The sequence below is a fragment of the Tachypleus tridentatus genome, chromosome 1, assembly GCF_004210375.1.
Source record: "Tachypleus tridentatus isolate NWPU-2018 chromosome 1, ASM421037v1, whole genome shotgun sequence".
NCBI classification, from domain to species: domain Eukaryota; kingdom Metazoa; phylum Arthropoda; class Merostomata; order Xiphosura; family Limulidae; genus Tachypleus; species Tachypleus tridentatus.
The window spans coordinates 34,016,749-34,088,837 of NC_134825.1; the positions used below are offsets into that span (position 1 = coordinate 34,016,749).

The 72,089-nt window shown below is 32.1% G+C and overlaps 2 protein-coding genes across 4 annotated transcripts; one reads left to right on the plus strand and one right to left on the minus strand.

Annotated features, from left to right (window-relative positions):
- The first annotated feature begins 1,021 nt into the window (after window positions 1–1,021).
- On the plus strand, window positions 1,022–27,525 carry nmdyn-D7 (nucleoside diphosphate kinase homolog 7). The gene is made up of 12 exons (XM_076492020.1): window positions 1,022–1,159; window positions 7,670–7,783; window positions 8,312–8,475; window positions 11,817–11,963; window positions 12,185–12,288; window positions 14,332–14,372; window positions 18,854–18,959; window positions 21,108–21,172; window positions 24,104–24,172; window positions 24,595–24,705; window positions 25,531–25,638; window positions 27,273–27,525. Exons 1-12 carry the CDS (start codon window positions 1,157–1,159, stop codon window positions 27,315–27,317), a joined length of 1,077 nt encoding a protein of 358 aa, XP_076348135.1. The 5' UTR covers window positions 1,022–1,156; the 3' UTR covers window positions 27,318–27,525.
- Window positions 27,526–29,100: 1,575 nt separating this feature from the next.
- On the minus strand, window positions 29,101–56,764 carry LOC143245718 (protein Mo25-like). 3 transcript variants are annotated; one of them, XM_076492021.1, is made up of 8 exons: window positions 56,487–56,764; window positions 52,293–52,412; window positions 51,951–52,118; window positions 51,389–51,507; window positions 48,575–48,743; window positions 32,949–33,074; window positions 32,446–32,589; window positions 29,101–30,453 (listed from the first exon to the last, which is right to left on the minus strand). In XM_076492021.1, exons 2-8 carry the CDS (start codon window positions 52,392–52,394, stop codon window positions 30,271–30,273), a joined length of 1,011 nt encoding a protein of 336 aa, XP_076348136.1. In that variant the 5' UTR covers window positions 52,395–52,412; window positions 56,487–56,764; the 3' UTR covers window positions 29,101–30,270. The 3 variants fall into 3 exon arrangements, with proteins under 3 accessions (XP_076348136.1, XP_076348137.1, XP_076348138.1); XM_076492022.1 differs by having other exon boundaries at window positions 56,409–56,626; XM_076492023.1 differs by lacking the exon at window positions 56,487–56,764 and adding an exon at window positions 56,153–56,395.
- Between the last annotated feature and the right edge of the window lie 15,325 nt (window positions 56,765–72,089).

Genomic DNA, 72,089 nt, shown 5'->3' on the forward strand with positions numbered 1-72,089 from the left:
AAACAAACAAAAATGATTTGCTGAATTCTGGGGGTAAATATAAAGAAGAAAGTTCGAAAAGTGAAAACAGTACAAGCATATAAAACCCGTAGTTTTTGACAGAAGATTCAGGATAATCATGTAATTTTAGTCATGTTCAAAAATGGATACCAAGAATTGTTCCAGAAATGACTTCTTCAGTTTCATAAATAGTGTGTCAGAAGATAGTATATTGGTGTACCATCATATAAATACAAGGAGATATGAAAGGTCAGACAGATCAGCAATGGAAGCGCTTGACCTTTCAGCGGAAGATACATCTGTACCAGCACATCCAAATCCTGTTGTATTATCGAAAACACCAGATGGTGTTTCGTATCATTCTAGACAACATCAAAACACATTGAGGTATAATCAATTGTGCCAGGCACTTCATCACCTGTGCATAGTCCTTTGCAAAAGGGGACATGAGGCATTTTGAACAAAACAAAATACCATCAACATATTTGAAATATTATGAATAGTTACGGGATCTATTTTTCTGATGGACATGAATGTATCCCTAGATCTCTATAGAAAGAGAATATAGCTCATCCTGATTTCTACTAAGCAAAGAACTTTAAGGAAAATAGGGGTGTTATAGATGTATTTTATATTATAAATGATCATCTAGATAGTAGTACACAGCTTAAGAGTGTGCGTGTGTTTTTCTTTTAGCAAAGCCACATTGGGCTCTATGCTGAGTCCACCAAGGGAAATCGAACCCCTGATTATGAGAATGTGTACTTGTAGAGTTGTGTTTTTAGCAAGTGAACGAAGCAAATGTCTTTCCTGCTTAGCTGTGTGTTCGCAATAAAAGTTAATTCTAACAAAAGAATAACTGTTTGGATTAATTTGCCATAGTATGATATATATATATTTAAATGTCAATAACTACTCTCTTTTTTTCTTATTACCCTGAAAAAATAAAGGAGACCTCGAAACAATTTACTTTATCTTTAATCACAAACTGTTTTATAAAATAAATGATCAAAACATTGGTGTATTTAGCTCAGTGAAAAAACACCAAGTTTTAAAAATAATTTAGCCGTTTGGTGGGGAAATGAAGATTGGTCTCAAATTTGAATGTGTGTTTTCCGAGTAGAATTGGAATTTCTAAATTTATAAAATTGAAGACATGGTAGGTCAACCTGTATTTTAGTGTGTAAATATAATTTAATTTATCTGTGAATAATGCGTATAAATTCGAAATGCTTTGGTTACTATCCATAGAACTTTGCTATGTGGATTTGTATGAAACTTTAGAAAACATTATACACAAACGTTAAACATAATCAGTAGAATTAGAAAAATTAAGTACAGTGTTTTTAATGTTATAAATATAATTTACATTTTTTTAAACCATAAATATAACAAACTGTATGACTCATAAAATCAGACTTGTACTGTTAAAGCTATATGACCTGTGTCAGAATCTCTAAAACTTGTTAGTATGTGAGTTTAAAAACATTTAGCCTACCTAATACCATTTGATCAATGAGGGTCGACTTCTCATACATAAAAATAGAAAGTGACCTTACTACCTAATAATTTTGTTTGCATTTTTATACTTTACTACAATTCAAGATGAGGATTCTTTTGAGGTTTTTGTTTAAATTGGTGAAGAGTGATGAACAACTTCACACAAAGAATATGTTTTTATGATATTTAGAGGCTTATGATGTTTAACTCTTGTAGATCAAAACATTATTAAAATATATTTCTGTTTCAAAGCTGTTTTTTACTTGTTATAAACTTAAACATAGTCTTATCTTTTGAATTTGTTTATATAAGAACATTTTAGAATAATTTAACAACAAACCACTTCATGAAATTAAGCCATTTCCTAAGCATTTCACTAATGAAAACAAGTCTGTTTTTAAATTTCTAAAACATTAACCAATAACCCAGATATTCAACTTTACCATTCAACTGAGTAATCTGTAAGAAGGCAATGAAAATCCTTGTACAATTAAGATCCTTTAGTTCCATTGCACATCAGAAGAAAGATTAGAACTTAAATCTGTCCTTATAGATTTAATGACAATCCAGGAAATACTTGTGGGATTCATGCCTTTTTTCACATAATACTCAATGAAGCCTCAAGTTAACTTTAATATTCAGAACTAAAAAACATAGGTGCATGTATATTTAGCTGAGTATAACATAGTTTTCTTCCTGTCTTAAACATCAGTATCTTCTACGTCACGAGTGGATTAAATTTGTCATTTTTTTATTTTTGAGTACTTTAGTTAAACTTACATATCAGGTTTTAACCGATGTTCTTCACATTCAGATAAGCCAACAAATCTCTTTCTCTCTCTTAGTACTAGAGCCACAATCATATAATTGTTTCACACTAACTTAGACAAGGTTTTTTTAGTGCAATTATCATAATATTTGTAGTGAGAGGTTTTATATATATAAAGTTTTATACAGATTATATAAGAAATGCATGCAGTAAATTTTAAAAGCCAGATTAAAATAACTGAAAAACACTGAAATAGGCTAAAGCTCAAGTCAAAAATAGTAAAGTTTAAAATGATCATTATGGAAGCTGCAAAGACTGAAGGGGAAGTAATGGTAAGGATGGTAAGGATCTTCATTGAGTAAGTAAGAAAACAGTATAGGTTTTGACGTACCATATATATGTATATTCCTGTTAAGTTTGCAGAATCAGAGGTAGCAGTTAGTAAATTGAGAAGGAAAGATGTCAATTATTTTTTAGGACTATGTAAAAAAAAATATGTAATAGGTAAATATAACTGAAAGCAGTATTTGAAGAATTGTCAAGCTAGGAAGAATGGAAGATGAGCAACCTCTCCTAATTACATTTAAATAGGAACTAAGAAGGGAGAGCTTTTGCAAAATTTCTGCAAATGGAGAGAGACTTCAAAACCTCTAAACAATGTCAATATAGTTTAAAGATGGTTTGAATGGGTAGTGAAAGAAACTATTATAAATGTACAACATTTATAAACATTCATCTTCTAAAAATGGGTTTGTTATCATTTTACCTCAAAATCTCCCAGAAATACAAAGAATGGTTAAAGAAACTTTACAGCAGAAGTCCAGAAGAAAGTGATGATCAGTGAGAAGTACTCATATGTAAGGTTAGGGGTCAGTTGGAGCTGGTTTATAAAGAAAATACTAAACATTGATCTATCAAAAATAGAAATTCTCATTCAAAGATATGTAGTCTGTATACAATTGCTGATATTTTCACAAATGAAATGCTAAATCAGAAAACAGTACTTATAGATTGTGCACCACTTACTGTAACAGTGAAAGTAATACTGAAGAATTAAACATTTCCACCAGAGAAAGCAGAAATCAAAATTTCTGTAGATTATTGTCTTTCCTGAAAACATTCCCAACACTGAAATAGGTGTTATTGTACATGTACACAAATCATTAATAGTAAAAAATAAATTTGTGTGAAGTGAATCTTGTCTCTCAAGTTGTTTATAGGATGTATTTACTAAAGTTACATAGGTAACAGTAAGAACAGTTTGAAGTTATAAGACTTAAACCTTTCAGAATTAAACAGGGATAGTAATCATCTGTACTTGATTTCATAAATAGAGCTAGACAGTTAATCATTATAAATGATTGCCTATGAGCATTTATTACAGTTAAGTGTCAAACAAAACAATCAGTCAGTTAAAATTATTATAAAATCAATTAATGCTATGAATATAATCAGATAATCAAAATTACTGTCTTACTAATATTGGTTTTGATTATTCTAACTTTTGAATTAATTGAAATGTTGCCAATATGATTTCTCATCATTTCCATTAATTGAAGGCTGTTCAGCTTTAGTGATTTGAGAATAGGCATAAATAATGTTGATATCAAATTTTATTTTACAAATAGGATGTTCTATGCTAAATTGTTAGAAATTAACCACACTGTCATTCCCATTTCAAAGTGTGACCTTATGTAAAGAATAAAAATGTAAATTTACCACACTGTTGTTGAGTGGTTAGAAACAGAGTGTAGGAAAAATATGAAGAAATTAACTAAAAAATTGAAGTATATAAGATATATTTCAGATTATGAAATAAAGTTAGGTTACAGTAAGTAAAAAACAAAGATAAAAAAGTAGTCAAAAGTTCCAAGAACAATCCAGAGAAATTTTAGTTTTTCAACAAGAACTAAAACTTGTTTGTTTAGCAGACTTAAAAATCCTTGGAACAGATAAGTTAACTGAAGTGATCAAGAAAACTTTAAGATCTAGCAACATATTTCTTCACTGAAGAACTGAACAACAATCTGGATGAATACTTAAAACAATATGTAACAATTGAGGAAGTAATAAATAATACTATCCAATTGAAGGCAAGTAAAATCATTGGACTGAATAATATTCATCCACATCTTCTTAAAGCACTGGTAATTAAATATATTATTAGCCATTGCATATAATACTATCACGAAAACCAGTACAATTTCAGGTAAATGGAAACGTGCTATATTAACAGCAATATTTTAAAAAAGGGGAGAACTAAACCAAAAAACTGTAGAGCTGTTAACCTGATATGGATGTCCTGCAGAATAACTGAATCACTTATATGCAGTTAAATAATGAAACATATAAAGAAATATAAATTAAACAAGGAAGTTGGATTTTTAGATGGTTGATCTACAATTTCTCAGTTAGTATGAATCAGAATTTTGGATGAAGGTGGCTTCATCAACTGTGTGTGTATATATTTATATATATATATATGATGAAAGAGTTTGACAATGTTCCAATAGATATCTGATGGTTAAAATTTAAAGATAATGGTATCTAAGGGCTTATTCTAAAGTAGACTCACACAATTCTATCTGGAAGTGTTCATGTTCCTGTCAGTTTCAAAACAGTTGGCATGTATAAAATTCCAAGAAATGACTTTTTTACTTATATTTCAGGAACCTAATTCAAGTTATTTTCTAAATTTCATATGAAATTTTGATTATAAGGATTATTAGTTATTTCTGACTTTTAGGAGTCAGTAATAAATACCAAGAGCAAGAATAATACAGTGAAGGACAAGGAGGTCATCCTCACCCAGCTCCAAAAATATTTGTAACCAAGTTTTTTAATTTTGTACAAATTATGCATTTTTAAATATATACTGAATACATACACTGATATTTCATTTGCAATATGATGTTTACAGTTCCATGAATAACCAATTGAGCAGTTTTTTCTGTGCAATAGAAAAATATGTAAGGCTAATGGGCACTCAGTGTTAGGCTATTTTGTGATAAAACCATGTGTGGAGTGATTCACATGTGCAAATGAATTTTCATGTGTGAAGCACATGACTGTTTAATGCCATGTGTTGTAATGGTGAAATCACAAATATGTTACCAAAATTTGCGTTATATCAGTAGAGTTATTAGTTTTATCAAAACTATGGAAAAAAAAGGAACAGCTTTTCATCAGGTGAAGTGCATGTATGTTCTCTATCAAACTGTGCTCTAAAGTAACTGACCCAGCCTAAATAGACTTTAATGAAAAAGAGAAAAACACAATTTTGGATGCATCTGTGATAACCAGAAGTGTAACAACATTTGTATATATGTTTGACTTGTTTTAATACATGTGTATATTATTTTAAAACAAGTAGATTGTGTGCTGTTTGCTTATTGTTGAAATCTATTGTGAACAAGTTATAAACACTTAGTGCAAAGAATGGGGCCCCATACATGTAAAAACCTAACATTCTCATCCTCTTTGTACAGTTTTGTTTCTAGTAATATCTGATTTCCTGTAACTGTGCAATGTTTCAATTAAGTTTTATTGCCTTTGGTTGACATCTGTTTGCTTCATGAACAATCACAATGAACTAAATAATTATTATTGTGCTGCTCGAGACATGTTTGTGGATAACATATTTCAACTTTGCTCATGAATATCTAAAATTGTTACATGACATGACAGCATATGATCTTTCACGTGTAATTAGATTTGTATATATGTATTTGTGTTATCTTGTAGTTACAAATGTCAAATGAGAAGGACTGAAGTATTTACCTTTTCAGAATTCTTATTTGCCAATACATTGTAACAAATATTTTAATTTTATACTAAAGTTAATTGAAATGTTAATATCATAATTCTTAAACTACAGTTTTTATTAAAATGTTCATTCTTTACCTCCCTTAAATTTACAGCATGCCTAAGGCAACCATTCCAAGGGCAACCTCCTTGTTTAAAATATAAAACTTTTCACTAAAGGTTATTTCTTTACTACCAAAACTTATATATATCTCCCCTAGCCATTTGTTTTTCCCATAGAGCACAAAGAAATAATGCATCAACACCATCAGTTCCCTCAATAACCACAACCATCTGAATAGAATCCTCTCAAATGCTTCTTTTTCAGGAGAACAAAGCCTTAGAGATCTTGATCTATATATATGTTGTGATAACATTTATATACCAGGCATCATCCTAGCAAACATCCTTTGATCTCTTTCCAATAATTCATTGCCTTCAAAATAAGGAGCACAAATTTTAATAAAGCACTTCAAAATATAGCCTAACTGGTAAATTATACAATTAAATTATAACTTCTTTAGACTTGTATTCAGTATTTCTGTAGATGTAATGCTGTGCCACTAATAACAGCACACTTCTTGGATGGGTTAAGAGACTGATCAACTGATACACCATAATCATTTTCTTCCATAATACTGTTAAGATTATTCTCTTTAAAATTACACTATTAATTGAAAGTCATCTACCATTTATTCATCCTACCTCACCAACTAATTCAAATCTTTTTTTAAAGCAGCAGTATCTAAAATCATAATATTATTAGGAATTTTAATTTTTTGACTAGTAGTTCACTGTGCTGTTTGTTTAAGTAAAAAAGAGCTAAACTCTTAACACTGATCCCTAAGGTACATCAGTTGTGACATTAATTCAATTTGACTGAACTCTGTGACATGATCTGTTGGTTAGGGCACTAGGCTTGCAATCTGCAGATTGTAGGATCAAATATCTACACCAGACAAGATTGTCCTTTTAGCTTGTATTATAAAGTGATAGTCAATCTCATTATTTGTTGAAAGAAAGTAGTCCCAGAACTGGTGTCATAGTAGTCTATCAGTTCAAAATTAGAGAAGGCTAGCAAAGATAGTTCTCAAATGAAAAAATTATTTAAACATTTTATATGTTGGGTGTTGTGTCGTGGTGACTGATGCCTGATATTACTTTTGTCAAAACCCTGTAATTCACTTCTAATAAATAAAATACCTCTAGTCTTGGAGATGCTAGTATGTTCAAAGGTTTCCTTCAGAAGAAAAAGCTATCAACATAAACAATGATACCTAGGAATGTATGCATACATCAGAATAATGTTTTATTATTGCTCAGCCATTTAACAAAGGCTTAGAAAATATAGGAATGAATATATTTTTAATTGTCCACATTAATAAAAAAAATATTCAAACTATTCTCAGAGACAATTTTTACTAAGAAAACTACAATACATAATTGTCTGCTGATAGTTAATTTGAAGTATAAAACATTTTTCACAATTTTATTTTGTATAAGTTGGTCTATTAGTAATAAATATAAAAAAAGCTACTTTAAATAAGATTTTCACTTAAATATAAAAAAATAGTATATATTGACCAAAAGTTATAGTTTTCAGGTGATGAACAGAAATACTGCTTTCTTGCTGAGTGGTTTGATCCAGTAACATCTTACTTAAAAAGATTCCGTCTTGTAGTTTTTCCAAAGGATGAAAGTGTTGAAATGGTAATGTTTTTTGTTTTTTTTTACAGATAATATTCTATTGAATGTCCTAAGAACTAGCCTTTGAGTTAATGTTGACAATTTATTCATAAGTGAACTTCATATTTAATGATAATTGCTAATCATATAATTTTAAAGTTGTATCTACACTTGGATACTTGAAGTAAAGGAATTTTTCTTATTCTTTTGGATTGAGTTTTCAAACAGTATTATATTGATGTTATTTTACTTTATTCTTGTTTATTGCCTCTTATTCTGGTTAAATTCTTTAGATAAGGACTGCATTCTTTTTGTTTTCAAATAAAATAACATGACTATATCAAATAAAATACTAATAGTGTAAAAATAAAGTTTTTATATTACTTTTGTCTTTATTTTATATATAGAACTTGTCCTGTGTACTTTAATTGCCTTTTGTCAGTTTTCTTCAAAGTGAAGACAAGAATATTTTGAGAACTAAGCAATAATGAACCACAACTAACATAAACCTTATTTAACATTTTGTTTGTTACATTTTCTTTTTAATACCAGTATGATATAGAAAAACGTCGCATATTTTTAAAAAGAACCAAGTGTAGTAACATAAATCCAGAAAATTGGTGTGTTGGCAGTTCTGTCAATATTTTATCTCGTCACTTAAAACTGATTAACTATGGAGACAGCCCAACCAGACAGAAGTTTCAGACTACAGAAAGGTAAGCAGAAATTTTTAAAAGATTGCAAGATATATTTTTATGAGTGCTTTTCTTACTTTTTTGGAGTAGATTTTATGGTTTTAGATAAAATGTATCTTATTTTGAATAAATTAGTTTTACCAGTTTGATATAAAATGTAACCTTGTTAAGAGTGAAAAGAAAAGAACATTTTTGGAACAATGAAAGATAAAATCTGGATCAGATATTTTAGCTGATTAGTTTTGTTAACATTAACACAGTCACCATTATAAGCATGAGTAACTATAGTGTTAGCTAATCACTAGCTCTAATGATTATAACAGTATTACCAAAACTATACAGCTGAAATCTGTATTAAATATTTTAGCTTTCATTGCTCCAACAAATATAATTTTGGTTTTTACTTTTAATATAGTTGAGCAATGTGATTGGGAAGAAACTGTTTAAATAAGCTTGTTTGAAAAACACAAATTGTGCAATATTGTTGAATTTTGGTGTTATGTTTATATTTATATATCTAAGATTTACATCTCTTATTTAAACTTACTGCATGTGTTCTAATTAAGATATTCATTTGGCATTTGTGTTATGTTTAGTGTTAATAAACTTAACAGTTTAAAAACAATGATTATTTTATACACAATTGTAAAAATGAGGCCATTATGCAGTTCAAAATTACAATGAAATACAGGTAATTAACTGTACAGAATAACAATTAGTAAAAAACCTGACAAAACAGGAAAACAATTTCATACACTACATGTTTTGACGTATATCATTGCATTGTCCTCAGAAATGTAATGTTTTGCAAAAACAATATTTTTACCATTACAAGATCACCAGTTCATACTTGAAAGAAATGTTGTTATTAGATGGCATGAAATTCTTTATCATGTAAGTTGGTGATCTGGTAGTTGTATAAATGTTATTATTATAATTATTTTCACTAATTTTTATCCTGTACAGTAAATTATTTGTATTTATTACAATTTTGAGACTGAAAATGGTTTTATGTTTAGAAATATGTATAAAATAATCATTGTTTTAAAAAATTGAGTTTCTTAACATTAAGACATTCATTGTTTGAGCCCCTTAACTCTACAGTGTTTTTCAGTGCATTATAGACTTAATGTGTGAGTTAAAAATACTTTATGGTGTTTTATATGTGGTAACTTCTTCAAAAAACAATTCTTTGAAACATCAATTCATAAACATTATGTGTTCTCTACATGATCAGCACTACACATTTTCACATACCACACTGGTTGTACAATGCTCATTTCATTTTAATTCCTGTAAGAGCAGAAACATGGAAATAATGTCACAATGTAGGTCAAGTGGTAACTAATAATGTCAACTGTAGATCTTGTAGGACAGCTAAACAAGTGATAAGATGATCCATTCAAGGTGTATTTTTTTTTATGTAGGGGGTCATAATAAGACACTTTGATATGTTGGTGAAAATCACAGTTTTTACTATAAGTAGAAATGAAAATTGTTTTGATGCAGGCTTTCTCAAAGTGTTTCTGTTTCTCCCCCACAACAAAGTCTAGACTTTGAATTTTTAGATTTCCTACCATTCTGAAACATTGCATGTCTTATAATAGTTATTGGGTATTTGAGATGCAGAAATACCACCATACACAGTATGAAAGTATAGTTTCTTGCTTCAATAGCTGATGTTTCTGAATGCCCCCAGTAATATTCCAACATTTACCTAGAAAACTGCATGCCAAAATGACTGCCAAATGTTTTGTTTGTTTGATATGTTAGTCTCTACCATAACTGCTGAGGAATGTGGAATAATCTAAAATATCCAGAAAAGTGTGTTTGAAAGTGCCATTGACTGATCATTAGATACTGTATAGAAACAGTCCTGTAAAGTGGTTGTACTCAGTGCATTTTATGTGTATTATATATATATCAAGAAAGGTATTAGTGTTATAATTTTATTGCAAAGTAGTTTTCCAAAAATTTTAAATTTCGTTGGACATTAAAAAGGCACATTTAAGTTAAAGTTCAATGGATATATATTTGTTGAAGACAAACAAGTGAGGGTAAATGCTTATTGGAAATGTGAGCAATATGAAAAAACATGTAAAGGTCTTGTGACAACAGTTGGGTATAACAGTAGTTGAGAATTCTGTGAGCACAGCCATTCTGTAATTGCTACTAGTATTAAAGCTAAGAATGTAATGCACAGAATATGAAATGATTCATAAAATACATGTGATGCACAGTATCATATTGTCTCATATCTATCTTTTGGACACAGCCAAGCAATGGTAGTTAAGTTGCTATCCGTAGACATCATAACAAGAACTATTCATAATTTACACAGAAAACAAAATTCTCAGAGGAAGAAACTTAGGAGGGGTTAGTACCTGAAATCCCATGCCTATGTTAACAGATTTTAAACTTGCAATGGTAAACAAAATTAATATTGAATTTCTGCAATCAGTTAATTGTGGGTGCTTTTTCTATATTTGTTAGTGTATTTATTTTAAAATTAGTCAAAATGATCTCAGGCAAATCTATGACACAGATGCAGACTTTGCTTTAAGAATTCACATGAGAATTCTTCAGACCAAATTGCAGAGGTTTTGATGAAAACATTTTACATCTGAAACTCTCAACCTATGATACTTGGATTGGTTCTTATTGAAGGTAATGACACTTATCCATTTGTATTTGAGCTTGAGATATGGAACTGTTATGAAGGCATGCAGCAGGACTTATCAGAAACTAAAATTCTACATAAAGATGGCATCATGGCTTTTTGCAACAAGTTTCTGCAAATCATCCAAATATATGAAAGTTCCTTTCTATGATAAAGAAGGAACAAAGTCAGAATGAGCTGTGTTCTGAGTAACTTTTGAGTGACTTGGAACATTTTATTAGTTGTCAGTACATTTAAATGAACAAATAATGTGTGTTGTATTGAACATAAATGATTGATTATTACATTGTGAAAATAAATAAATAATATTGGTGTTTTTAAATATTTTTTAAAGTCTGATAAAAATGTCTTTTGTAATATAATGATGCAATAATATTCTATATTTTGACTGAATATCTCATTTGTTATGTATGTTTTACGTAAAAAATGAGATATGAAATAAGAGTGGAGAATATTATATCAGTCCCACTTCAAAAGATGAACAAAAGGTAATTTGAATTTTTTCAAATTTCTCTGAAACTTGGACCTTTGTTTAAATGTTATTTAAAGAATTGTTTTTCAAAGAATTTTGTGTAAACTATAATTTCTTGGTAATTTTTCTTATTTCTGAAAAAAACACTAAGTGCTTTTTTTTTAAAGTTAAAGGTGTTTAGGAATTTATATTTTTTAAAATTATTTACAGCATGTTAGTTGTCATCAAGAGTGCTGGTTTTTCCAAACTTGGATTACATATTGATACATTCCTGAAAAATGATCTTCAGATCATAAAAGCAAAAATGATGTCAGTTAGTCCTGAAAAAGCAGCCATTTTTTGCAATAGTCATGAAAAGTAAGTTATTTTGTTTTTATCTTGCTCTACAAAATTTGTTATAATAAGTATAGACTGATAATTCTAATTGTTAGCACAAATTACCTGAGAAAAATTTTAGAATTTCCTTTTATGTTTTTACCTTTAAAACTCTCAAGTAATTGACATTTATTAAGTTTTGTTTCTTAAAAGTAATATTGGTCCAATATATATATATATATTTTGTTTTTACCAAACTTTAGCTGTACTGTGGAAGATATGTGTAATGGAAATGTTCTAGTTATACAAATAAGAGGTGAAGGTGCAGTTAATAGGTGGCAAAATGTAATTAAAAATTACCCAGAAGGTAAGTATTGTTTTAAATGTTATTTTTCTATCTGTTATAGTTTAACATTTAAAATAAAAAGGACTGTTCACTTGTACGCAATAGAATACAAGTCTGTGTAGAATAATTATACTGAATAAACTTTCTAGTCTTTTACATTATTATGTATAGTATCAGTATTTTATAATGATTGTTTTTTTTTAGAATCTGCATTATGTGAACAGTACAAGAGCATTGGGTAAATCTGCAAGTTGGTGATACATCAGGAGATTAACTGTGTTCATGGTGCTAAGAAAAAAGCATAGAGATCCAGGGGCTATGTAGGTCCCTGGAGGCAGGAAGATTTTAAAATGCTCTAAAATCAAATGTGGGGCGTTTTTTAAAGACTAAAAAAATTATTCAAATTTTACCTCTATGTGGTTTTAAATTGTTCAAGAAAATAATACAGGTCAAAACTAAAGGGACAAAATGTTTTAGAAAAAAGAACAAATATAAGTTATATTGTTAATGATTAAGACTTTGCTTTTTAACAAAACATTGTGGTCCAGCATGGTCAGGTGGTTAGGGAGCTTGACTCATAATCTGAGAGTCATGAGTTCAAATCCCTGTCATACCAAACATGCTTGCTCTTTCAGCCATAGAGACATTATAATATGACAATCAATCCCACTATTTATTGATAAAAGAGTAGCCCAGGAATTGGCAGTGGGTGATGATGACTAGCTGTCTTCCCTCTTGTCTTACACTACTGAATTAGGGACAGCTAGTGCAGATAACCTTCGTGTAGCTTTGTGTGAAATTCAAAAACAAACTACACATTGAAGAAATATTTAAAAAACCAAAAAGAACTAAATTTCTCTTTACCTTGTCTTACAAAATTTATTTACTGAGTCACTGCCTTAGGAAGAAAACATTTAGGAGTGATAAGAAGTTTCCTCATTGTTCAGAAATTTATTTAGATTTCTGCCTCAGCCAATAATGGTTTGGAGAAACACATACCTGATTACTAGTATAAAGAGAACTTTTGCAATTGCAGTTTGTTAATTTAGGAAGTGAAAATATGCTAATAAAGCTTTCAAGTATAGTACAATTTTTGGGAATATTCACAAAAAACTTTGTATTACATGACTCAGAGCTTTTTAAAGTGATACTCTATCCATGAAAGTGATATTTTTATTGTCACCCATATTTGTGAATGAATTAACAAGTTTATTAACTCTTTTCCTATAGAACACGTACTACACTTCAGAGACTCAAAGTACTCAAACGTCTTATTTATTCTGCTTTCTAATGTTTGGATCAGTCTTTTATTCTTAAAGAAAAATGTTGATTTCTTATTGTAGTAAATTAGAGATTTGCAAATTCATTTTAAAATAGACTTGAATGACTGAAAGGTTTGCTGTTACTTATGATAGTATGAAGTGTTCTTTACTTGGACATATCTACTTAGTTTCATTAGTAAACTCATCAGTTAAATTTTGGTTGTGATACTAAAAGTTAACAGTAACTAAATTTCTTCACCATATCAATTTTTTTAAGTACTGATGAAATGAAAGTTAATGTTAGGGTTATTGCTGAATAATGTCAGTAGTGTTTAAGTTTTATCTGCTCTTAAAAATAACTGAATTGTTTTATTGTTCCATTATTTACTTCTGTTTTTCTGGACTTCACATATGATTATCCACAATTTTTTTGAGCAGTTTACTTCTTGCCAAAGATTTGCCATACATGAACTTAATTCTATATTCTACTTTAAATAGTTTGAAAAATATATAGTAGAATACTAGAACATGTTACAGTGATATCAAATCTTAATGAGTGATATTACATGTGATATGTAATTTGGTTACTATTGTAACTATAGCAAGTTTTTGACTTCAATTATTTCCCATGTGCTCCTACTGCTAAGAAGAAGTTTGTTAACATGCTTATCCTCAGATTAGTATTTTGTATAGGTTTAAGTTTTAGTTTTCCTATAATAATATACAAGTGCACTTGAATGCTAGCTCATCTCCATTTATATCAGATAATCTAATCAATTTTCTTTCATTCTGTTTTCCTTAGAGCTACAGAATGCTTGCTATGGATCACATTATTCCTCAGTGGTCAGTAAGTTAAAGCTGAGAGTTAAATATTTGCCTTTTTTGTGTTGTCACTCTGTCTGTCCTTCTCCCTTTCTCTCTCTCTTCATATTTTGCTTGTCTGTGATTGTTGTCTAAACATTTATATTGCAAATTACTATGGTTACCTATCTAGGGGAAGAGTTTGAGTTTGGAAATGCATTGTACAAGGGCCAAAGAGAGACTGCTGTTTGGGCTTAATTATATATTATTTAAGTTAGACTGTACCTCTATCCTTCTAAAGTTCGATACTTATATTCTGTCAATGGTTATTTGATAAATATGTGATGGAATGGATTTGTTTCATGTTGAAAAGGGGGCTGTCATTACTTAGAAGCTAAAAATCAGTATTATTAACTTAGTAATGTCTTTGTTTAATTAATACCTATATGTATTAAAATACTGATAGATAACAGAGTCCTTAAAGTGAATCTACTAAACATTAATATTCTTGTTATCGAAAGTGCTGTCTGTAAAATAACTATTCAGATACTATTATCAATCAAATTGTCCAATCTATATTTAACTGAAAACTAACTAGGATGAATTTTTCAAGTTATGAGTCAAAATCATAGTATTTTTACAAGAACATGCACCTTACTCAAATTATAGTGGGCTATTTCTGTTTAATGATGTCTGAATGAAGTAAAAGGAAGTATAACACATTAAACAAGTAATTGTGTTTGTAAAACAAGAATTGACTTGTAGCTTTAAAAGAAAGTATTGTTTAATCTTGCTGATAAGGTGTTTAATAAACAGAATATTTTCTCCAACTCTTAACATTTTCTGTACCCAACTGATTATGCAATGTCCTTAAACTGAATGCTTTTGTTCCATTTGTCTGTTCTCAAAATTAGTACATCAAGTCTCTTGCAATAAAAATGTCATTGTAACTGCATTAATAAAAACAACAACATTCAGAAGAGATTCTTCTACTTAACCCTTTCACTGCGGGCTCGGTATATTATACATAAGTTTGTTTACACGTTTGCACACATTAAGTATGTGCACTATAACTTTTGATACAGCATCTATTTTGTGTACAAAAAATCATATTTTTTAATGAAATTTTTTTTCTGAAGATTTGTTTGTGAAAATAGTCTTTTTGGTTACTAGTCTGAGTACAAAGTGATTTCATGCTGTGATTAAAAAACCTGTTCTTTCTCTCAAAAATCTCAGATATTATTTACATAATCTCTAGAACCTTCTAAATACAGTTGAAATGTGTGCTTTCAGTAAGACTTTATATTTTATTTTCTATACTCTAACTGTGTAGGGTCTATCACTTGACCAACCTTGTAACCACTATAAAAATGTTAGGAAATAAATATAAATTATGTTTTTTGTACTAGAATCACTACATATTATAACATGAAAATACAAGTGTTATGTCTTAAGTGGCTTAAGTCTTATTTACATTCGTATTAATTATTTTCTATTATATTGACCTTCCAATCATACCTATCTAACAAGTGCAAGTTGTGTAATGTTAGATACGTATTAATTATTTTCTATTATATTGACCTTCCAATCATACCTATCTAACAAGTGCAAGTTGTGTAATGTTAGATACGTATTAATTATTTTCTATTATATTGACCTTCCAATCATACCTATCTAACAAGTGCAAGTTGTGTAATGTTAGATACGTATTAATTATTTTCTATTATATTGACCTTCCAATCATACCTATCTAACATTACACAACTTGCACTGATACAGTGCACTCGTATTACATATTCAGTGATATAAAACTCACCTTTAGTCTTCCCAGTCTTTGCTGTGTTTCATTGGACTAGTATTTGTAGTATATAGACACATTTCAATTATTATACATTATATGTATATATTTATAGATTATTACTATCTAGAAATAAGTTATGTTTTTTTTTAAAATATAGAACAATAAATCAATAAAGCAAACAATTATCTTTTCTCACTACTACGTTTGTACTCGGTTGGTGCTGGACATAGTTTGCTAAGCCTTTTAAAACTTTGCATGTGGAGGATATCAAACAAAATTTGTTTAGGTTATATATGTATACAGTTGAATAATCAAAAAGTCATAAAAATTACACTGATACCATAGAATTCCACTATAATTTATTAAACTTAGTTACTAAGATTTATTTAAGTTTTAAAAAATATGAAATCTTGAGTAGATTAAAGACACAATCTACTTCCTTGAAGACTTAAATCTGCCTCCTTCCCTAGTACGGATTTACAATGCTAAAATCAGGGGTTTGATTTCCCTTGGTGGGCTCAGCAGATAGCCGATGTGGCTTTGCTGTAAGGAAATACACACAAAACTTGAATCAAAAGAATATGATAGCTTTTTTAAAGATTAAAATTGCTAAGTAAACCACTCTGGGGACATTTTAAGCTGTTGATTGTTATATGTTAAATAAGTGTATATAAGGGATTGTTTTCAAAAATAGAAGGAGATGAATGTGTTTAATTCAGTACAAAGCCATATCTCAGCAAAATACATACAATGTTCTTACTTTATATTCTAGTTTGGTCATATAAGTAATTGGAATTTTTAATTTGTACAAAACTATATACTTAGTATTTTAACATCACAAATACCTCCCCACTAGTACAGTGGTAAGTCTGCGGATTTACAATGCTAAAATCAGGGGTTTGGTTCCCCTCGGTGGGTTCAGCAGATAGCCTGATGTGGCTTTGCTAAAAAAGAAAACACACCAAAAAAAACCATCTCAAACATCAAATTTTAAACTGCTACATTCAACATACCATGTGACTCACTAAAACCTATATTTAGATGTGTTCTTTTAATAGTGACTTTTAAATTAAGAAATAAATTATATATAATATCAAAGTTTGAATTATAATCTGCAATTTGATTCCAAAGTTAATTACGTAAATTCATAAAATAGTAGTTTATTAAAATTTGATGACCCGTGACCCGTAGAGAAAGGGTTAAAGATGATTTTACGTTTGTTTTTAAGATAAAATATTTTTACATATATGTTATTTTATATAGTAACAACATTTAAAATGAAAATCATTTGTGTGATAAACATGAATTCTGGGTTATCACATGCTTTAACCAGTTTTATATTATCACTAACAAAACTGGCTTAATAAAGCATTTACATTTCACATCATAATATTTTGTATGTATTAATCTAGTTGTGTAGATGTAATTTTGTTCAATGAGGATCTTAAAGTCATTGACAGATTTTCTCTCTAATGGATAAATTAGAGATATCTAACACATGATATGTAATTAGTTTAATATTGTAACTCTTGCAAGTTTTTTAATTCATCAGTTATTCTCCATGTACTTCTACTGCAAAGAAGTTTGTTAACATGCTTATCCTCAGATTAATATTTTGTATATGTTTAAGTTTTAGTTATTCTATAATAATACAAAAGTGCACTTAAATGCTGACTAATCTCCATCTAAATCAAGTAATACTTAATTAGAAACCTGATTTTGAGTGTCTTATGTGGATAAGTCCACTTAATATATATAACATACAAAAGGAAAATATTGATATTCCTTATCTGAGACTGACACTGCTAACCTCAACTGTTAAAATTACTGACTAGTTTTTATAATGTTTGTTACCATTGGGTAGAGCTGGATGATTAGTAGTATTTTCTGATTAATTAATCAATAATCCCATTACTCATATATGTTTGATAAATCAGTTATTACAGTTTTAATGTAATTATGGTACATACAAGACAAAAAAAAGGAATGGTGTTGCCTGCCAGTTTCATTCTGTCTTATCAGCAGATAGCTTGAAGTAAACAAAGTAACTTATAGCATTAAAACCTGGTAGAGAACTAATCTTTCATTATACAGCTTAATGAACAAACATTTATAAATTTTTGTGTTATTATTGGTGAGTAAAGAACAGCAGATAAAACCAAACAAACATAATAACATTACCTTCTTTGTTTGATTAATTTTATAACAGTTGATTAATTGAATAACTGAAAATTGTAACAATCAGAGTCACTAAATTTGAGTTGTCAAGTTAATCATAATTTTAGTTAATTGAGTAGCCTACCTGATACTAACCATTGTAATCACCAAGTTCAGTCATGGGACCAACAAATTGTATGATATCAACTAATTTCATTCTTTTTTTCTTTTATGTAGCAATGCACAGTGCAAAGAATTAAAGAATTGAGTGAAATCACTCGTTTTAAGTGTAAAATACAAAGGGATCCTGGGACTAATCACATAATTGTTATTATTTTTGTGTACATTTTTTGTGAAACATTTTACTAAGGATCCAGTAACCTCAATGAATGGACTAAGAAGCAGTTATGGTGCATAACTATTTTTGGAAAATGTTTACAAAATCATATACTATATTAGTATATGTAGAGCTAAAATTATTTAATGTGAACTTGACTAGTTTGAACTATTTGTTATTATAACTGGAGATCAAGTATTTTTTTTAATTATTAATCTAAACCTGCAGGAGCTAGAACTGTTCTTCCCCAGTACAGAAAAAGCTCATCACTGTTCTACTGCCACCTTTAAAGACTGCACATGTTGTATTATCAAACCTCATGCTATACAGGAAGGTAAAGTTTTGTCCTCTAAAGTAATATATCTAATAATGTTTTATTTTTCTGCTCATCTCTTTCAGATTATGCTCCTAAACTATTCCATAAGTTTGTATGACTATTAAGGTATCTTACTGTCTGGTGTGAGTTTGTAAATATAATTGATAAATTGCATGATGTAAGGCTTGACTTGTGTCATATATTAATTACAATTAGCATTTGCATAACTAGTTTGGCAGAAGTTGTTTAATACAGTGAAATTTGTGAAATTGTACTTTTGTGTAAATGGTTGATTCAGATTTTTGATCTGTTCATTTTAGTGAGAGGGGTCAATATTTTTGTTAGTTTATAAATGATATAACTTAATTGGACCAAACTAGGTAGACAAGACTAAAACCCATTGAGTTGATTTAATGTTAAACATGTTAATGCCAAATTTCTGTAAAAAAATGTTAGTATTTTCTAAACTTTGAAATATCTAATACTTTAATTTAAGTAGGCACAAAATGTTATATGTTAGGTAGTATGGTTTATTATATTATCAAAGCTTATGTTCTTTCAGCCTAGAATTAGACCCATGGAAAAAAACAACTTAATACCACTTAAATATTTTAATACAAGCCTTAACAAACCCCGAGTGCCGTATCACCATGATGGGCAAAAGGTTTATTGTGACAGCTAGTATTTTCTCCCATTTTTTTCATGTGCTAAATAGAACTCGAATTTAGAATAATAGTGGACTCTTGGAAGTCTAGAACTATTTTTGCATTCTTTGAGTCCTAAATCAAACTTTGTTTATAAAATATTAATATCCCATTGAGCACTTCTTTATGACACACTACTAATTTCTTTCTGTTTTGCTTTTCTTATTTCTCTAAATTCAACTAAGACTCAGACAGAACCAAAGGCAGTTAGTTCATCAATACTATCAAGTGGTTGTTGATATCATTTGATCATTAGCATGCACTCATTGCTGTGAAAGTAAATAAGTGTACACTTATACCTTGCTTATCTGCTCTAGTCTAGAGAAAGCATAAAGTCATGGATAATAGAAACAGCAGGTAATCAAGATATCAGTGTATCTCACTAGTTAGCTCATTGTTTAATTTAAATATACTTAAGTTCCTTGTTTTAAATTATAATCTTTTGGCTATAATTTAATCATATCATTATGAAAAATAAAAAATGTCATAATCATGATGATAAAATTCAAGTGTTTGTTGCACTTTATTTCTCAGGATGCCTTACACGAGCCTAATTCCACTTTTTCTGCTATAATACTTACTATTTTCAGTGTCTCTTGTCACTTTAGTTGAATCTAATTGGTAACATATGTATAAATAATTCCCAAATCTCAGCACTTTTTTGCTATAGACATGGAAGTGCATTTGCACCTTATCAAAACTTCTGGAAAATAAGTAAAACATTAGTGCAAATCTATGCTTGAGAATTATTACAAAAAAGCTTTTGTTAAAACAGACTGAAGATACCAGTCATCTGTAAGGAAGAGGACAATACATAACCTGGCAACACTCCAACACAACCTGAACATGCATTTGTGGTTGAAAGGCCCCTGCTGTGCAGAATAGAACAACAATCAACAACTGAAGTTGATTGAAATCTTTAAGAAATCTTAATGTGTATTTTGTGTGCTTTTGTGTAATATGATTTTAATCACTAATCAATTAAAGTTAACTGAACTACAGATATTTTGTATTTCTCTTTTAACAACTAAAAATAAAAGAGGCAAGACTAAGCTCGAACTGGCTAACTTACAATTTGAATGCATGCCAAATCCTGCATATAAAAACCTTGAATATCATGCAACACCTAAACTTTTGCAACCAAAATTAATTCCTGAGTGACAATTTCTCCAAAAATTATAAATTATTGTCTAGAATCATAATGGCACTATTAGTTTGTGAAAATTTATGGAAAACAAAAAAAAAAAATCTATAGGTAATCAAGAATCACAGATAACAGAGATAATCAAGACATTAATGTAGCCTTCTCAGTGCAAACAGTAGTGAAGTTAGGGTAGACATACCAGGCTTCTGAGTTTTTTTTGGCTAGCTCCTAGATCTGAAAATATTTGCCAAGGTCTGTTTTAATAGAATTGAAAAATTTAAAGTAATAACTAATGATGAAGCATGTTTTCTTTCTTAGGGAAAGCAGGACATATTATTCAAAGCATTATTGATAGTGGTTTTACAATATCAGCTTTAGAAATGGTAGGTGTGTTTAATTTTTCTTGTTTATTAAACTTCACATCACCAGCTTGTTGGTGGATTTTTCATATTGCACTGTATTGATTTATTGTATGTTCTTATTGTTGTTAAAACACTGAACCAAAAGAACTGGCCCAAAATATTGAGTGAAAATCATTCAGTTTCTATGTAAGATATATATATATAAAAAAGTCGAACAGTGGTTAGTAGGAGTATGTGCAGTGCTTAAGAGTATTTTTCATGTGACTAATGTTATTGATAATACTGTAACTAATGTAGTAAAGGACATGCAAGCAATTTAATGCATAAGTGGTTTAGAAAAGCATATTAAAATTTTGATAGGGTCCACATCCACTAGTATTTCTGGAGTTAAGAAATTAATTTCCAATACTTCTATTAGTTGGACAATTATTAGTAAATATTCATCTGTAACATGAGGTTACATGAAATTTTTCACTATTGTATGCCTTTTCATCATTAGCATTACTAGAGTTTATTTATATTTATTATTTCAACTTTAAGATGGTTCATTACCAGAAGAGAGAAAAAGGAAAACTGTAATCTCGGAAGTTAAAATTGAACAAAGATGCCATCTGATATCTTGTATAATCTATGTTATGTTAAATCTAAACTACTAACATACCAAAATATGGCTATAAATGATACAGAAAGGAAATTAGGGTTATATTTAGTAAAAAAAATAGGGGTTATTTTACTTGTATACTGACCTCCATTATGCAGAAAAAAAACATTAAACTTTTCAACTATTAAATTTAATAGCTTAGAAAATACTTTAGTTGTTACATTATACTGAATGTCAACTGTGTGTTATAGCTAATTATAATAACACATTGCAAATGGGTTGTGAGTATATTTGTATTTCACACAGAGCATCTTTTTGTACCTTTATTACAAAAATCAAGTTTGAAAGTACTTGGATGCATTTTGTTTACTCTTAACTCCACTATCATTTTTATTATTTATGTGAAACTTGCTGAGTGTGTACATGAAGATACCTAGTAAATTTCTAAGGTGTGGTATCTTGTATAACATGGAGTGGAACCATACAGAACTAGCATGTGCATCACATTTTATGCCTTTTCTCATTGGCAGTATATGTGCTGCAGGTTCCAAAATTTTTTCTTTCCTGTAGTTGAAATAAACACGGGACTATGCTGCTTCATGTCACCAGACAGTCTTCCTGGTTATGTGGGGTTCTACTTGTACCTTCAGATGATGGACTGGGTTCATTCTTCTCTAGTTCCATGACCTTCTTTCTCTTTGTCAGTAATCCATTCTCTTGCCACAGAGAGGAGGAAATGCATATATTTTATTTTTTCTGTTGATTAAGAGCTTTGTAGATTATGTAGGGATTAAAAAGGATGCAATTTTTCAGATAAAGTACTACCTTTTTGTCAATTTTACTGTTTTTCTGAGAATGGTGTATAAGATGTACTGATTTGCACAACCAACACCTTTCATGTAGGCACTGTATTGGAGAACACACACAGGTTCGTTTTTATTTCTTCTCCAGTTATTATATTTTTCTTTCTTTTGGTAGAAACAGATGAGTCATGGATGGCTGAAACCATTCTCATTTCTCTCTTGTCTTTCTGTATGAAAATGAGAACATCACCTTTTCTATAGAAATCTGTTTCATATTTGTTTTTTTATTGAAACTTCAGGCTTGAGAGCAACCCTCTACCCTTGAGAGCATGTTTGGTGTGATGGGGTTTCTAATGGAAGTACTATTGTAATAATTGTCATGGTATAGATGATGCCACAGACCAAGATTAAGAGCAAAAACTAAAAGAATAATTTCCTCCAATTTTTCCCCCTTCCCAGTATAAATCTTCATGTTGCAAATATAAGCTGTGTCACTCTCACATGGCATTCACACCAGCAGGCCACATTTTGCAACTTTATCAGGGTTGTATGTTTGGAATTTTAGATATCATCTCCATGGAATCATGCCTTCATCCAATGACAACTGTTCCTTTGTTTGTAAATTGTCTTGAATTTATTGTGGAAATAATCCAGCACTTGTTGAATTCTGAAGAGTCTGCCTGTAGACTCATCCATTTTGTGATTATCATCAAATTGCCAAAAATGTCCAATTTTGTTCAAATCTGTTTTGGTTCATTGTGAAAATACTGGATTAATCAAAAAAGGATCTGCTGACCAATAATTTTTCCAGTTATATTTCCTTGTCCATCCTATTGGTAGAATAAGGCCTAGGAATTTCCTCATGTCTGTAGGTGTAACCTGAGACTATTTAAATCCTTTAGATGGCATCTTGTTTCTCTGCAGTTTGATTATGATAGATATGTATTTCCTGATCAGAACATTTCAAACAAGTCATCATCAAACATTAGGCTTTCAGCTTCATATGGAGTTATAGTGACCCTGGAATTTCTCAAACATTTCCAGGTTTGCTGGAATACATGTTTTTGACCAGTTATCATTATCACAATTGACAGGAACATTTATAAAATAATCATCGCTTTCTGATTCGGAATCAGTTGAGAATACAAATTTATGTATATTTATAGGTCTAACAACATCACTGTTGCTAGAGTCACTGTGAGAATAATCCACAAACACATCACATCAGAATCTTCACCTTCAGTTGGAAGATCTGACAAATTATCGTCAAATAGTTCACTAATTATCTCATCTTAATCAACACATTACATTTTCTGTGAGGAGCAATTTATAAAGAAATGGGTATTGTAAGCAAAAATCAGAAAAATAATAAATTCTGAGAATAAAATAAAATGTGTCTTATTTCTTTGATACTCAACATTTTAACAAAACACGAGAAATTCATGACACATCCACAAAGGGTGAAGAATCTTGAAACAAGAATGAGTGTTGATTGAGTAATTTTTTTACTATCAATTCATTCTCTTTTTTTTTTTTTTTTTTTTACAGTTTAATTTGAGTAAGAAAGGTGCTCAAGAATTCTATGAAGTTTATGCAGGTGTGTTGGCTGAATATTTGGTGAGTTAGTTAAGATTTAAACACAAATACACTTACAGGTTCATGCCATTGTGTTACTTTTATCAAACTTATAGACATTTACTATCCCTAAATTTTCCAAGTAACATATGGCAGTATTTGATGTTTGAATTTAAATATATGTATTTTTATCTATCACTCATACAAGTGTGTACTGTAATGATAGTACCATAATATACATCTGTTTCATTAAGAAATAATAAAAAAGTAATAGCATAAATACATTACAAAAAAAATGGCCATCACAAGCTCTCTGCAACTTTAGTGCTTTGGGAAGAAATCATTTGTATAATAGTATTGAAAGAAGTGCAATTTGTGTATACATATGTATATAATTATGATATTAATATTTTGTAAAGGAAATTCTTAATGTTTTCTTTTTACTGGCATGATTTTCCGATTAGGACATGGTCTCTCAACTGATTTCTGGTCCATGTATTGTTATGGAAATCATTAGCAAACATGGTCCAGACACTCCAAAACTGTTTTGGGAACTAGTAGGTCCACATGATCCAGTAAGTTTACTTTTCTTTTTTATGCTAAATTTCATACTGATAAGAAACTTTTCTAAATCACTTATTCATGGCAGAATGTTATGGATTGGGCTGTGGCATAATAGTTAAGTCTGTGGATTGAAGGTTTTAAGACATGAAGCTGCAGAACACAAGTAGGTGAAGGTGCACTGTAGAAAAGAACAGTTAGTCCCATTTCTTGGGACAAGAAGCTGGAGAAAATCCATGTGGCAGTGGATGTTACTTGTCTGCTATCTTCTTGGACAGTAATTTAAAATACTTGAATTCATGTTATGTCTTTATCTTTCTTGGACATTCATAACATATTCATGAACCATGAGAAGATATATATGCATGTATATATAAAATAATTTACACATGCTTACACTGTAAAGGTTTTAAATGAATAAGCACATATTTCCATAAATACTCTATCTGATATTAATTTTTAGTATTAAAATGCTCCTAATAAAACATATAACAATGGCATCTGGTGCAGGTATTGATCTCTGAGGTATCAGTGAATGTGTTAAACTTTGTGATACAAATGTGTATCTAATATGTTGAATCTGTTTATTTTCATTGTTTTTTATATTGTAATGTCAAGTTATAAGTTATTTTAATGAAGTAATTAATTCCTTGCTGTAAATAATACTTCTACCTTGAAGGATTTACTCCATGTGATTGTAAGTACAATCTTCATCCTGTAGTAATACATGATTTGTTTTACTTCTACAACAGACATAAACATTTGTTATCAATTATGTAAATGTGCTTGAACAAGCCCATAAATTTATAAATATTTAGGATATTTCTGTATTTTTGCAGGAACTTGCTCGTCTACTTCGTCCTCACACATTGCGAGCCAAGTTTGGAACTGACAGAGTGAAAAATGCTTTACATTGTACAGATTTACCAGAAGATGGAATATTGGAGGTGAATTTTTTAAAATGAAATTATTATTTTTTGCTCCAATTCTAACAGAAAAACCTCATAAAACACTTTGAATGAGTTATTTGTATTTCTTAGCATTTTAACGTTTCAAATATTACATCTGTAAATATCCATTTGGTAAAAACTTTCTAGTCTTCATGTAAGTTTGTGACTAACTGTCATTATCAAATTAATTCTAGAAGGTATGGTCATTGAAGGCAATTTATATAACTAATTTGTTAAATAAGCAAAAATGGTAAAAATTACCTAGATTTAACTGAGTTGCTGGTTGTTTGATTTGTTTTCAGTTAAATAGAATTTAGTTCTACAAATACCAGTTTTGTTCATATTGTTATAACTTAGAAAATTCAACAGTCAAAACTAATGCTTACAAAATACTTTGTGAAGACAGAGTATGGACCAAGGACATAGTTAGGGCATCTAGAAATTTCTTCCCAGGCATAGTAGAAATATTCATATTAGGCATGTTAATAACTTACAGAACTAGAAGAACAGTTAACTATTAGTAGTTTCAATATACATTATTAACGTATATGACTCATAAATTCATTCAAACATATCACACCTAGTGTATTAAAAGGATAAAAACCATGTAACTTAAGCACTTTCAAAAGGTGAACCTTACAGTGAAAAAGATAGGCCAATCTTTTGAATATGCTTGGGTTATAGGGTTTTATATTAAGACTTTTTGGACCTGTGTGTTTCTGACACCCAGTATATTAACATTGGAAACATGACATTAATCCTGTAAATAGGGTAAATAATCTTTGTCTGATAATTTGTTATATCTTACTATTCAACTTTTGTCAAGTTTACAATGTCCTTTACTTGAGAACAAATATTTAATAATAAGGAAGTGAATTTTTTGTTACATCCTTTTGATGATCTGGTGGGTGAAAAATCCATCTCATCAGCACTGCTAGTTATCATTTCATTAGTATTTTATGAAAAGCATACAAAGAACAGTTTCTTTGAATATGTAACACTAGTAGATGTACTTGTATTATGCATTGTGTGAGACTCATGAGTTAATATAAATGATTTGTTAACTTTCATAAACTTCTCAATGTCTTTCAAACACATTTGCTAATTCCTCAAGTAACTGATAAGATATGAAAATGAAATACAATTTTAGAGTTGATATTTTGCCAGTTATAAATATAAATAGCTTATGTTTTTGCCCTAATTATTCCAATAATGATTTGGAGGTACACAGACTATATATGTATACCCCCTGTAAATAAAGAGGCTAGAGAAATCCATTAGTACTTCCTAGTGGCAATTCCCACTGACTGCTCTATATTTAGCAAGCATTGAAGTTATGAAATCTATGTATTTTAAAAGAAAATACATTTCTCTTGACACATCCCATATTAATCTGTTTGATTAAACCATATGAGAGATCCAAGTGCAAAAATCTAGGAGGACAAAAACTTGTCTCAAGTTATAGTAGAACTAGTTTTTTATAGCAATAACGTTTTCAGCATAATAAGAATTTATTTTTATGTATAGGAAAAAACAGCTTTTACAGTTATCACTGATTTATATTTACTACAAATAAAGTGGTCTGGTGTGTTTATGATGTCAGCTAATTGAAGTTTTCTCTACTCTTATAGGTTGAATATTTCTTCAGAGTTCTTGTTGATCAAGAGAAAAGCTAGCTAATATTTGTCTTTTATGGCTATGCTAAAGAATGTCCATTTTTTATTACTTAGAACAGTTACATAAAAAGCTTCATACCCCATAACTTTTCTCAATGCAGAATAAAGATATTCCTCAAAATATTTTTTTAGTTAAAAAGCAGCTCTGTATTGTGTTAAAGTATTTCTTTGTATTACACTTGTCTATATAAACATATTATGCATAAAATTATTATTTCCCTATTATTTTCAGTATTTTATGCAGATTGAAGTAATCTGTAATGATCATAAATCCTGACACCTGTTTTTTCTTCACTTTCATTTATAATTTATATAAAAAGACATTTATATATCTCAAAGTAAAATGAGGATGGAATATCACCAGCGTGCTAACTGATGGTAGCAAAATGTACTTATTTTTGAAAGGTTTCTAAAGCTGAGACCTATAAAAATCAGCATGCCTAATTTGGCAAAATTATGCACTTTTGAAATAGTAATGTGTAACTTCTAATTGCTGAATGTTATTTCAGATGTTTCTGCTATATGAGTATGTCAGAATAGATAGCAAGAGCTTTGAATTGTAGTGTTTTTTAAGCATGTTTGTTTTCATAAGAAATACTTGAAAGTGGCAGAAAGGAAAAGTAACATATAGATCCCTGTAGTTTTGACTTGATGTAGCAAAATGTAAAAAAATTTTAAAGAAAGCAAAGAATAAAACATTCAACATTAAATGTTTAATACTACTAACCACTTAAAGCACCATGAAGTGCACTTAAAAATAGGGTGTAATTTCAAGCAATATAACTTTGAATATCTTCTTATTCAAGCATTTTCAGAATGCTGTAAAATATCCACAGTATAGGTTTAGGGGGAAAGAAAAGTAGTAAATGATAAAAAAAGAGTTGTAATGATCAACTGATATTTTTTCTCCTTTTGAGGCTACCATACAGGAATTATAATGGTTTGCAGTGTACTATGCATGGTCAAATTTCATAAAATTATCAACTTCTTTTTATGAACAAATAATGTACGTCTACAAATTTGAACTTCATAAAAGCCAATATAAAACATATTTTCGTTTGTATTAACAAAGGTATGCTTTTCTGAATATGTTGTGGCTCTTAGGTGAAACTGATTTGACAAATTATTAGAGTATCAAAAACTCAGAGGAAACTATCAGTAGAATAATTAAAAGGTCAACATTCAAAAACAAAGCTTGTACCAACATTAACTTTTCAATTAATTATAGTAGGTTGAATTAAGTATAGAATTCAGGTGCTTATATTTTGATGTTAGATGCAGTTCTTCCCAGCAGAGTTTATTAAACATACAAATGTTGTGAATCTCCAATATCAAAAAGTGCAAAACTTGTGTTTGTTCAACAACTGCACATTTCATCATTTAACCCCTGTTTACTGGATTTCTTTTAAAACACAGATTATCTGTGTTAGCTGCTCCTACTTTTAATGTGATTAACTTAGAAGGAAAACAATCAGTTTCAAAACTGCAAACTTTGGTAATATGAAATAAAGGGATTTGAGCACCCCTTTTATTAAAGCATCTGTGGCCTCTGGGTTTGTTAGGAATTTTGTTTTTGACAGCAGTGGGACACAAATCTCAAATCCACAGTCCTCCTCCTTAGCCAGTGGGATATGCTTGATGTCTTAACTGTTGAAACTAATACTATTCACAGTGGTTTTAACTTCTTTTTTCTAGTTATATGATCTTACAAATCTTTTGAAATTAGAAGTGGCTGCATACATTTGTAGGGATGGGTGAAAAGAAGTTGAAAGAGAAAACAGTATGCTGCAATTATTAATCTTTATTAGTTGCTACCAGAATAGTAAAGGGATGAATACACTGTCAATTCTTCTAATGGCCTCTAAGCACATTAAGGAAAAACCGACAAATTTTTAGAATCAAGCCAAAACTTCATTCTAAGATGTTTTAAATGAAATAGGTCAGTTTTAAGTGGAATACCAGTACTATAAGAAAACTTCTCTCAAAAACTAAAGATTTACCTTCTTATATTCCATCAAATCCTATTAAAAACTTTCCTCTTACCACTTTACACTATTTGATAAACCGTATTCACATTATAAAATCTATACATTTTAGCACTTTTAGAGAACAAAAGAGAAAACAAAACATTCTCACATAAAGATTTTTAAACACCTATGTTTACGAGCATAATCTTAAGATAAAAAAATACATCACAGACTGCCTGATTTATTGTAAATTAAGACACAAATTGTAGTTTAACATTTATCATGTAAGCAAAACATCAATAAAATCTACACTGTCTTAACTACAATGGTATTTGAAATTCATGAACCAAGAATAGAATGTATTTGGGTACTACTGTGAAATGCACAACTGTTTTAGTAAAAAATCTAATAAAACAAAGTAACCTAACAATATCCAAGAACAACAGTTATTGGTAAAATTCATACCAATACTAAGTGGAAGTAAATGTACTACTGTACTGGCTGACATGTTTCAAGAGATTATAACATATTCCTGTATAGAAACTTTAATGCACAAATGAGCAAGCACCAGTAAAACATTAGCAAATAATTTCTGTTCTAACAACACTTATGATCGTCAACTTTACTTAGTTGACTCAAATTGCTTTAAATATTCAACAGGACTTTCTTAAATAACCTCAGTAGCCTATCCTAGATATCTTCGAAATACATACTTGTATATCTACTTTCATGTAGTCAATGTCATACATGTACTTTAATTTGTAAAAATTTATTTACAGTACAATCACACTGTATTCATCAAACTAAAACAAAAGCTAATACACAATACCTACTGTTTTCTGTGTTTGTCTTATAATTACCAGTTAAACTTCTGTACAGTACAGTTCTACAAAGCTCACATTTTAACAGCCTCTCAATGAACTTGAAAACAAAAAAATAAAATTTTGGAATGAGAGGATGAAACACAATCTTACAAGTTTTAAATGTTAATGCTCTTCATGAGGTTTTAACTCTCTAATCTGTTTTATCAGGTAAGCTTTTTCATCATTGAATTGTTCATCATCTGAACGGTCAGTGTGGAATTTAGTGAGGAAGTCGACCAATTTCTCTTTATTTCGAAGAAGTATATCAAGAATTGGTTTAGGTTTATTTGGATTGGCCACAAAAACCTGAAAGAGTGAAGAAACAGCAATTTAGTGCCATGTAGAATAATCACATAACATTTCTATGTACAATCCAACTGCACATAAACTTTATTAAATAATAAAGCTATTATAACAATGTTTGTGTGCAAACCAATAAATTACAAAAGTGAAGCTTTAAATATAATAAAAAAATTTTCATGTCAACTGGTTTTGGCACTAGACCTATATTAGTTGGAATGGTACAAATGTATTAAACACCCAATATGATACACTGCAGTTTTATGTTGCTGCAAATCATCAACCCTCAGAAACATTTATGCACCTTACGTTTTGTTCCTAAGTTATGCCTTTCCAGGCCAGTATTTTAGTTTTTGATACAGCTATTTTACACACAGAAACATAAGTGACACTAAAATTTACTGCATATCTTATGCATACAAAAATTTCCATAACTAGTTTAATTCAAATGCTTTACTGGATCTTGCAGCAAATTCTACTTCCTAAGCATGTTAACTTGTAGCCAATTAAGAAAATAAAGTATTTTATTAAACAAAATATTTAGTATTGTAGTTATAGTTTATTTTATGTTAAATATTTCATACAAATTTGAAAAACAATATCTATTATTATGATTTATTCAGAGATTCTCTCAAAGCCACTATTGTTTTGAAGCTTCTCCACCATCTTTGATCTTACAATATACACTTTAAACAATTATAAATATCTCAGTATGCATGTTAAATTCATTTTACATACAACATTTATACTACTACATTAATACCAATCTGTACAAAGTTATGTTTAACTACATGCCAAGTGAAATTTATTAAAACCATAATAAATATCTACATCTAACTTTATGGATCAAATTAACCCACACTTTACTATATGGAGTTCTAGTACAATGTTATGTCAGTGGTCCAAGTAAGATGCATATACTCAAATATTTCCTTTTTTTACATAAAAATATACCAGAAATAAAAATTGTGCATACCATATATGTGTACTATTTCCTATTATTCATTATGCATATGCATTCACCAGCTGAAAACGAATAAAAAACCTACGTTGGTAGTAAAACAATAACAAAGCGTGCAAAATCGTTCTCAGCATAAACTGGTGGATGAGTCACACAACTAGTTGTAGGATTTAAGATGTAGTTCTTTACATCAAATCCTACAAATCAGATGCATTCTATTACTATATGAAGGCCTACCATATATCTGCTTTAGTCTCACAAACAGTACTGAAAAGCCTAGATTTGGCAAAACTATATTTTCTGAACAAGAAATGATGAATAAGACTGGATGATTATAAAGAAAAGTTTGCAGTTCAGTGCATCATAGGGTATCACTCCATTTACATGATGCTTTTAACAGCCCTGAAAACTTTTACCTTTTTATATTGTACTGTTTGAGATATGGCACACTGCACTGTTAAACCTTATATATTAGGTCTTTCAGGTCATTCACAGATTACATGACAATCTCACAGGTTTTAAATGTTGATGCTTTTCAGTGTTATAACTGTTTTATCGCACAAGACTTTCATCATCTACCTGATAGAAGATGTAATGGATTATTTGTAGAGTTTTATTTGTATTGTAATGGAATGAAACTTCACAAATGAGTTATACAGCTATCATCTCCTGGTAATAACCTGTAATTCAGGGTTACTGTATACTGAAAATTATTTCAGCCTAATTTTATCAATCAGTGTCAATAGAGAGCTTACTATATTGAATTTATTCTGTAACTGTCTTAGGTGGTCCTTAATAGGATGTTATAGAAATAAGAATAACTGCCTTATAAACACAAAAAAATAGTACCAAAATATCAATTTTAGATTTAAAAATGCGTCACTAAAACCCTGAAATGTGCTAGTTTTCAAAACTGAATTATAAATTTCAGTATTGCAGTTTATTTCAATTAATAAAATATTCATTATGATGTTTCAAGCTTATCTGAAGCACTGTAATGTTTTACACTTTTTGAAATAAACATTGTAATAACTCACTTTGAAGACGTGAAAAGCCTCAAACTGGATATTTCTACTTTTCTCTTTTAACATATTCATCATTAGCTTCAGGTTCTCAGGATTACTGATGTAACGGGTCATTATAGTGAAATTATGTCGATCAAGTAGGAGTTCTCCAAGCAGCTTCAAGTATATAAAAAACAAAACATGTACGGTACTCATTAAAAATTAATGTTTCAGATTACTTAAAACCACATTAGATCAAAATGTATTTAATCATAAAGAATGAAAAGGGTTACTATGACACCACACCTGTTGAAAGAGAAAACAATAATGCTATGTTATAATGTCATATCTAGGAAACAAAGAGGAGTTTAAAAGCTCTTGTATTTACAAGTTATTTGAAAAATTATTAAAAACATTGAGTATCCAGGAAAGTTATTAATAAAATATGACAAGCAAAAATATAACTTCTAAACTTTATAGATAGAATTTTATATTTGTTTTAAAATGTACAATTACATACGTTACTAAGTATTTACCTTTAAGGACTGCCTGCGTGTAACATAATTTTCAGAATTTAACAAGTTCTGGTAATGACTGAACACTTTGTCATAGTTATTTTCCAAAAATTCAGCACAAAGTCCTTTGTGTCGTGTTAGAAGTTCCTGATGAAGATATGATGTATGAAATTTAACTATGTTCCAAAAATACCAAGTTCCTCTGGAATTACTACACAAATAAATGCTCATCAATATTTATAGTGATATCACAAGTGAAATGAATACAAAATTTGTTTATTTTTTATACACAATAAATAAGATATACAGGAACAGTTCACTGTGCCATTAGATAATTTGTATGCATGTGTTTACATAAAGTGAATAATTTTCTTATCAATATTTAAATTAGAGACAAATAATAGTCACTTTAGTTATTTTTTAAATAATATATACACTGTTAAAAATTTAGAGATTATAAAATAGCAGTTTCACAAATTTGCTATATGTAGAAGAATACTGCAGTAAAACAATGAGTTTTATATTCAATTCTGCATGTTCATTGGAATATTTATGAAGTTTTGTTCCAGAAACTTAAGATGTAACTAAATTTTTGTTTAATAAAGGCTTAAATATAATTGAAATAATTTCAGCAAAAGATGACATTACAAAAGAACCAGTGGTTTCAGCCTTAAAATAATTTGTTGAATTTTAAAAGAAATTCCTAAAGAAACCAATGCAGGAAAATTTTGGGCAAGTAAATACAGATTTTCAAAATTATAATTACAAAACAAATATTATACAATTAAATTACTAGAACTGTAAATCATGAAAGAATACCATTACTGGACAATTTTATGTGGGAAGATATATCGTAGATCAATTTCAAGATAAAATGTAATCCTTAAAACTGATTTTAAAATATATTTAATGGAAAATATATTAATACTCAGTAGTGCTGACACTACCAAATCAAAAGCATTATTTTCAGAAAGCTTGAATAGACTTTACTTCTAGGACTTTCTCTAGCTGGAATTTTCCTAGATGATGTCTATTTTCAACTGCATAATTAATTATCTCTGAAACTATCATACATATGAAGTTCATTCCAGTGTCAAACTATAGGTTTTTGGAGTCAAAGAATCACATAAAATCATCATCTCTTTCACATGAATGGCATTTCTACTAAATTTAACATGGTGGATATTTTGGAATAAAGTTGCATCTAACTTATGACTGGACTTACTTATTGTAATTTGTTGCCTAGTAACTTTGAAAACACTGAACTGGGCAACTGGACTGAACTTGTTTTAATAAACTTGTTATTGTTACATCAACAACTATATTTTTTCCATTTTAACGCTTGAAATTTCTTTTCTTTTACAAAAAGAAATCACAAATAGCCACCAGCAGCAAGCCTGTCTTAATGACAGTAAAAGCTCCAAACATTTTAACAGATATATCTTGTGTGTGTCAAAAAAATAAAGACTGCTAAGTTAGTATCCATTGAAAATGGTCAGAAACAAGTGCAAGAAGCAAGATGGAAGTGTGGAAATAACTGAAACTTAACAGCATGATAGACAAAGTGTATTACCATGTCAATCAAGACTGTTACAAAACACATACATTGACAAAAAAACCTTGAACAGAAAAAACAACAACACAGTTGATTTTTATTCAGGGAGAGATTAAACAAAATCAGTGTCTATGGGAGCTCACAAAAATGTCTGGACAATCTGTTATGTGCCATATGTGGTTGTGTCTGAACAACTGAAGACAGTGTGAAGATGATGAAAAAAGCATGACATAGTCACATTATGTATATGACTCCCTCTATATTCCTCCAATAAGCCATCACTTCGAAACTTGACAGATGTCAGCTTCAGATTAAAATGGGGGGAAAGTGGGAAGTGTGAGAGAAGATAAGTACCTATTGCAATACATTTTTAGTATAGGTAAATTATAACTTCTGATACTGCACATACCTCCTCTCACAAAATTAGCTAGAATCCCATATTCAATAGGAGGATGGATCAGTACAAGGAAATGATAGAAGTTTCCCCGATTGATACCCCCTATAAACGAGTCAGATCCAAAGATCAAATGAGAGAGACCACACTACTTCTAAACCAGGTACATTCTGCGGCCCACTGTGAGATTTGGGGAAGATAAGAGCAGTAGGAGAGATGCACATCTTAGTGGGAGAGAACAGTGTTTGGGTCGTGTTCCACACTATATAAAAGAAATACAAGTCAATCTCATATTGAAAAGCAGGTAAAATAATAAATGTGACCTCAGGTGTAGAGTAGCTAGTGCACAACAGACCGTACTTGGTAAGTCAACTACAACCAAAATCCATGCAACTGGAAACTGACTTCTACATGGGAGTAGAATGAGCATCATGCCATCTTCACCTCAAAGTCAAGATACAAGGGAATTGAAAATCAGTCTGTCTGCCAGGTATGTCACAAGTAGAAGCACTAAGCTATTAATCTGAGAACTCAATATCCAGTATCAAAAGGATATCACATGCAACTGTGACTGACTGGAACCACCCAAAAGGCATCCCCATATTAAAGGCAGGACAAGGGAGCCAAAAGGACTGAACTATAACAATCCTATGTACCATTTCTGTGACTCACAACACAGATGGAAGAAATTGAGGGAAAACGACAAACAACCTAAAACATGTGAGGATTTATGCTGATTGTTTCTACTCTCTAAATCTAAAACCCAGTGGCAGAGTACTAATATCCACAAGGGGATAGGATAAGGGCTCCCAATCAAAATGGTGAATAGCATTTTATTTTACATATCACTCCTACATAAATGTATATTGCAAAGAAGAGATCTTTATGTCATCTACATCCATAAAACACCAATGTCCTACTCTGCACTAAATAGTTACAGCCAACTTTGTGTGGAACCCATTCAGGAGGATGCCTCCATGATTGACAACCCCAGCAGCTTGGAATTTGAAAGTGGTACAGACTCCCATACTCCACTAAAAGAAAGAAGGGTGAAGAGGAGCTGGAGAGTCCAGAGGAACATCACCTGAAATAGTGCAAGCAATGACCACAAACACTATTTTGAAAAGCAGGCCATACTGAACTATTCACTAGAAGCATGGCAGGGATGAATAGCAATCACCTTCTGCTTTACCAATACAGTCAATGGGTGGTACAATCTAGGACAAGCATGTTTATGAAGCAAAATATCATGAGATTATTCACCTACAAGCAGTCTTGTAGAATACTCCATCTCAACTGTAAGTATTGCAAACCCATGGAATATAAAGAGTCAAAATGGCTGTAGTGTACAGATTTCAACTTAAAGAATACCTGGTCAGCCACAACTGACTATGAAGCACGATTCATGTAATAATAAAAGAAGAGAAAGCTCCTGGAAAAAAAAGAAAGCATAAGCAAAATATTTACCAGTTGAAGTTGTACTGAAATATGAAGAATAACCAAGGTGGAAGACAAAAACCCAGTGAATAATAAGCTGCAATACAACAGAGATAATGTAAGACAAATGTATTAAGCATGGTCCACATGCCCGTTTGTAGAATTTAGTTCAGTGGATAATAAAGAGAAGTGAGGGTAAAAGTAAGGTGTCAATCTGAGGAGGAAGAAGGCAAGAAGAAATAACCCAACTGGATAAAAATTGGACTCAATTAGTAAGGGTTGAAGGTAAAAGATCATGAAGGGAGGAAGACAGTTAAGGGGTAAAAAGTTGGGAACAGGTACCATGAAAAGAAGCCTTATGGGCAATATAATAATGAAAACTGATGACCAGTCAAAGAAGGTTCTTCAGATCTGTTTGAGGGCAAATATGAGAAATGGAAGAAAGAGAAATAGGTAAAAAGGAGGTATTACATTCCTGAGCTGCCAAGGTCTATGGGGAAAAAGACTGGTTGGTTGGTTTGGTGTTTTATGGCACAAAGCAGCTTGGCTATCTGCATCAAACATCTGGTAAATAGTTAAAATTAAAGTAAAATTCATAAATGGAAATTAAGGTAAAACAAAACAAAGTTAAAAAAAAACATAAATAGCATTAAAACCAATGTTTGCATCCAGTCTACAACAGTAAGAGAAATACTACAGTAATACAAGCTGTAAAGAACTTTCTGTAGCATAATTATAATTATCATAACTCACCAGGAGGACTAACAGGTAAGTTAAAAAAACCACCGTCAGTCGCCTGAAGTTGGCCTTTCCAGTCCTGGTTTAGAGTTACTTGACGTTATTGCTATTTTCTAATTTCAAATTGAACTAGACGGACTTTGATTCTTAAAAGGGAATCACATTAAAAAAGTCTAATGCATAAATTAAGAAACTTCAAATAGCATTAAAAAGATTAATAGCCTTTAAAAAACTAAAAACATTTCCAAGGTAGACAGTGTTATCATCACCAATAACACTGTCTAATGTTATGGATAAACCTTGGGATAGAACATGTTTAAAATGGTGCCGTCGTTGAGAGTCATAATGAAGGCAAGACAGTAAAATGTGGCTTATTGTGACAAGAGTGTTACACAGACAACACACTGGTGCATCAGTTCCAGATAAAAGAAAACAATGAGTTAAAAACTGAGAATAATGCATAGTCTAGTTACAACAACATCCTCTTTCCAATCCTCAAGAAAGCAAGATGGCCAAATTCCAATGTAGGGTTTTATTTGTAAAAGCTTGTTTTCATGTTGCTCATTCCAAGTCAACTGCCAACTGACATAGAGACAAGTCTCAAATACAGGTCTATAGTCCATGAATGAAACAGGCACAGCAGTGAGAGTGCCAGAGCAGATAGATTCAGCTGTGGTGGCAGCAAGCTCGTTCCTGTGAATACCAACATGGTCAGGTATCCAGAAAAACTGGATAGAAGCAGATATTAAAAGATAAATGGTCCAGTCGGTTTTGAATATTGGCAAGAATAGGGTGTGAACTAACGTGAAGCAATTCCAGGGCCAGTAGAGAACTAAGTGAGTCAGTATAAATATTGCAGTTTGAGTACTGCTTAGTTTCTATGTGATCCAGGGCAAGAGAAATGGTGTACAGTTCAGCAGCAAACACAGAAGCTATAGAGGGATTCTGCATGCAACTACTGAACCACAACAAACCATAGCAGAGCCCACACAGTCACCTGATTTTGAACCATTTGTATAAATAGGATGAAAGAATGGTTCAAAAGATAATCAGCAAATAACATACAATATTTCCAATCAGGAGTATCTGCTTTTTTCAGATGACTTAAAGACAGGTTACCACATTTGGGGACTGTAAGAAGCCATGGTGGGATGGGCTGACCAGTGGATACAGCAATGTTATCCAAGGACAGACCCAATTCATCCAACTGCACCTTGATACGAAGGCCAAAAGAAGCAATGGCAGATCATCCGTTTTAAAAAAGCAAGGCCCACTGAGGAAGAAAAACACAACCCTAAGTGGGATGCTCTGGTAAGGAACGAAGTTTCGAAGCATATAGTAAAGACAGTTGGAAGTGGCAGAGGTGCAAAAAAAGGTTCAAAAGACTATGTATTAGCTCTGAACTGGGGAAGTGCAGAAAGCCCCAGTGCAAACTTGATGATGAATAGGATCCAGCATCTTTAAGGCCAAGGTCCTGGCAGAGCAATAGACCAATGATCCACAGTTGAGTTTCAATCGAACAAGAGCATGGTATTTCTTTAGCATAGAACATTGATCTGCTCCCCAAGTGGTGAAAGATAGGACACAGAGGATGTTCAATGCTCTTGTACATTTGATCCATAGCTGCTTGATGTGTGGTAAAAAAGTCAGCTTGTGGTCAACAATTAGTCCCAAGAACTTTGTATTGGTGAAGTTGTGCTGCCTGTGGTCTCTGAAACAGAGTTCAGGATCAGGGTGAATATCACATTAGTGGCAAAAATGCATGCAAACAGTTTTAGAGAGAGAGAGAAAACTTAAAGCCGTTTGCTGTGGTTCACTTCAGTAAATGATTGAGGGCAGTCTGTAGCTACCATTCAATATACTTCACGTATGACTGATGTGAGATGTGAAAGTTGTCAACATAGAGCCTGTTTGCAACAGTTAGAGGGAGTTGTTCAGTGATAGCATTAATCTTTATACTGAAAAGTGTGACACTCAAAACACAGCCCTGAGGAACTCCAAGTTCCTGTAGAAAAAAACAAGAAATTACTGAACCCATGAATTTGGAATCTCCTGCCCATTAAAAATTTTTTAATAAAAATGGGCAAATGGCCACGTAACCCATATATATGGAGGTCTCACAAAATGCCATACCTTCATGTTGTATCATAAGCCTTCTCAATGTCAAAGAATGTTGATACAAGATGTTGTCGTTTGAGAAAGGCTTCTCTGATTAATGTTTCAAGTCGAACCAGGTTGTCCACAGTGGAACCCACACTGGGTGGGTGAGAGGAGGTTGTTTGATTCCTGGCCTGGCATGGCCAAGCATGTTAAGGCGTCAAACTCATAATCTAAGAATTGCGGGTTCGCATCCCCATCGTGCCAAACATGTTTGCCCTTTCAGCCGTGGGGACATTAAAATGTGACGGTCAATCCCATTATTCATTGGTAAAAGAGTAGCCTAAGAGTTGGCAGTGGATGGTGATGTCTAGCTGCCTTCCCTCTAGTCTTACACTACTAAATTAGGGACGGCTAGCACAGATAGCTCTCAAGTAGCTTTCTGCAAAGTTCAAAACAAACAAACTTGTTTGATTCCAGGAACCAAACAAAATGAGCATTAACCATCCTCTCTAAGGTCTTACACAGACAGCTCATCAAAGCAACTGGACAATAATTTGAAGAAATCTTAGGATCCTTCCCAGACTTAGAGAAAGGTAGGACAATAGCCTGGTGCTAGACATCAGAAAAAACATTCTCCTGCCAGATCCAGTAAAAACAAATCAGGAGAAAAGCAAGAAGAGCAGGAGATAGATGGTGCAGCATTTCATAGTGTACATCAAGTCCAAATGTACTGCCAGACTGATGAAGGGCCAGTTTAACTTCCATCAGCGTAAATGGACAATTATAGTCACAGAGACAATTAGCTCGACAGGAAATAGGTGATCACAATGCTCAAGTTAAGACTGCCAAGAAGGTGGAGGAAGAAGCAGAAGTGCTAGATACCAGACAAAAGCTTTCACCTAGAATATAGGCATTGCTTTGGGTATCAGCTACTTCCTGGCCATCAGAGAGCAAGACTGAGAGGGGGGCAGAACTATATTTCCCACTGACCTTTTGAATCTTGTCCCATCTGACTTTGGAACTGGTGGTAGAAGATATGCTGGTTGTGAACTTAATCCAAGATTCCTTCTGGCTTTGATGTCTTACCCACTGATCATGTACACAAGTCTGCTGGAAAGTGATGTGATGCGAGAGTGTGGGATACGTAGGAAACGTATCCAAGGCCCACTTTTGCATCTTCTGTGCCATGTGGCAGGCAGGATTTCACCATGGACAAGGATATCATGGAAAATGTGTTGAGGTTTTAGGAATACACTGAGCAGCTACTTGAATAATACAGTCAGTTACTGCTACCACACAGTCATTTATTGATGGCTTACAGATGATAGCAGGATCAAGTTCAGCGAGAGCAGTGAAAGAGGGCCAGTTTGCTTGATCCAGCTTCCACCAGGGCATGCGAGTCAGGTGGCATCAACCACGGCCAATCTCTATAAAAAATTATAGGAAAATTATCACTGCTTTGTGGATTATTGTCAACTCTCCATAAAAATGGGAAAATAGTGAAGGGGAGCAAATTGAGAGATCAAAGCAGTAAATAACTGACTAGGTGCATGAAAATAAGAAGAACCAGTATAGAAAAAAAAATGATTGTGATCAGAGAGCATATGCTTTATGGAGCAACCCCTCCTATCAATATCAGCACTTCCCCAGAGGGGATGATGTTCATTAAAAAGGGAGATGGCAACTGTTCAATGAAAGCATCAATGACTAGTTGATCATATATTTCTCCAGGTGACAGGAAGAGAGAGCAAACAGTGATGGTACGACCCAAGGAAACACGGATGGCTACAGCCTCCAAGTGTTTGTGAGTGGGAACACACTAACAACCAGGTCGTCCATCACACAGCATGTCATTTCTATACAAAGAAAACTGCTGAAAAGTGACTGTATCTGCAGGTATTAGAAATGTTTCCTATAAGGAAAGACATACAGGATGGTAGGAAGCAATCAGTGTTTTGATGTCATCCAGATTAGAACATAGACCTCGACAGTTCCATTGTATCAAGGTGGCCATTTTTATTTATGTGTAGGCAAATTGGGTGGAGAACCCTTCTGTTTATGACCACGTCTTTTTTCTTTACTGTCTTTACTTGAGGGAGGTCTATCGATCTCCATGGATCCTGCCCTATGTTGATTGGGCAGGTCTTTGCTGTTGAAAGAGAATTCCAATGACTGAGGACATGAATGAATAATTGTTTTGCATCTTGGGGTAGGAGAAGAGGATGTATTTGAGGAAATGCCTGTACCCAAAACCAAAGAAAGTGGATCTTGAGGATTTGTTGGAATGTATGTTAGGGACTGGGAAAAAGGAACCATCCAGATAAATAAATAGATAGATAGATAGATAGATAGGATGATAAGGGGACATAAAACATCAATAGCACACAAAGTCAATCATTGGCATCCACTGGCTAAATGAGAAGGAAATATGTTTTAACAAAGGTGAAACATAGAACACAAGGCAAGTGATTGAAATAAAGGTAAAGTGAGGGAACAAGGTAGCACAAACATTCAAATCTAGAAGGATAGGGTGTATGGGAAAGCAATATGCCTGAAAAGAACACACAAGCATGGTAAGGACAGATGATGTGAAAACTCTATGGTAATGGAAAAATGAAAAGTATGGAATAAAGTTGCCCGACAACCAAAGACTGAAGGCCCCTGGTCATAGAGTCATCAAGTGAGAAATTTCACTACTTGACCCACAGTAGGCTGATCAGTGAAAAGTCTCAGAGTTGTAGACCATCAGCAGAACACCTTCCAATTTTGCTGCTACACCTCCCTGAAAGTAGGATGTATGGAACCAGCTAAAAGGAAAGCATCTCAATGGGAGAAACTGGACAAAAGCCACACATAAAGATAAAGACATGAAGTGTAGAATATATGACTGGCAACTGATGTTGAAAAAGGATGGATGGAGACAACAGAAGAAGTACAGAAAGGGTAGGTAGCAGGTGATGTAACTGTGGAAACCAAGTTAGGCTGGCCAATAAAGAGTAATTAAAAAGGCCTCACAAGGAGTGGTATACTTGATAAAAAAATAATCAAATGAATCAATTGGATAGGATGATGAACATAAGTATATTTGTGGGACCAATCTTTGCTGAAGGCACTGGTAGTCAGTGCCTGAGCACAAAGGACCAGCAATCAAGAGAGGTAAATTGAAATTACGACTCATAACAAATGCATCTATTTGGTGAGAGCCCCACTGACTCTAAAGTTCCCTTAGAACAAGAAGATCTAATGATCACTCCAATGGATATATCCAGTTTGGGCAGGAAAGGCAATCCACGAGACTGAAAACACCCAGCAAGATTAATGTGTTATGTGTGAGCCCAGCATAAGAAATCCAGTGTCCAAGAATATAGATCCCTCAACCAGAATTCCCTTGGTAATTGAAATGTGCCACCACTGTAGTACTGTCTGAATGACCATCACCACACAATGTAAAGTGAAAAGAAGGAAGTGGTTTAACACATGACACAGTTATACTAACAATTCCACACAACAGAATCTCAAAGTAGAAGGCTGGGCAGTACTGATAGGAGTGTTGAAAAGGTTTTCCTAATGGATAATATATCAAGTAGGACTAAGAAAGGATTTTTCAAGTTTGATTAACCAGCCCACTAAAAGGAGCTACTGAGTATGGCTGGCAGACTTCAGAAGAAGCCAGTCATCCATGTGACTGTAGTGAAAACCCTACCCCAGAACATGATGATGTTCAACAAATTCTTGGACTACTAGAAAGAAAACATAAGGAGCCAAAGCAAGTCCAACTTGAAGGGCTCAAAATTAATAAATCTCTGAAATGGACAAAATCAAAGTTAAGGATGAGATCAAGGTGTTACAGGTGTATGAAGACAAGCACTGGCAACATCCATAAAACTGGAGAAAACATCCACCTCAGGGTGAGAAAAGACTCCTTAGCAAAATTGGAGGAGATAAATGAAGAGGCTAAAACAAGATAAATCTATGATTGGCCTCCAGTTCTTGGTATTCTGGGATACAACAAAAATAATGAAATAACTTATTGATGGATGGAGAACATGTTTGATTGCTTGCTGAGAAAGCAATTCCCAAACCACTTCCAACAGATCTTGCCTGTCAGGGAATCTTGACTAGGAGGGAAAAACTGGGGAAAGGAGATACAGAAGGTGGGAAAAGAAAATGGATCACAATTCCTTCTAACACAACCTTAAAAACCTATTGACCTTGACAGAAAAATGCCAGTGATGAAGAAAATTTGCAAGCTGAGCTCCTACTGGATCAGAACCTACTGGATAGTTTTTGGATAGACTGGACTGTTTTTGACATGAAATGCATCATAAAAAAGATTGGAAGAGCACCCAAAAAAGAGGGTACAAGTAAGGGTTGGGAAGGGAAAGGCCAGGAAATGGTAATTGGTGGCACACAGTGCTCCAAATGAGAGAAACATGACATAATATTGGTAAGGGTAGACTGTTATTGGACTAATGACACTCTTGACTTTAGTCTTTCCAGAATCATATAAAAAACATATAGCCACAGAAATGGAGATACACACAAATCCTGAAGTTGACAGTAAATGTACCTAAGAAAAATTGCATTGTGAGGTAGAAGTTCCCAACAACAAAGAAACCATGTATGCAAAGCCAGAGCCAAATACGACAAGTGGGTGAGTGTGGTAGAAAGAAGAGAAAGGATATCCCTAGAAAACTACTCAGGATTTCTGTGAAGAGCCTCAGAGAGGAGATGCAGAGGAGATATCATAAAATAGTTGTAAGGGTATGATGCAGGTGAGAATATTGGGCATAGATAGAATTATAGGTGAGTCAGGAGCCACCCCCAAACAGGCAACATGAAACCTAACAGCTATTGGTCCAAAAAGGGACAGTCAGTACGATGGTACGATAACAAAGTGATCTGAAGCCTGTGGGGGAAAGACATGCTAATCCCTTTGTTTAATTGCAAGCATACTGATCAGCATGAACCCAAATAACAGTGGATGAAGGAAAAACACCAAAAAGGGGTGGGAAGGTTGGCCATGGAATAGGAAAGAATGTGGCTGATAAGAAATAGGAAAAAAGGATAAAATATCACACACCTGAGAAACAAAATCCAAAAGACATTAGGTCTAATTACTCAAGCAGGGAGTGGGAAGGTACAGCAAAACCAGGAGGGGGAAGAAAACTATCCATGTTCTCATCACTCTAAACAGACTCAACCTGTTTTGGAGAAACTGGAGACACAACCTGATCCATATATGTTCAACATCCCAGATAATAAACAAGAATAAATTACCAATCAGGTCATCTGTACCTGAAGCCTAGGAAAAAACACTAATCACTGGAGTGACTCCATAGTGGTAACATGAACTTTGGAATACATAATGAAGGAGAAAGTCCACCAAAGTCAAATCATGAAAGAGAATAACATGTCTGGAACTAACTGATAAAATTTTTAAAGAGAAGAAATTGTATGAATGAAAGCTAAACAAATTAATGAAAACCAATTAATGAAGAAATGTAAGCCACATTGAATGTGAAACAAATGAGAAGCATGTCCAAACACAAATGATGCCAAATGAGAAGTGATGATTTGGTAGAAGAGTACAGAGGGAGTCAGATAAGCAGGTCATACTCCTACTGGTGGAGACATGACACACAATTACTGCATGAGACACGCATTGGAATCTTTCAACAGAAGGCTTGTGGCACGTATATAGAAACAATATGCATCTGGAAGGCAGCAATGAATAAGAATAGCTAATTTTATGACAAGTACACATGGCACAGCTATTTTATTAATAAAGATGCCCGTCTCACAGCTACAAGCTCACAAAATAGCTAGAATGGCTGTACATAAGTTTTTATCCCAAGTCAATTAATAAGCCCAACCTATCTGAAAACTCAAAAGTGCCCAAAGATGTTAGGCTGAAATATTCTAATATTTTGTCACATAAGAAAGTATACACAAAGTTTCTATATATTTTTTAATCACTTTGTGAGATGTGAACAGTCAGAAAAGAAAAGTCATGTGCCTTATTGGGGAGGTTTTCATGTACTCAAAAACCCCACCTCATTCAAGAAAGTGGGATCTATACATTAACTGATTTTGTAACTGTGTAGTCAGCTCTAAAAAACTTTTAAAGAGCACGCACTCAGCCAAAAAAGCCTATCATCCTGATCTGTGATAAAGGTGTTCTATATACAGTTGATATCATTTTAAGTAGCTCTTAAGAATTTGAAAACTTATACTCTATGATGGGACTTTCATTCAATAAACATAGTTCTTACGTATACAGAGACACACATAAGTGGAATGGATGATTCTGTAATATAATCTGAAATATTTGAAGTTAAAATTGTACTGGTTGTCTAGATTGGAAAGCATTATGCTCATTCTTTACAAGCTGTATTGATCATCTTGGAAGTTGCTGAAATGAACAAATAGTACTTTAGACAATCCTTCTGAACATTGGACTAACTCAGATGAGAAAAAGTACTGAAATCAAATGGTGGAATACAGTTCTTTTTCAGACACTGATGGACAAAAGTAAAGGTCTCAATCACAAATCTATCAGTTTTACTAATTGTGGAAAGACTGAAGTGTACAAATATTGGTGTATATTTTTACATGTTGCAGTTCTCATAAAAAATCTTGTAACATCAGATAATGAGGAAACCTAGAAGCTCCATGTCTAAACACTGAAGTCACTGTTTCACAGGCTTCACAAGTATGATTGCATCAAGTACTTGCAGTGTGTGTCTAAGTACTTCAAGAATGTACAAAAGCTGACAATCTATTTTTGTATTGAATGGTCCTCCAGGGTCACTTTATGTTCAAAGAAAGGGAAGGTAAGTTCATTGCTGTTGTTCTAGATATAAAGCTTGAGCAGATAAAATAGAGGTCACAGAAAAGAACAAAAGGTATCGTAGGTCAAAAAACAAAGATACTATATTGTCCAATGTTTTCTGTGAATTGACAAAGATAATTGATCACACAGAAAAGTATCACCATTAGCTGACAGAAAGGAAAGGAGAGCTTTCCAACACCACTGTAACTTGGCTTCTTCAGTTTGTGCAAGAGAATGGAAGTCCCTTCAAAATCATTCAGCACATTCTTCTTCACAACTCTGTCATAAAACAACACATTAATGAAAATGAAAGTATGCTCAATGTCATTAAGCATGGATGAAAAACCTACAAACAACTATTCTATGAATAATTTATACTGAAAGAGAAAAGAAATGTATATAGGATATCCAAGGTAAACTTATCACACTTCAGTGTCTCCAGAAACTTTGGTGGGCAGACTGCTGCAACAGGTGTGACAATAAAGCAGATTGGTCAAGTGCAGAAAACAATGGAGATTGCACATAAGAGGAGAGAGGCAGTAAAGGATATAACTGTTGTTAGAAGCTAATGACTCAATCAAACCAGCCAAATACATCCCTATGGCTGGACTTGAGAGGAATCTGAAAGTTAGAGTACATTTGATACACTGTACAAAATAAAAACAGCAGTCTTTAATGATTTCATGTTATAAATTTGGATAGTAAAGAGAGCATTGCAAAAGAGCTTTGACCAAGCAGTCAGCAAAGTGATTCAAAGCTCACAGGTAGTTTGTATTGTGCAAGAGCTGCAAAGCTGTTTTTCACAGCTATCTAGAACTTTCTACAAAGGAATCAGAAATGGCTTTACAGATCATATACCTCAGTCAATATGGAATTAGCATGGATATATACTAATACATCAATTCCTGTTTAATTAAACAAGTTCTGAATATCATCATCAAATAAAGACACTTACAGCAACTTGCCCATAAAGAAGTAAGTGGCCACTCAACCCAAAGAAACATTCTAGACATTACAAGTGGACGTGAAGTTGTCTCAGCAGAGTTGTATGGCACTGAAATGGTGAGAGATATGAAACTGAAGAGTTCAGTAATTTAGCTGAAGAAGCTAACTGCTCCACTGTACCATATGTGAATTGAACAGTGGAGCATGATGTCCAGCATTTTGTCATCCTGTCCAACAATACAGATGTTGCAGAGATCCTAAGGTATGCATTCAACTTTAGAAACACAGGCTTGAGTGATCTTTGGACAAGATTTTTGACTGGTGGTGATAAATTTTGGCTTATTCCACTACATTACCTGCTGAATATGTTCAAATCTACAATGTACAGTGTTTTAGTGAAAGCTCAAATTGCTTACTAAAAATGACTGAAACAAAATTAAAACCAAGCATGCAGCAATTACTGCACAGCCAGAAAATTTTTTATTGAAATTTTCTAAAACAAAAAACTTAAGAAAATGAGACAAAAAAACTAATAGTATCCTACTAGTGTACGGTCATCAATCACCCAATGTTTAAATTGGTACTTTTGATGAGCTCAGATATGTTCATTATTATCAAATGATGAAAAAATCATTTGTTTATCTGTAACCAATATTGGGTTCAGTTTAAAGACAAATCAAATGAACATTCTTCACTGTCACAGGGGTTATTCTCCATCCTAAACAAAGGCCATGTAACACCAACTCCTAAAGGTTACTATTAAAATATCTCAAACCACTGGCAGAATTGATAACTTTTCAGAGTTGCAAAACCTCTAACACAAGTTGATGCAAATATAAAGAAACAGAATTTGACTATTCTGAATTCTACAAATGTTAAACTGCAATAAACATTCTTTCCATTAATCACGAAATTATCCATTGAAATTTGAAAAATAGAATATTTCTTTTTCATAAATTGTATTTACTATCTTGAATCTCTTAAAAAGACTGTTTCTGAGGAACAGATAATGCTTTTACAGAATTCATTGACCCTAAAACCTATAGTTAATTACTGAAATGAGTTTTATATACGTTGCAGTACTACAGATATTTAATGGAAATAGCCATCTTTTTAAAAAATGACAGCTGCAGAAAAAATGTACTAGACACCAGAAGTCTTGCTAATTTTATAATAGTTTGGTCCAGGAACACAAAAACATTCAGATTATCTCTAGAACAATTTTGCATGGGTCAGTAGAATGAGACTTGGCTATAATAAACATTCTATATCTTAAACCTGATGCTAATTCAGAAATAAATGCCCACGTGTATCTAAAAAACCAAACCAGCAAAGTTCACCAGAATTTCTAGCCTCCCACAAAAAATTACAACTTCAAAGTTATCTATGCACAATACAATACAAACTAAAATAATTGATTTATAGCACTTACCATTTTCTTACCTACTACCACAATATTTTATAAATTTAATTTTTCAAAAACTAACAGTATTTTAATGTTTTAATCTAATCAACTTCAAATAAATCAACAGAAAAACATCTTGGCCATGTTAATAAAGATTTTCAAAATTCTAGTTGTGAATTAAGTGCTGATGATTTTATACCAAAAATAATTATAAAAAATTGTTATAACCAAAGCTGACCTTAAATGTCGAAAATGCATCAGATGCAATGTCAAATGTTGAAACTTCTACATATTTGAAGAAATTATAAAACTCATCTGAATATAATACAATTTTTGCAAGAGCTTCATATCTGGCACACTCCCTTAACATTGTTCCACAGTTCAGGGCTATTTCTTGTTTCTCATAACTGTTGTAAAAGAAATACACATTGTGAGCAAAAGTTATAAAACTAAAAAATTTAATTAATTCTTATACAAAAGAGTTTAGGTTTCTAATTAAATGTTTATTTTTTCACAATGAAAGTACACTAATTCAGTGTCAATCATAGGTAAATATTTCACTGCTACTACAATTAAATATCCAAGAATGATAGACTAGTTATGTGGTACTACTAAATACTTACTAAAATAAATAACAGTTTGTACTTTGTTCCAATTTCAACAAAACAGTTCATGGGTTAAAATTAAAGCTGTACACTGAATTTACAAGTACAATACACAGCAACTGTACAACATTCAAAATTAAGATAAATATACCTCCCAGCTGCACTGAAAGAGTTAAAAGCTTTATGAAATAATCCTAAGATGAAATATAGACCACATGGTTATGATAACTTTGCTCTCCTACCCAGATTTTTGTTTCAGACTTTAAACATGTGAATATAACGTCAGGTAATTCTTAGTATTACTTTCATTTCATTTAAAAATTATTTAATGTTCATACAAGTAACATAAATTATAATTTTAACAAAACTATAAATAACATATAGATAAAGAAACTTTGATTTCATTTACATCATAATAAGCATATACATTATTATTATTATTTCTCAAATACTAATGGAGTGTTTTCCTTATAGCAAAGTCCACCAAGGGGAAGCAAACCCCTAATTTTAGCATTGTAACTCCATAGACTTACCACTGTACCAGCAGGGGACAAATACTAATGGATGTTCAAAGAAAATTACTTTATTTCTTGTAGAGTTAATAGTTAATCAAGGATGATTCCAAAACCTATATTACAAAATGTATTTAACACAAGCATCTTCAGAAGAATTTTTTCTTAAAAACAATTAATAAACAAAATGCAAATATATTAAATTACAAACTGTTGAAAATTAACTTATTAACACCTTTCAACCAAACTATCTGTATATAAGTTTTGAATTACTTTCAGCACTACACCTGTCAGTAATAATTTGTATGCAAGACATTACAACAATATTATGAAAATGTTTTCAAAGTATTGTTTTAACAAAACTACTGCTCAATACCTAAACTGAATGACTATCATATTTAAAAGTTAACATTTTTTAATTTAATACATTTGACAATTCTGATAAAAAACGTAAACAGTTCTGTGCTAAACTATGATAAGCTACACTGAAAACTATTTTATTATTTCATCTAACCTAACAAGTTCCTAATTTTACATAATTATTTATGTTAGTATATGATGAAGTAAAATGGAATGAAAACCCCATAAAATTCTAATTGTTATACTTCAGTTACTTTTGTAATAACAATAATACATTAAAAACAAGAAATATAGTACTTAACTTTGATCATTTGTTTCTTTCTGCTGTCAGTTGGAGTGAAATTTAAGCCTACTTTTTTTATTTCTTTTTATACTAAGTACCCTGAATCATTTTATTTAATTAAATAATGCAGCTAAGGACACAGAATAACAGCGTGTACAAAGTCAATTATGTTCTATACTTATCATAAAGTAAATAACTGGCTTTTTAACTTTGCAATAACAGCTCTTACAAATTAAGCTAAGTTTATTGATATGAACATAGTAAGAAAATGTTTCAAAATGGAGGCAAAATATGGAATTTTCTGTACAGCAAACAATGTAACATGTCACTCCACAGTCTGAAACTCTAGCTTTCTATTGGTTATAAATAACAGAGTACTAAATATCAGAAGTAACTACCTACAATTTGTAAAAGAGAAGATATGAGAGATGGGTCTAATTTTCTAGTCTTTTGAAGAAATAAGATAGAAGGCTATAAAAATTATGCTTTGCTTGAATAGTTCTGCATAATGATTAATTTATCTTAAAGTCTCTTCTTCTCAGAGGAGTAGTAAATAAATTAGAGAAGAGGGAAGATCTAGAGAACAAACACCACAATTCTCATACTATGGAAAAATTGAGGATTTTAAGAAAATATTTCCTTGTGACATTAAAAATATAAAACTTATATGATACTAAACTTTAATTTAACTACATTTCAATGCTGAGTTTATTCATGTATAATGATAATAAAATAGTTTAAGTTGTAAATGCAACTCTAAAAGGGTCATGATATGCTCACTTTGATCTACTCATAAAGAAAGTTAATTAGATAGCATAATTTACTATCAGATAAACTGACAGTGAAGCTATACAAATGATGAATTGCTGAAATACATATTTCAGTACAATGGGAAATATATACACACATGTTCCAAGTAGTGAAAGAAAATATAGAAATTGGATTATTTAATTCAATATTGATAGATATTCAACAAATTTTGTTAGATGTAATTGCCTGAATACTACACAAAGGCACTATTTAAAATAAAGCACTATTTTCTTTATTTAACCTAATCATTACTTTGTATCATGCCTTTTCATAAGATACTAAGCAGAATTAGTTTACATTTTTTCTTCTCTTTTTTTAGATTCCGATTCCTCAAAATTTTCCAAAAATGTTTTTTAATAGTGTAATTTTATCACTTATACAGCATAATCTTAGCCTAACTTTGAAATTCCTACCATACCCAACAATATAAATATTAATTTGAAAAAACTTTAATTACAATATAGTTCCATAGAAATACATACCCTTTAATTAATGTAAAAAGTATCTCTGGTTTGGTACAGATATATTCTACTGTGGGTGACCTTGTTCCAATCTGTCTCCTCAAAATGTTGTTAAATATCTGTGCAACATCTTTTTTGCCCTTTAAATCAAAAATTAAAAATATAACAGTTTAATGATCTTGCATTTATTAATAAACCTATTTTTATCAACAAATTTTACTGCAATACTTACACAAAATTTAATTTATACATACATACAAATACACACACACACAATCCTTTCAATTACACTTCACTGATAAATAGAAACCAGCTATTTTCCATTGCTGAATTCCTAACATTCATGACAGACCTCTTAAAACAAACTTTACAGTTTGATACAGACCGTCTAAACACATATATATATTCATACTTTCACGTAAAACTGACATATCACAAGTTATGTCAAAATAGTTTACCAAAACACTATAATCAATGAGAAATTATTACACAGAGAATTCATTAAAACTTTACAAGATTTTACAAAATTGAGTTAGAAACCTTCATTTGAGACCAATATCCCACAACCTGAAGTAAAGCTTACCTCAAAATCTATTTTTGACAGGTTCTGTATAAGTGACAACAGAAGGTTAGAATTATATAATTCATGGGCAAGCTGTGTTAGAACTATATCTGTTTGAGGCTCTTGATCACTTGTTCCATACAACATATTCTTCATTAACATCAAGTTTTTAGATACATCTTCTTGAGCCTATGTACAACAAATAATTAATAATGTATACACATTTTAACCACACACAAATGTATGTTTATTTCAACACCAAAATTAAATATTAGGGGCTCATCACAATAATTTTATGCAAAAGATATAAAAGTAAATTTTTAAATTGCAAAAAGGAAATCTTAAACTAATCCACCAGTATACTTTTTCAGCCTTTTTGTCTCCTCTTTCCAATGCTAAAACAGCTTCTCGAAGCACTTTCACCAATTCCACTGGACTTTTTTGTGATTTCCCAAATAAAGGCATAATTCTGGATACTTCAAGCTAAAATGAAAAAAAAAATGAAATAATGCACATTACTTATGTGATAAAAGCAAAAGAAGTTTTATGTATTAGTCAATTTATAAACAAACTAGAAATATACTTAAATGAAATTAGTAAATCCAAAAGGGTTATTGAAAAAACAACTGGTTGACAATGTTAGGCTTAACAGCAATGATGTTTTTAACTATTCTAAAGGTGAGTAACATGTTGCAATAGGGTTTGGGTACTTAAAAAATGTTGTTAGCAAAATTATTGTTGAAGATTCTTATGGGTGAGCATTTAAATATGCTCTTTGGTTTGTACATGAGAAAATATTATCAATATTCCCAACCCTGAACACTTTATAGGAAATACTGGAAGTGAAAAAATTATGCAAATATTAATTCTTTGGTATTAAGTAAAAAATTTGAGAGATAAAAAACAGATAAAATACTACTAACAGACAAGATTTTCCCCAGGGTTTCAAAGGAGATCAAAGATCAGATATACAAACTTCTTTTCATTGTAAGTAGATTAGTAAACTATATGTAGGCACTCAAGAAATGGAGGTTGCTGATGCTACTACCAGTATTAAAATAGGTAATAAGTTATCATGGAAAATACAAGTCAATCAATCATACTCCTGTAGCAGTAAAAAGTGTTAAATGGTTGATGGAAGACAATCATTTAGGGAAATATCATACATTAAAACCAATATGGATTAAACGTAGGGAAATTCTGCTTTACTAATCTGCTATCTTTTTTGTGCATATTGTTATCTTGATTATAGAAAGGGTGTGAACTTGGTGTATTTAGATTTTCTAAAAGCTTTTGATAAGGTGCCACACAAATGATTAGCTAAAAGGCTAGAGAAAACTTGCTGTTGGAGAATTGGGTGGTTAGACAGGAAAAGCAAAGACAAGAGTCCAGTCAAGTTGGACTTTCTTACTAATAAACTGCTAAAGGAGCTAGTAGTTGGAGATAGAAGGGATATGATCTACTTGTATCTCTCAATAAAATACAGTTAAAAATGATTTTAATTAAATATACATGATTATCTAAGACTGTAAAGATAAAAACTTATAATATCTTTATGCAACATCATGAAGATAATGGGACTGACAGGAAACAACTTTAAAATACAGTGGTGGTTGACTGTAATGAGTTGGTGCTGGTAATAGTAGAAGATAGCACTTTAAACAAGCTCAGTTGATTTCCTGTAAAGGGTGATTTTCCACTTTTATCAATGGACAAACTTGAAAGATCAAATGTCCATCACAATGTCCATATGTACAATCATGGAGTTAAAAGCTAGTTCTAATGATTATTATCTAAAATCATGTACTAAGATTATTAGTAAAGATACCTTGTTATTCCATGGGTTAATTACATTCCTTCTGAAACACGTCTAACCTTGTCTTGACAAAATGTAGTTACACACTAGGTTAAAATTCATACATGTAAATGTATAATTTCAACCTCTTTTCAGTCCCAAAATAAAAGTGCATTTTCACATATAATGGTAGTGCCATCATTTCTAAGCATCTGAAGAGAATTAGGCCTCATTTTTAATATTTCTTTAAAAACCTGAGAATTAGTTTTTATAGGGAAACGGCTATAAAAAAAAAGTTTACTTTTCTGTTTACTTCAGTTCAAACATTTGAGAATGAAAGTTATGACAATGTACATATATATTACTTTGTTACATCCACATTCTTAAATTGTCCTATTTATGTCCCTGCATTTCAAAACGTTATTGGACTTTCAGATGCGTCTTAGAAAAAGAATCATACAATTAAGCCACAAAAAAATGATCTCATATGTAAGTTGATACATAATAAACATTTTTTATACTAATACTGTGCAATATTCTTGTAACTTATCCATACTGAAATCTTATGATACAACCTACTTGATACATGCAAGATTCAAAGTAATACTTCTACATACACATGAACTATGATTAAAAGTTGTTTACATCTGGTTGATTAGCCCAAGAACCTTCTTCAACCAGAATCATTTATATCTGTTTTACATAACAGAATTTGAAAAGAATAATATGATTATAACAAACTATTGTAATCAATGATTAAATTTATATATAAAAAACTAAAGTTTAATGTGAATTATATTACCTTACTGTAATTTATATGGTCCACTACTGGCTTTTTAAACATGTTTTTAATACTAATTATAAATCAAATTGCTTAATGGCCCATAACAGTTGTTAGTTATAAAGTATTAAATAACATATGATTAGCAAAAAATTAAAAAAAGATACCTTTAATACTACAGTTAATTCCTATAATTACTGTTAAAGTCTCCTATGTATTTTATGTAGGACATGGATCAGTTCACCAAATTTTCTTGGTTATTTCTTTACATCTGAGTTTCGTAAATGAAAAAAAAAAAAAAAAAAAGATTACTTGATATAATGAAGTATGTGGACCCCCTACTGGTACTGAACAAGAACAAATGTCTATAATTAGAAGATTAAACCAAGTTCCATTTTTTGACTAACTCATTTAGAGAACAAAATATGGTTAAAGTACATTTTTAAACATACTATCAGTTGTGATATCATGTACATTTCCTTATAAAGCAATAAAGAAATTTGATTTAAAATCTTACCATCACTTAGATATTTGCTATGAAATAAGAAAGTCATTAATATGATGAAATTTCTACATGATAATTCCAATACTATAAATTACACTGGGGCAGAGAGTTGAACTTTCTACTTTGGGTACAAAATTCTCTTGAATAACTCCTTGCAAACTCAACTAAAGCTATTTGTTTTAACAGTTCTGCTTCTAAGTTTCAACTATCTGTATTCATAACCATTAATACTGTAGTTGCCCCCCAGTGGCTCAGCAGAATGTTTGCAGACTTACAATGCAAAAATCTGGGTTTCGATACCCATGGTGGGCAGAGCACAGATAGCCCATTGTGTAGCTTTGTGCTTAATTCAAAGCAACAACAACAATACTGTAGTTACCAGTTTTGTCTTTAATTCACATAAGGGAGAAAAAATATCCAATTTCTCAAAAAATCCAAATAATTTTGAACAGTTGAATAATACAATCCATATTTATTTTAAACTAGATTTTCCATATAACTCTTCAATTATGAAAATATGTTGATTACCTTCTAAATCTTTAATTACATCAATATATGTAACCTATTTCTTTGATGATACCACAGAAAGAAAGATAATAATAATAATAATGCTGAATAAAATCCTTACTCTTAAAATTATAAACAAGAATGAAATCCTCATTTTGTTTAGTAAAACAATGTAGTGACAGTGGGAGCAGGGGGTCACACAGCAGTGTCTCTTACCTTCACATTGATCATCTACATAACCACTCTACATAGGTACCCAATCACGTAGGCCAAAATAAATGTGAGAGACACTGGGTGTGATACTGACAGTTATAGTATTACTATTAGCATTTGTAACAAGTCAGTGTTAATTTACAAAATTATCCTCACAGAAAATACACGATAAGTGAAGGAGGCTAAATGTGATTGAAAATGGATGGTCAAGTTTTCTACTACGTACTTACCATAAATATTTTAAATTATGTTGTATATATCGGAGTAGGTACTCAATACAATTTGACATTAAAAGAATGATTAATACGAGGAAACTGTACATGTCGTTATAAAACTAAAACAGAACCAAGTTTGTTATTTAAATATCTAAAAATACGCGTAAGTACTATGTAATCTTTGATAATTTATCACGTTCAACTTACAAGTCCAATACAGTTTGCATAAAAGACCTGCAACAACTATAACGTATATGCTCGAGTTAGAACTTGTATCGTTGTACATGAATTCAACTTTCATGACTTTTGGCTAGCCTAGAGTTACTTGAAAACTTACACAGTTTAACACGTGAGGCAATTTACTTAAGTTTACAGTTACAGGATATAATAATCAGTCTAGGCTAGCTTAAGCCTAATGCTTATTAGTAATGTTATTGTAAAAAAATAAATTTACACAACATACCGGTACTATAGCAGTGGTGCAACTTTTACTGTCTAATTACATTACAAATTTAAGAAGACTTTTTATGATGGTACTCACTAAATTATCTGAAAGGATAACGAATTTCCAAATATTCTGCTCCCTAAATAGAAATGTACAGGCCTAAAAACAATCCCCCTGTAAATTTTACCCGAGTTCTTATCTGTTCTGCTTTATACCACAATTACTTATTTTGACGTAATGTACAGATTCAGTGGCAAGTTTGATTTTAGAGAATCTCAAGCATTTTAAAAAGAAAATAATTTTTCTAAATGGTTTAAAACCGTATTTTCCCCAGCGTTATGTTTCCGTGCACATTTACTATTTTAAAGAAATATAAAAATGATCAGTGTTTGATATTATCTTGAGTTAACTGAATTCCACTGAAAATACGTGATCAACACAGCAAATTTGCATTTATTGCTTACCGTTAAGATTCAGATGTGAGTACATTATTGGCCAGTTATAGTGTTTTAGTGAGAAAACAGAAAAACAAACAAACATGTTTATCATTTATCTGAATTTAGCGCAAAGTTACTCGAGGGCTATCTGCGTTAGCCGTCCATAATTTAGCAGTATAAGACTAGAGGGAAGGCAGCTAGTCTTTACCACCCACCGCCAACTCTTGAACTACTCTTTTACCAACGAATAGTAGGATTGACCGTAACTTTATAACGCCACACACGGCTAAAAGGGGGAACATGTTTAGTGCGACAGGGATTCGAACGCGCGACGCTCGAATTATGAGTGGAACGCCTTAACCCATCTGACTATGCTAGGCCGTCATTTATTAACTATTTACATTAACTCTAGTATATATATGTTGTGGCGCATATGAATCTGTGATGAAGAAATGCTACTTTATTTGGTTTAGTTTGCTTTAGAATTTTTACGCAAAGCTACACAAAGGGCTTAACATGTATCTAATTTTGAGCTAATAGGCTACAGAGGGAAGATTTTATGTGTGAACACGAATGCGAAACTCGGGAATAACAAAGCGTATTATGGAAATTTTTGGATTTAACAACATCACTGCTTACTCGATAAAATGGAACAGTTACATTATATTTAATGTTCTATGTAAACAGCCCGTGAATACATTATTGCTTCATCTGTATCAAGTAACCAACTTTGATAACCAGTTGTTTCTGGTGTTTTGTGGACTCCTGAATGTGGTGAAAATAGGCACATTACTAAATCACCTTTCGTCTGTTAGTACGATGATGTAGATTTTCAATCACATACATATATTTTTTTTAAATTCTTGACAAAACCAAGTGGAACGAGCAAAGTTGACTTGTGACCTTCTGATATTCGGATAAGAAATTGTTGTTTTTTTTTCAGATATTTGTGCAGAGCTGCACCAGGGCTAGCTGCACTAGCCGTCCATCATTTTGAACTGATAACCTAGAAGGAAATCAGGCCATGAAGAGCTGCTAAAGGCTCAGAGAAAGGATTGTTATATGCAGTCCCCTTCCCGGACCTGAACTTTGTGATTCCTTAATGGGATAATTTATCCAGTATTAGATTAAAACACACGCTGTTACATAACAGCTTGCTAGATTTACCATGTATTGTTTGTTTATTTTTAGAATTTCGCAAAAAGCTACTCAAGGGCTATGCGTGCTAGCCGTCCCTAATTTAGCAGTGAAAGACTAGAGGGAAGGCAACTAGTCATCACCACCCACCGCCAACTCTTGGGCTACTCTTTTACCAACGAATAGTAGGATTGACCGTCATATTATAACGCACCCACGGCTGAAAGGGCGAGCATGTTTGGCACGACGGGGATGCGAACCCGCGACCCTCAGATTAGGAGTCACAAGCCTTAACACACTTGGTCATGCCGGGTCTTACCATGTATCCTACTTACCTATTGTGCTTCTGTTATAGATTTTAAATATGGACTTTATATTTTGAGGATTTATTTGTTTGTTTTTAAATTTTGCGCAAAGCTACTCGAGGGTTATCTGCGCTAGCTGTCCCTAATTTATTAATATATTAATAGTATTTCAGCAAATTACTTAGATGAAAATGGGTTAAAATATTTTGAGGAATCAACATTTCCTCTATCACTAGTCATTGATAAATGCGTTAGCCTAAAAACATATTGTAGGCTCAAAAGAAATAACAAAAGTAATCAACTAAGAACAAAATGAATAAAATCAATTAATAGGGAAAACTGCTGATACAAAGAGTTTCATCATTAATACTCTTCCTGAATAATCTCTCAAAGAGTTTCATACTTGTTTATTATGGTGAATATATAGAAGCAATATTTAATTGATCATAAAATGTTAGTTATTAGATAGCAAAATAAAGCAGATCAGGCTGAATACAGATAAGGTTTATAGTTTTATTCTTCTTTAATACATAAGTGGGTTTATCGTTATTAGGCTAGACAAATTGTTTACTGCATGATTTTGATTGTTGGAAGTGTACTTTCTTTGCCCTCTGTCTGACAAAATGATCAATGATTGTATTGAAATACAAAGTATAGGCTCACTGGTTTTCAACTGCAAGTGTTGCCAAAATTGTCAATCGGTCGTGGGCAGATATGGAACACAGATAATTTTTATCACTTTCAGCTTGTTAAAATATATCTTCCTTCTGCAACTGTGACTGGAGTCATAGAGAAAATGCAAAGGACTACAGAAGTATTTGGGAAAAGTGGATGTGGCTTGAATATGTGTAATATGTTTAAAAGATCTAAAGGATTTAATGTAGTATCACTAATGTCAGCTTGGTGGATGATCTTCAGATGCTTAATTTCTTCCATTAAGCCAGACTTCTTGTACACTGCTGGCTAAAATCTTAAGGCCAATGAACATAATGAAAAATATGCATTTTGCGTTGTTAGACTCAACAACTTATTTGAGTAGAGCTTCAAAAGATGAAAATAATAAAAGGGAAAAATAAAAAAAAACGTTTTGTAGCATTTGAAAGGGAAAATGTGAACGCTATGAAATTAGCCTAAATACCAGCTGGTCAAAAGTTTAAAACTGTACTGAAACAAAGCGTTAATCGGTAAACACGTAAAGAAATTTAGTCATTTGTGCTCAAGTATTAGCATTGTCAACATCTCCCACTGACATCTCACATCTTCTGTGTTACATTAGGTAAAAACATGGCAAAGACTAAAAAGTTGACAAAGTTTCAACGTGACAGAATTGTCGAGCTGCAAAAGCAATGTCTCTTTCAACATACAATCGCTGGTGAGAATGGGCGTGGTAAAACTGCTGTTACAAATTTCTTAAAAGACCCTGAGGGATACGGAACAAGAATTTTAAGTGGTCGACCCAAGAAAATTTCGCCGGCGTTGAGCAGGAGAATTTGACGGGTTGTCCGGCAAGACACAAGACGATCGTCAAAACAGATTAAGGCCCTCACGGACGTAGAATGCAGGTCAAGAACAATAAGACGGCATCTACGAAAGAAAGGCTTTAAAATTGTAAACGTCTTCAAAACCACGCCTCCTTCTACACCACAGAAACAGCTTGGCTAAACTTTGCTGAGAAGCACCAAACATGGGACATAGTAAAGTGGAAGAAGGTTTGTTCTCTGATGAGAAAACATTTAACCTGGATGGTTCAGATGGCTTTCAACGTTACTGGCACGATAAGGATATCCTACCATAGACATTTTCTACACGACACAGTGGAGGATGTTCCATCATGATCTGGGGTGCTTTCTCTTTCCATGGAACAATGGAGATTCAGGTTATACAGGGGCGTCAAACAGCAGCTGGCTACATTGGCATGTTGGAGAGAGCATCCTTATTGACTGAAGGATCTCGCTTATGTGGAAATGACTGGATCTTTCAGCAGGCCAACGCTGCAATTCTCAATGCCCGCAGGACTAAGGACTTCTTCATGGCGAATAACGTGATTCTTTTGGACCATCCAGCATGTTCGCCCGAACTGAACCCTATTGAAAATGTTTTGGGTGGATGACAAGGAAAGTATATAGAAATGGACGTCAATTCCAAACAGTGTATGATCTTCGTGAAACCATCTTCATCACTTGAAATAACATTCCAGCCAGCCTTCTGAAAATGCTTATATCGACATGCCAAAGCGAATGTTTCAAATTATTCGCAATGACGCCCGTGCAACTCACTACTGAGACCTCTTGTTGGGCATTTTCTACCTTGTTTAGGACGTCTTTTTGGTACCGTCTTAAAGTTTTGACAAGCTAGTATTTAGGCTAATTTAATAGTGTTCACATTTTCCCTATTAAATGCTAAAAAAGTTTTTATTTTTATTTTCCCTTTTCTTATTTTCATCTTTCGAAGCTCTATTCAAATAAGTGGTTCAGTCCAACAACGTAAAATGCATATTTCTTCCTTATGTTCATTGGCCTTAAGATTTCGGCCAGCAGTGTATGTCAGATTTCTACTTAGCAACAAACTCCCTGGTTTTAAAATATATATAATTTTCTGATACATATAGATATTACCAAAAATAGAAAATATTTGTCTAATATCCAGAGCAGTTCTATATCATCTAGAGAGCCCAGCAATAACAAAATCTATTATTTTATAAAATGTGTTTCGTCTAAATTTTGTCTCCTATACAGGTTCATTTTCTTCATAATTAGACAAGAAGTAATCTTTTTTTCATTATGAAAAGGTTTGTGGACTGTTTTCACTTTTGCCAACAAATGTGACAAAAGATTTATATTATTTACAACCAATTTAATCTCATTAAAAATGGAACTTCAGTGTTCGCACAGTATTTTTCAATCAATCAGCAGAATTTCAGTGTTGTTCACGTAAATATCTGTAGCAATTTTGTGGGGCTGCAATATCTTATTACACTGATCAATGACAAAAGTACCTTTAACCAGATTTCAGCCATCTAGGTCCAATAAAATAACGGCACATAATCAATTATGCATTTGGCTTCTCTTGTTTTTGAGATGTAAACTTTTGCCGAATTTCTGATAGTGCATCCATGACATCAGGACGATGAGATGCAAATGGCCTTACATTATCTACTATGTCTGTCTACCGTGTTTCAGGAAGTTCATGAACAGCCTATATTGTTGAGAGTAATTATCCATTCCTGTGGGCTAAAAGTAAATTGGTTGTAAAGCGTTTGAGCTATTACAATGAGTCTTTGAGTTCTTGGTACTTTCAGCTGTTTGTGCTCTATAATGAATGAGACTATGACAAGCACATGGTCAGAATTTAACTTTTAGTAATAAAGTTTGAGCACTATTATACTCACCAACCACGTTGCACCCATTATCATATCATTGGGCTCTGCAATCCATTACTGGTATTTCATGATCAGCTAAGCAATCAAATTATTTAATTAGAAATATCAGCCCCAGTTATCTTATTTTAAGCAATAAATCTTAGAAACCTTTCTTGAATGAGAGGAAGAACATTCTGATGGCATGGATATATATATACCTCAAAGTAAAAGTTGTTTGTTCTTGAAAAGAAGAATCAGATGCTGCATTTAGTATGATAACAAAGTGTTTTGGTGCAATTATTTCCTCTAAAATAATGTAATGTATATGCTGAGACTCGTTACTGTAAGTTAACTCTGGGGCTCATCTGCCAAGTAGTGGGTTTGAAGACAGTATTCTAGTCATTGATACTATGCAATTCTTTCTACACGCTTCCATAGAATTAGCTCGTAACGTCTAAGCAGCTCATTTATTTCTAAAGTATCATTATCAAGCACATCAATTCTTTGTGACGACTTAGATAAGATTAAATCTTTCTCGCTCAAGAAAGGGGCAACATTTATAAGCCTCTTTGTGATATCTTTCATATGGCTGCTCTTGAAAGAATATTCTTCTCAAATTACAAATAAACATCGGACTTTACTCCAAAATGTCTCTCATGCTCACGCCACTTCTCACAGCATTTCTGATAATGAACACTTCCATCATGCTCTGGGAACCTATCATAAAGTTTCTCTGAGCCTGTTGTTAGTGGTCGGTCTTTTACAGCCGTAACTGCAGAGCGTGCTACAATTGAAATCTTGACAAGAACTTGACATGCTAAACAGCACAAAATTTGCCTAAAATTTCTCTGTACTAGACAGTAACGTTTATTATGTTCATGGTTTTGCAGCAAAGACTTTATAACAAAACTTGGAAAAGAAAACTCTTTATTGTGTTGTAGAGGCCCAACCTTAACAGCTAGCTTTAAATTTTCAGTTTATACACTCACATCAGTTGAGATACCAACATCAAAGCCACTGAGATTTTGAGGGTTTTCAGAACATTTTATAAAGGTGTTCCTCCAGTAGTAATTACATTTGACTTTAAAGAGTCGCTTTGCTTTTCAGTAACAAGATATGTCTTGAAATTGTCATTGTTATTTGTATTAGTATCATTTGACTTTTATCATGCTCAATCGATTTATTAGAAGTAAACGCACTTACTTTATAGTAATAACTGACATCAGACACTCAGTGAAAAGCTTTGAATTGATCTTAACTTTTATTTTAAAACCAACAAAGAAAAAAGTTTGTTTTCCTTTATTTTCAGTATATTATTTCTGCTGTTTGAATTTGCTCTGTTGTGCACAATACATATAGTTACATTGTTTACACATTTCTCAGTTAGAAAGGAATTTTAAGCTGAAAAAATATTTGATATCTTTAAGTTAACAATATGTATTCAAACAGCAAAATGAATTCCAGGTTTATATATCTAGAAACACTATTCACAAAAATTTTGCAAGTGAACTTCAGCAGTAAATATAACAAAGATTTAAGGATTTTCATTCTCTTTGTGACAAAATAAAATAACGAAATTACTTGATAAAAGTATACAATATAGATATGAATAAACAGTTTTGACCAAAATGTTTGTATATTGTTTTATACTGATGTCACTTTCTACATTCATGGAGTGGTTATTGAGTATGTAACAGAATTACTGAAGTACATTTATTTTAGTGCCCACGCTTCTTTCTGTGTAGTTTTCTTTTTTTTGCATGTGACGTATATTCTTGATTGTGTATTGCGCAAGTCCCGCCTGTTCTCGAAATTTGTAGAAGGTTCTTGAGTGTAACAATCAACATTGCTTGATTTACGAAAACACTGGTGTGCTCGATCCTTGTTGAAAATTGTAGAAACTCTCGTGATGCGTATAAAAGCCGAGTGATAGTATAAGAAAATATTATTATTGGTTAGCTACAGTCAGTATGCTACAGGCCACGAAAGCTGCAATGGTGATTAACGCCTATTAATCGGAAAACTACAGAATTGGATCAGAAATGTTACAGATTTCAAACATTACAAATCGTTCAACTTCAATGAATTACTTCTACAAGGACATTAACTATTTTCTTCGGTAGAAGTCAGCTTATAAATGGCGTTAGGCCAATCAAGCGAGCTAGCTCAAGCGAGGTGTCACAGTCAGTATAATTTGTAAGTTTGTAAAAATCCTTGTATATAAACCATCATTTGTAATAATTATTAGTATTAACAGTTATTATAAATTGTATTTTTGTTTGTTTGTATATTTGCATTAAAAAAGAACAACTGTGTGTATCAATCTTGTTGGCAAATATCATAAATTTGATACCTATTAACATTTAATTAACTACTAAATTCAAACTCAAATTTCCAGTTATTTGAATTGTAATGTGTAACGTATGTAACATAATAAATTGGAGACTCATCCAATATAAATTATAATACGTAACAAGTATATGCCCAAGCAGTAACAAAGAAGACAATATATAATTGGAAAAAACATGTACGAGTTCTTGTAATGGTCTATATAAGTTGTTCTGTGCATTTGTTCATCGAAACTAATCAAGAACTGAATATTTAATATGAACTGATATAGGGTTACAGACGCTATTTATAATATGATGTTATGTTTTCGTAAGAATTTGTTTTGTTGTATGAAATTCTGAATTACATATTTTTCTACAGGTGTCTGACAAAATTGTTTGGTGTTCCAATAAATCGTTGACGATACCCATAGAAACTGTCTCATTATACAAATTACGTATTTAGATGTTTAAATAACATGTATGTTTTAATAATAACGATTTTGTCTCTCACGAAACATGCAAACACTTTAGCTAAGACTGCATGCTGATCTCTCTCTGTATATATTTCTTATTATGCGTAGTATTTCTGTCGTGGTTATTTTGTGTGTGTATTTTTCATATAGCAAAGCATCACGGGCTATCTGCTGAGCCCACCGAGGGGAATTGAACCCCTGATGTTAGCGTTGTAAATCCGTAGACTTACAGCTGTATTGGCGGGGAGCGTGGTTGTTTTGTTTTTTTAACAAGAATGTTGGAAACATAACAAAGAAGAAGAAATCCATTTTACGTGCTGTTAAATAATTTTCTACTGTACAGGTAACAGTTGCCCCGCTATTGGCTACATGATGTCTAGGAATACGCTTAACTCTCTCGCGTTAGTTAAGAATACAGTGCACACAACATCACCTTTTGCAGATTTAAATTAAACATTAAAATCAACTTCATTGTTATTGATTAATTTATATGAATAAATTCGATAGTAAAATTTATAATTTAAATCAAAGTTTGATATTATATAAGTTTTAATATCCCAGAGTGCTAAAACAACATTGAAAGAAAATCTTAAACTCACTGTATATGACAATCGTGAAGTAAGTTCTATAAATATTCTGTCTTTGTAATTTAGCTACCATCCTCAGACTTACACCGCTAAAATCAGGGGTTTGACTCCCCCTCGGTGGACTCAGCAGATACCCCCAATGTGGCTTTGCTATATAAAAACACACACACACACCTACCACCCTACTTTGATAAGACTATACTATGAATATTTCCACAAGAAATATAATTTTCTCAGGCTTGAATCTTCATTGCCTCTGGAGCTATCAATTAGAAAGTGAAGTTCACTTGTTACGCCCACCTCACCAATGAATATTTTTTATTTATATTTACTTTATAACAAATAGGAAGTCAAACTTTTAATTTATGAATCCTGTATAAATTATTGTTCATTTCGCTATGGCGTAAGAAGCACAGCTCACTCAGTTTGAAAAATTCTGTGGAACTGTTAAGATGAAGCACCTAAAGGATTTTTTAAGGCGTTTATGTATTAGTTAGAAAGCCAGTAAAATTACAACAGTTATAAGACATCATTAACTTGTTTCTTTTTATTATTATGTGCTCATTGGTGCATTTTTAAATAAATGCAAAAATTTAAGGCTTAAACGTCACCAACGGCTGACACAAAGCGCGTGCAAACACATGCGCAAATTATGTAAAATAATATGGAAAATTGTGCCGAGCATTCGCCAACTGTCTTATTCATACACGGTTTAAAAGGACAATAAGGCAATACAATTTAGATATAAAGGTATAAAATGTCACGAACTGTAAACTATTCAGGATAAACAAGTGTAGTTTTTCAGTTACAACTGCATTTATCCTAGGAAACAAAAATTGGTAATCTGGAGTTACCTTGCATTTTTTATAGTAGTTACAAGGTCGGTGAAATCATAAAGTGAACGTTTTATGAGAAAGTCAGGTCCAGGAAAGGTAATCATATACCTTTTTTACGACATAAATGAGTAATATTAATTGTGACAGTGCAGATCTTAACAGTCAGCAATGAACGATAATCTTTATAAAACCTATATTTGATATTTGTATTGTTTCTTTTCATTTAATCAGGTAATATATTATTATTATTTTATTGTATTTCCCCTCATTTCTGGGCACACTTGAGGCCTAGGCCCTTGGGATTTTTGCCGGTATCCCAGCACTCTCGCTGGGCTTGCCACTTTCACTTTTTAGGAAGATCTCGTCTAGTTGAATAATGAGGTTTGAACATTACTCTTGTAGAGTGCCCTCAGCTCAGAAGTACCGAACAAGTTTTTGGAGAAAAGGAAGGCGAACCATAAACTCTTTGGTTCATAATTTAAGCATCCTTGCCACTAAGTCACATTTGGCTCAATTGGAGAAGAAAAATTAACCTGTAGGCCTAACTACTAGTATATAGTTAAGAATAACAGCAAATAAATTTTCATTTAAGAAATACGCAAACATTTTTCAGAAGTTTTCGTTATAAGTACAGTGGAGCACCATTAAGCAGCGGACCAGTAAACCGCGAAATCGCTTAAACCGCTGTAGCAAGTCTTGTCACCGCTAATTTAAGAACGTGTAAAAACGCGGCTTACGAATTTAATCCTGGCTTTATAACTTCAAGGGGATATTTGAAAAGGATTTGCTTTAATTTGGGAAATAAATAAAATATATTACAATAGCAATTGACTGTTAACCTACCTTATCCGCTCTCTATGTCAGCTTTATGGATGCCGCCATTGTTACCGAATCACATCTCTCTATACATTAAAGTTAATCCGCGGTAAATCCGTGAAAAAAGTGATCAATAATTAAAGTTTTAATTCGATAATCCGATATTTTTGTGGAATTGTATAAATATTGGCCACAAACCCAATAGAAATCACTTCATTGATGATGATGTACCTGTTTGTTTGTTTTTTTTGTTGTTTGGAATTTCGCACAAAGCTACTCGAGGGCTATCTGTGCTAGCCGTCCCTAATTTAGCAGTGTAAGACTAGAGGGAAGGCAGCTAGTCATCACCACCCACCGCCAACTCTTGGGCTACTCTTTTACCCACGAATAGTAGGATTGACCGTCACATTATAACGCCCCCACGGCTGAAAGGGCAAGCATGTTTGGCGCGACACGTATGCGAACTCGCGACCCTCAGAGATGATGTACCAGTAGCTTTCTTAATTTTCCACAAAGGTTTAAGCCGCGGACCACTTAAGCCGCGGTTAAGCAGGTTGACCCCCCAAATACCACGGCTTAACAGCGCTCCACTGTAATTTATTATTTAACATTATATTACTATACAGTATTGTGTTAATTAGCATAAAGCAATCTAGTTAATATCAAAAGATGTAAAACAGCTTGAAGCTACAAATGTAAACTGTTAATTTCATTGGCAATGTGTTTTTATTACAAAGGCACAGCAGGACGTTGGTTGGGTCCACCGAGAGGAAGCGAATGTCTGATTTTAGAGTTGTAAACCTGTACTTACGACTGTCCCACTAGGGAAAACCTCGTTAAGTAATAAAAAACGTAATAAAAACTGTAAATTAAACATTTTTCTCTGACAGATAGCCAGATGTGGCTTTGTTTTAGGAAAACAGACACACACGCACATACTGACAGTGTGATTATCATTTGGCTGATTATTCTGAGCGCCCTCTATAAACTAAACAAAAGATGTGCAAGACATTACATTTTGGGCTCAGCATGGGCAGGTGGTTTAGGCAGTTGACTCGTAATCCGAGGGTCGCGGGTTCGAATTCCCGTCACACCAAACATCCTCGCTCTTTCAGCCGTGGAGGCGTTATAATGTGACGATTAATCCCCTTATTTGTTGGTAAAAGAGTAGCCCAAAAGTTGACTGTGGGTGGTGATGACTAGATACCTTCTATCCAGTCTTACACTGCTAAATTAGGGACGGCTTGCGCAGAAAGCCCTCGAGTTGCTTTGCGCGAAATTCAAACCAAACCATTACATTTTTTTAAAGTAATTTTTTGAGTGAATGTATCAGATATAAAACAATGAATAGGATATGGCTGGCTTAAAGAGTTAAAAAATTACTGAATCTTTGTTCTATTACACATAATCAATACAAAATTAAAAGTTGCCATCTCACCAGAGATAATATATAATAACCACTACAACGTCACGTCATATCATAAAAGCTACGAAGCTTCTACATGAAAGAAACTAAAAGTACTAGCTTCTCGTAGTAATTATTCACCTGCTCTCTAATAGATTATTAAACATACTTATCCTTTAAACAAAAATTGATTACAGGTAAAGCTTGCGGAATAATGTTTAGTTGAGTGTTTTTATGGTAAAATGCTAAACATTTATGCGGGCATGACTTCAGCATGTAATATAAGTTTACTTTTATAACACTCGATAATTATACCGTTAATAAGTAAAAGTGCTAAAGTTTCCTTTGAGAAATAATTAATTTCCTATGCATTTGTCTGTTACTTCAGTTTCATAAACATATAAACACCCAGCGTATGTTTTTTTTAACCAGGTTGTAAAGAAACGAAAGGTACCGTTTGTACGGGATTGACACGTAAATAAAATTTTTATTAAGGCATTATTTGTTTGTAAGATAAAATCTATCATTATTTCGGTGGAATTTGTTTACAAAAAAATAAAACACTTTTTTGTAACATTAAATGAACTACTAACTACCACACATTGATGATGTTACAGGGCGAATGTCAAAAGTGAGATTATGTTGGTAAAAATAAAATAGTATTCAGATTGAACTGCAAGATAACGTTGACAAGTGCTCGAAGTAAGAGAGTAAGTTTACAGAAATTGCTAAAGATGTGCAAACATTTGCCCAACTTTTGTATCTAAATACTCCACAAGAAATGGTAGATTTTTTGGTTTTCTGCTAATTTATAGACGCCATATTGAGTAAGGATATGCGATTCTAGCTAATGCAAAATAAGTGGACATTTTAAAACTTAGCTGATTAGAAGGTAATTAAATTTTAATCAATTAAAGTCGGGAATGAAATACTTAAATTCGTCACGCTGAAATAACGAGATTATTAGATTATATAGTGTAGAAACCTTAGATCTCTCTGGTGGAAATGTGTAATGATTCATAAGTTTAATTAGACAACTGGTTACTCAGAACAAAATGAAAAGCAACCACGAGTCATTAGGTGGTTAAACTGAAATCTCAAAGAAGATATTATCAGAAACTACAGACAAAAGTCTTTAGGAAATATAAATTTTTCCCAGAAGATAAACAAGAACATGAAACTATATGTGTGGAAAAATATGGGTATTACAGGTAGTACTGTATCATTTATTGATAATAAAACCGAAGAGATAATATCTAGAGAACACTCCAGCTGTGTTACAATAAAAAAGGACTGTATTATTTACAGATATCAGTCCATGAACCAATGGACACACTGGTTTTACAACTACCATTATTCAATCCTGTATGTTTTTAATTTTGCGTAAGGCTACGCTATGTCTATTGTTTTAGACATTTCTAATTTAAACACAGCTAATCATCACCACCGACTGCTAATTCTTATTCTACTAACAAATATTTGGAATGACAATCATATTATAATGCCTCCACGGCCGAAATGCCGAACATGTTCGGTGAGAGGAATTCAAACTTACAAATTGCGAAGCGAGTGCTCTAGCTACCAGGCCATCTAGCGATGATAAGTAGGAAATTGCCTAAAGAGATGAAAGATTAAGGTAGATTGATGCTAATGGCAATTGGTGATTATAAATTTCTGGCAAGAGGAAAGTTAGAAGTCGCAATCACGGTAGAAAGCTTCTTTAAATAACATGATGTATAGGTGACATGCAGAGTGCATATTGAGAATATACTTTATATAGGAACACACATAGGATGTTAGGTTATCTTCAAACAATCTCACTTTTTATAACTAATGCATCCTACTACATTATGCAACAATTACACATGTTAACCTTCAGCACCAAGGATGAAAACACAAGATAACAAAGACAGCAAACCTAAAGTATGAAAGAACATAATCCTGAAAGAAAGGTGTACCAAATCAAAGATAATTCAATATAAGTATCTTTAAAAATACGTCAGTTGGAGAGTGACTAAATAGTTTGCAACAGAGAAAACCTCTCCAGAATTAAGTTAACCTACTAAAGAGCACTGCGTTCCTGTCAAGGTCTCTTCTAGTGTTACCAGGGGTGAAACCACTAATGAATTTCCATGGCCAACTATCTGAAGAGAACTCTTACACTGACACTACAACAATACATGATTGAAACCTTTTAATACAACTATCTGTAGTCCGAATTTTAGTGTAATAAGGCTTCTGACTTACCGACAAACCACTGAGGACGTAAATTATAAGAATAAACACTTTATCACAATGACACTTATATACAAAGAAAGTTATAACTTAGGATGTTAAACACTTAATTAACAGCCATCTACTGCATCTAATAGCTTCCATGTATCATGACAATAATTTAAAAAAAATATATAGAGTTTCAGTTTTATCATCATGAACAGCAACGAGTAATTTCCATGTTTCATAATATATTTTACTGCAACCAATAATATTATACTCTAGTTTATGGTGTTATTAACACTTATAGCTTTCATACAAATTATACTCTAGTTTATGGTGTTATTAACACTCATAGCTTTCATACAAATTATACTCCAGTTTATGGTGTTATTAACACTCATAGCTTTCATACAAATTATACTCTAGTTTATAGTGTTATTAACACTCATAGCTTTCATACAGATATAAAAAACGCAGTCCTTAGTCAAATGGCAAAATTTAATTGATGCAGAATGGTATTCACAACATTACGTACACAGAGATAATTTTTAGGTTACTGAAAATGAAAAGTAAGGTATATTGAAATTTATATGCAAAAACGGCTCGTTTGGGCTGAGAAAACACTTTACATAGAAGAGCGAACAACGTTTCGACCTTCTTCGGTCATCGTCAGGTTCACAAAGAAAGAGGTAACTGACCGGAAGCTGACCACATGTTTGAAAGGGGTTGTGTAACTGTGTGTCGAAATGTAGAGGGCGGTATTAGATGTTTGAATATATAATTTTATTTATTATATTAATATAGGTATAAAGGCGTTCCTTTATATTGGTTTATTTTGGGTTTAAGTTGTTGTATAAGTAAGGCTTCTTTAATTTTACGTTTGTTTATGTTTGTTTCTTTATTTAGTATTTGAGTGTTTTCTATGGTTATGTTGTGTTTATTTGACTTGCAGTGTTCGAAAACGTGTGAAGGTGACTTTTATGTTCTTTGAATCTGGTTTCCATTTTCTACTTGTTTCTCAATATAGAAGTCGTGGCAGTTATCACATTGTATTTTATAAATAATGTTGGTGTGGTGTTTGTCAGTGTAGTTTTTACATAGTATAGACCTCAGTTTTGTGCCGGGTTTTTTGAATAAATTTGGTATTAATTGGAATGTCATATTTTGTTATTAATTTTTCCAAATGTTGGTTATTTGTTTGCTGATGTCGGGAATATATGGTATACAGCAGTATATGGTTTCGTGGTTTTTTGATTCGTGAGCTGTATTTACTTTAGTTGGTTGATTTTGCTTTCTGTCTAGGTGTGTGCGTATAATGTTTTCTACGGTTTGTGGAGGAAACTTATTGATGTTGGTGAAGTATTGTTTTATTTTGTCTAATTCATCGTTAATTTTATCTGGTGAGCATAGTTTTATGGCTGTGTTTATTTGGTTTCTTAGTATGTTGAGTTTTTGTTTTGTTTCATGTGCTGAGTCCCAAGGAATGTATAGACCAGTATGGGTGATTTTTCGGTGGATTTCTGTTTGAAATTACAACCTTGGTAAATACATAGCATGGGCATTCTCCAAATATGTAACATCAGCCAGCTCATTTATCAAAGACTCTTTTAATTTCAAGTCTAATCTAAATCAACTTAATCATAAAGCCTTAATGGCCAGTTTCGATGTTATATCCCTCTTTACAGAAGTTCCAACCACTGAAGCCTGCAAGATAGCCTTAGAACTCTATATCCGAAACCCTAACCCAACTATAGAAATTCCCAGTAACCAGTTAGCAACCCTCATAGAATTCACCACG

What these genes read in the sequence shown, in the direction of transcription:
- nmdyn-D7 (XM_076492020.1), top strand. An exon ending in AGGATGAAAGTGTTGAAATG is followed by an intron (nt 7,784 to 8,311) that starts GTAATGTTTTTT and finishes TTTTAATACCAG; the next exon opens with TATGATATAGAAAAACGTCG. An exon ending in ACCTCATGCTATACAGGAAG is followed by an intron (nt 18,960 to 21,107) that starts GTAAAGTTTTGT and finishes TTTCTTTCTTAG; the next exon opens with GGAAAGCAGGACATATTATT.
- LOC143245718 (XM_076492021.1), bottom strand. Translation starts at nt 52,394, where the DNA reads ATGCCTTTATTTGGGAAATCACAAAAAAGTCCAGTGGAATTGGTGAAA. An exon ending in TGTCAAAAATAGATTTTGAG is followed by an intron (nt 51,508 to 51,950) that starts GTAAGCTTTACT and finishes TTTGATTTAAAG; the next exon opens with GGCAAAAAAGATGTTGCACA. An exon ending in ATGCATTTTCGACATTTAAG is followed by an intron (nt 33,075 to 48,574) that starts GTCAGCTTTGGT and finishes TATCTTCATCAG; the next exon opens with GAACTTCTAACACGACACAA.